The sequence below is a fragment of the Amphibalanus amphitrite genome, unplaced genomic scaffold (assembly GCF_019059575.1).
Source record: "Amphibalanus amphitrite isolate SeventyFive unplaced genomic scaffold, NRLGWU_Aamphi_draft 001996F_arrow, whole genome shotgun sequence".
NCBI lineage: Eukaryota > Metazoa > Arthropoda > Thecostraca > Balanomorpha > Balanidae > Amphibalanus > Amphibalanus amphitrite.
In genome coordinates this window covers 6,855-78,943 of record NW_024883489.1, presented here as the reverse complement: position 1 = coordinate 78,943, position 72,089 = coordinate 6,855, and the positions used below count along the sequence as shown (strand labels likewise).

The 72,089-nt window shown below is 46.0% G+C and overlaps 1 protein-coding gene across 1 annotated transcript; it reads right to left on the bottom strand.

Annotated features, from left to right (window-relative positions):
• Positions 1–25,804: 25,804 nt before the first annotated feature.
• Positions 25,805–43,035, bottom strand: LOC122376050 (adhesion G protein-coupled receptor E2-like). Its single transcript, XM_043355719.1, has 3 exons — positions 43,011–43,035; positions 27,704–28,019; positions 25,805–26,290 (listed from the first exon to the last, which is right to left on the bottom strand). The coding sequence occupies exons 2-3, from the start codon at positions 27,824–27,826 to the stop codon at positions 25,841–25,843; spliced, it is 573 nt and encodes a 190-aa protein (XP_043211654.1). The 5' UTR covers positions 27,827–28,019; positions 43,011–43,035; the 3' UTR covers positions 25,805–25,840.
• Positions 43,036–72,089: the final 29,054 nt, after the last annotated feature.

The following is a 72,089-nucleotide window of genomic DNA, read 5'->3' as shown; positions in this document are numbered from 1 at the left end:
CACGGAACTGACCTTTTTTAGCGGCGTGGAAGCTGTCCTCCTTGTAGGCGTACTGGATGTCGTACTCCAGTGATATGTTGGGCAGAAGCAGCGTGTCGTTATTGACCCGCATCACCGCGTACCGGAACGCCATCTCCATGTGACTACCGCGCCGGTCCTCGGTGAATATCGCCCCTGAAATAGGTGTCGATAGGGGTCAAAGTCGTGTGGCACAGGGAGATAGAGACCGAGTGTTACGGGGGTCAGAGAATTTAGTTCAATGATTGGGAAAACGACCGGAGGATAGATATTGCAATTATGTTTGTGAGCATTTCAATTAAAATACTCTTTGTTTGAATTTGGACTAAAATGAGCTAATCTTAAAAAGATCAGATATTTAAATTCGGAAGTTCAGTGCGGCATTTCCGGCAAGTTTATACGCAGGTAGACCGTACATTGTAACTGTGCTTACATGCCCAGCACAAAACTCTATAAAACGAACAATCAAGCTGACAAATATTTTATATTTTGCATACAGGCGTCATATGTAATGAGCATTTATAAACCAGCCTAAAGACGGCCTAATACCAGCGCCTCATCCGCCATCCCATGGGCGCCATACATGTTCCCCAATCGATGACACTAAACAAGCAGCCACCGTCTGGCTGTGGTGGCAGCACGTAGAGATGTGTACGGTGACCCGGTCCGGCGTGTCATAACAAACAGCACCGGATGGCCCTCGGAGCGGGGACATGGGGTCGATAGGGGAGGCTGCAGGCCGTGACGACAGCAGAAGCAGACGAGGCAGGGATAAATGTCGGTGGATGGGATGACGCATTATCGCAGTGGGGTTTGCTGTGATGTGCTAATATATATTTTCTTTGCTAGTTATCGGTGACTTTAACGCCTTCCAATCACTTCCCATGATATTCCGCGCCGTTACTATCATTTTCCAATAAATGAATAATAACTATTTACCAATAGTTAACCCGCGCCCTGCTGGGGGGGGGGTGTTTGAACACCCCCCCTTGTGGTTTTTCGCGAATATCTCAAAAACGGCGGCGCGGAGCGCCGCCGTTTTTGGTACACCTTATCATACATCAATTCTACACATGTTGTAAAAATTTCAGACCAAGGTCATTCAAGGTCAGGTCACCAGGTCACTTGAAGTGACCTCACCTCATAAAAAGTTTCAATGTCTGTCATAGCTACACCGAGTGACCGATCGCTTTGAAACTTTCAGCGATTGCTAAGAGCAATAGCATGTACAAAATGTATATCTCAGAATTTTGATATCGATGACCTAAGGTCAGGTCAATTTTGCGACCTCCCCATTATAAGTCAATGGGAGAAAATTGAAATGCGTCTCTTTTGGACGAAAGACATTATAAACACTCCCAAACACTGAATTACAAGTGGGTTAGACACACTGAACATGAAAATGGTGTCCGTGACCCCTGTTTATGCCCTGAGGTCATCTTAGGTCACGAATGGTATCTAACAGTTTTTCGCAAATAACTTTTGATAGAGGCATGCTAGAGCGATGAAAACGCCTTAGATGTGTTCAGCTCGACGATACGGATCGGCTGATATGCAACATGACCCTTTCCGGTCAGGTCATGACCTTGACCTGAGGTCAAATTTTCAAGTTGACCTTTCAAGGTCAAGTTATAGTTCATTCGATGCGTCTTGACGAGAGGAACACGATGCCGGTAAAAGTAAGCTCGTACAAGGCTTGGGTCAAAAGTTATTGCAGAAAAACTGTTTCCGAAAAAATCGGCTATTTTTGCAGTTTTTGCCCCCTGCAGGCAAAACCGTTGACGTTAGGTCAAATCTGAGAGAATTACTCAGAAAGGGCGTTAATAGGGCTATCGAATGCACTTTTCCGCGGTGCTGTAGCTCTATTGGTTCCCGAGTTATGCGTTGGCTTCTTGGAAATTGTCGACATTCGACCTGGAAATCGGCGAAATTTTGCCTTCAATGACCTCTGGTGACCTGACCTTTGACCTGACCAAAAAATTGACCGAAGTGATTTCCTCATTATTTTTACGCTCTTTCGAACGCCGCCTTCCGCGTATCGCTACGTGGCCCAGGAGCCGAGTTAGAAGGGGGGGTGTTCAAACACCCCCCCCCCCCCAGCAGGGCGTGGAAATCCAGGACCCCCAGCAGGGCGCGGGTTAAAGAACGAGCACCTTACAAAAGCGTGCGAAAAAAGCTTTTACAATAACAAGCTGGTAACGAAAGCATGATGATTTTTGTTTAGCTCACGGCATCAGTCATGTTCCCCGTTCCCGCACTGCGTTCTTGTGGGCTATCCATGCCCACTGCCCCTTTCACATCACCCATCAATCCTTCACACCCTCGCCCCTGCCTCTGTTACGATGAGTGGTCACTGGTCAGTCGTTCTGTCCCCGAATGACCCATCACGCATCAGCACTGACCAGAAAATGGTGTCAGACGACCACCCCACCCCAGTCACCACCCCTCGGCTATCACCGACCGTCCGGCTGTCCACCCCCTCTCCTCTCCTCTTTCCATGGCCCATGGAGAGTGATGGTGTTCGCACGCGCGGCAGAGGGAGGCCGGCCACCATTCGGCTCTGTAGTAATGATATTAGCGGGTGCGCAGGCTAGCGGTGGACCACGATCTGGGAACTCTTATACCTCAAATAGAGTAGATCTGCAGGCAGAGCTATAGGGTGAGCGTGAAAAAAGGGCGTGGATAGCGAGAGGTGGATAAGAAAGAAAGGTGAGAGATTGGTCTGTTATCGGTCAGCAGGTGTCTGTTTGTTATCGGCCAGAGCATCTGAAACAAGTTTTTGTGCATAAAGCGTATCAACCATCTCATTCCCTTTATTTAAATAAAGAAGCTTAACTTGCATGTGCAAACCCTTACGCACTGATTTAAAGGTAAATATATGTCACCGCATAAATCGCATATATCATAGCATCAACAGTGGGACAAGAAGTGTCATAATATTCAGAGAAGTTATCTTACATAATGCTGTTCAAGGGTTCATTGCAATGGCTTCTCAAGTAGATCGAACTCATTTCAGAAAACGGGACGAATAAGAGCCCAGATCCCAATCGGGCGTCGCAATAGGTCTCTGAACTGCCACACATATGCCACATCAACGGACGTCAGAAAATAGCAGGGCGCAGACTAGCCTTTCGTGTCAACAAATCACTCAACCGCTAAATCAAGCTCGCTGGGTCACCGAGGAAGTCAACCACTAGGTCACTAGGCCGACCTCTGGGAGCGATCGCCGGCCACCTCGCCGGTCTTCGGGCTGCGGCGGGGCGCCAGAACCCGAGCGGGGCCGGGAGACCCAGCAGATACTCCCTCGCTGGGGACGTGACTATTGATTTCGCATTAGGGGAAGCCAATGGTGCGTTGGACGTGCCACGCTCTGACCACGGACTCTGCACAGAGAGGAGAGAGAACCGGTGGTGGGTGACTGCTACCGCCAGACCCACCTGTCAGAGGCATGATATAATTGATAACAGACGGCTGAGTTGTAATTGGTGAGATATTTGATGCATTACCACCACAGAACAATTGAAAGTGACGACGATCTTGAGCAATAATAATTGCAAATGATTGTCCAGAAATATGGATGGTTACCTCAGCGCAGGTTTCCGGTGTTACAAACGTTCTTGTAAAGTGCTTCAATTTGCAGCACTTTACAAGAAAGTTTACAAGAATGTGTTTTATTGAATAATTAATATCCAATTGGGGTGCATCTTGACTTCTGGTTCCAAAAATGTGTACAAAATGGTTTTCCATAGCACAAAAAAGCAACCTAAAGAAAGAAAAATAGAACAGAATACATGTATGTTTAACTTTCTTCGATAATTTTTGAAAATATATTGAGTATTTCGAAGCCCTTACCATAAACTATCACGGAGACGAGAAGACAAACCACAAGGCTCTGCACACAACTTCAGCCTCATTCATTACATTCCAATGCTATTTGTGTTTTTAACGGGTTTTTGTTTATCCTAAAATTATCTTAATTGAGTGAAAGTAATTTCGAAAGTTTTGCCAGAACGTAATGCATAAAAGCGATACAAGCAAGGCCTTTATTTGCAAATGTAAGTAGGTACAGTGTACGAGTACATACTGGTGGCATGTGCATGCTTGCATACATTGGAACTCTCTGAAATGCACCTGCTATCTGGAATAATGTTATTCTGACCAATTAGGTGCTGTTCGTGTAAGCAAACCACCTACTTGAATACATATGTCGAGTGTTCTTAACCATCGCTCAAACCCACAGCCGAACAGGGAAAATACATGAAAGAAGAGGAAATGAACCGGAGAAGAGGAGAGATTAAGAAAAGGAAGAAAAATATGGTGAAACGGCCAGTTAGTGCCGGGAGGACTAGGTTAAAGCAAACGGGATTAAAAGGAAAAGATAAGAGAGATGAAAAGAGGAGTGAAGGGTTCTATCGCCTTAGCCTTTGGCAGCGCTCTAAATTCATGAAAATCCGTTCTTTTCTAAAAAGAAGAAAGCTGGGCGATTTTTATTAAGAGATGCTAGCTTAGAACTGCACAGTGAACAGCATTGCGGAAGGAAAAGAAATCCGATGAGGTTTTGGAATTTAGAGGAACTTTTCGGGCATATCCCCTGCAAGATCCGAGACCGCATTTCTGGATCCACCGAGTGTGCTAAGCAGATAATTTGGAATTTTAGTTCACGAAGGTATGCGTCATTATAATGAGTGTAAAACTTTGCTGAATTTTGTCTCGATCCGTCTACCAATTATAAAAAGGGAAACCTATTAGGGAGAAAGCGGATGCATCAACTCAATTCTCCTCTTGTGAGTTGTGCCACCAAGATTAAAGGAAAAACATATCGTCAGTTTGGCATATAGCATGAACATTATACAATGCACCATATGACACATTTATGGTACTCTGACTAATGGACACTGACTCAGCAGATTGTGTGTTATCTTACGCATGGATTACGAACAAAGTAATCGGCATAACAAAGAACACACGTTATGAATGGAGATGAGGAAAGAGGAACAGGAAGGTCTAAACCGAAAAGAGTAAGCAAGCAAAACAGTGAGAAGGTGAAATAAGAAATTGGAATTGTGATAGAATTATAAAAGGCGAGCTAAGCTTGAAACACATGCATTGGGTGCATTTGCCTTTAAAGTTGTGTCATAAGCTTTGCAATGAATACAGATATCCACTGTCCAGAAGTTAACGCACGAGCCGCTGTAAGCGCATTAAGTTGTCCCCCCCCCCTGGGTTTTGTGTGAAATCTCCAAAACACGATAGGATTATAAACTTGTTACTTGGTATTATTTCAGATGAATAACTAGGCCATATTTGAGGGAAATTTGGTGGTTAAGTTGATGACGTTACAGTCACGTCATGAAGTTTGGTCGTCTTCCGATATGGAGTTGTTTCTGATACAACTGAGCATGAAACGTAACGGTAAATGAACGTTACAGCAGCCTCTGTCATCCTGACACATCTAAGTACATTTTAAAATAGTTTCTGACCAGTGATCGGTCCAAAACTGGATCGAAACAATATCGGCAACTATCGGAAACTAAGAAACGTCCAAATGAAATTAGACTGGTGACATCACTGTGACGTCGTTTCATAGGACATCGACATCAAATTTTGACACAACTACGGTTACCTACTCAGAAATATGTGTGTAAAGTTTTGCTGCTCTATCTTTCCGCATTGTGACGATATCTTTGGAGAAGTGAAGCCAGGGGGCACCAAACTGCCTCCCCCAGCGCCCGCCGGGTTAATCGTCGTCGCCAGCGTAATGGAAATTTTTGATTTATTATGCACCAGTATGCTGGAGCTGTAATTATCATTAGGTGCGACTCAGTGGGACAAAGTGCGTGCAGTGCTCACCTATGCGCACTTTGGACGGCGGAGCAGCAGCAGCGATCAAAGGCAGCAGCATCACAACTCCGACCATCAAAGTGGGCGGAGTCGCCCCCACAGCGAGGCCCGAGTGGAGCACGTCCGGCACAGTCGACATCTGAAACGGCACCGGTAAACGGTGAATGGAAAGGTATAGATGATAACGAATAAACCATTCCGAAATAGAGAAAGTAAATAACAGAAAACGTATGGCTTATGATATTTTTTTTTGCGTTCATGGAGTACGTTCTTTTGATGTAGGAAATACAACTGTCACAGTGACCCCAGTGTATTTTGTTGAAGTCATAGAAGAGTCCTAAATTCAGGCAAGCTAACGGCCTGTGAAAAGCAATTGGTTTCTTAGAAGAGGAAAGGTGAATTTTTAAATAACTTGCATCATCAATCATAATTCGGCTAGCAAACACAGCAGATTCTTCTACAAAGTACTGATTATGCTGATCACGATTGCTTGCTGTTTGAAGCATTCCACTTTCTTTTGGACTGTTTTGTAATCAGAATAACCGAGAATGCTTACCGTGTCGTCTACTGGCACTAGCACCGTCACTCCACTCTTCTGTCAGCTAATCTCCGACTGCACTGTTCTTTTTCAACGTCACACTCCCTGCTCTGCCGTCCTCTAACGTCCCGTAACCCCTTCTGACGTCACCACAGCCCTCTCCGGTCACCGCGCCCCTCTCCGATCACACTATCTGCGGAGAGACGCCACGGCCCGTCGGCGTCGACCGCTCTCCGGCGACTGGACGCCCATCATCGGCGTCGACGAACGAGAGTCGCGCCGCTGGCGACGATCGTCTGACGGCGCGGCTCTGAGCGGTGGCTGCAGTGTAGCGACACGGAGCGCGGATAGATGAAAGGAACCAAACGCAGCATTATTAGTATTGGAAGAAAACTTTTTTGAATATCACAAACGCGGAAAATTCATATTTTTAGTTATTAAAGTCTACCACAAACAGTGATATTGATCTTGTAAGTGCATTTGCTCAGAAGCACTGTAGGTGATCCCAAAAAGCAACTACATTTATAGAGAAGAACAGCATTCATTTGATGATGTCACACAAGCTCCCATGCTAGGGCTTAGTCAGGTCCACATAGCAATGAAGGGAATCTGTTTTCTTGAAAACCAAGTAGTTGGCCGTCGAATGAATATCGCTGCCCGTATTTTCTCGAGTTCCATTTCAGATCTGCTATCTCAAACAATTTTATTGCTTATGTTAAGCTCATTGAGAGCCACTTAAACATCGCTAATAACTCTTCCCAAACAGTTTCTTGCACGCAAAGTTTGCTAATGACCGATAACTTGGGACAGATAACAAGGGGCGAGAGGCATATTCAACATATCACCACGACTACAAAGAACATGAGCACCGATATCAGGCAAAATCATGCACCCTCATCATCATTGCACGAGTCACTGCTAAGTGTCAACTGTCCATTGAAGACATGCATGTACTCGTATGTTTGTAGTCCAGGAGCCCTCCATTGCATTTGGTGCGTGATAAGCGCTCTACGTCGTTATGCTAACGAATGAAGTAGCCTCGAAAAGCCCATGGGTTTTCTATATCACTACCCGAGAGGAGGGGGGGGGGGTATGGATTGGAAACTCTTCTCGCCGCATGGCCCCTTACCCTCGAGGGCCCGGGGGCGGGGGGGGGGGGGGACGAATATTTGCGATAGCTCCCGAACGCTTAGGGATAGGAAAGCGAAACTTTCAGTACCTTATCTCACACAAATTTGACATCTTCTGAAGTATAAAATTTGGACCTAGCCCCCTTGATGACGTCACAGGGATGATTTTCTAGACCCCTGCACGGCAAACTTCGGCGTCACAGATGCGAACTTCAAATATGTAGCTGCTAAAAATAGTTTTAGAGATAAAGACAAATTCCGAGCACGGTAGTGTAGCGTATAACCTAGAGAAAAATATTTTTGGTGACCTGAGGTCAGAGGTCAGGTCAACGACCCCGAAATGTGGTTTTAGTTTTTCGCAAATAACTTCGACAAAAATGGCCCTAGAGCTACAGCAGTGGTACCATCGCATTCGCCATGTCAAGCCGCGTCGAATGATAAATATTTTGTTTGGAAAAGGTCAAGTTTTATGTTGACCTCATGTGACCTCGAATGACCTTTGGTTGACCTTGACACGTGAAAGGTCATTTATGATGGATTCGTACCCGCTGATTACGAATCTGGCATCTATTTTCCTCTAATCTTTCATGTAGAGCCTCCGGATGGCAAAATTGTCTTATTTATTATTACTAACTTGAATCAGTGAAATAGCCTCTAGCAAGGATACTCTTTTCTGTGACCTTGACCTTTGAGCAGCCTTATATCGTAAGATGAACCACAAATAGGGACCTGATAAGCCTCAAAACGTTTTTTTTTTTTAAATCTTGGAAGTTAGCACGCAAGATGTACGAAAAAGTGCAAAGTTTGAGGTCAATTTTGAGCATGATCTTGACCTTCATCTGTAATTTTGAGCACAGTTTCGGAATCATCAGATTCTCTTCTTTCGTTTGACACCCAATTATGCCGGTTTCATGCATCCTGCCGTCCTTTAGAATGCTTATTTTGAGATCACTACACATCTGCCGGTTTTTGCCTTTGACCTTGACCTCTGACCTTAAAAATTGACGTGGTGTCAAAATTTTAAGTGCTTTAGAATCATCTCGTAAGGACCTTTCGTTTGGTATCGTTTTTTTTTGTAGCTCCCTTATTTACGTGCCAGGCTCCTCAGATGCAGATTACTCATCAAGAATAGGCCTCGGGAAATGATAATAATCGGCAGTAGTTTTTCTTACTTAGGAGCAGCCCTCGGCTGATGGTTGTGTTTGGGTGCGATATTCGTGTCTTGCTATCGATTTCGAGAGGCATAGATCTTTATTGTAGATGTAAATATACTTCAGCATTACCCATGTTGATGGGATCACATCTACCTCCATTTTTTTATATCCGCTCATCAATTAACCCGCGCCCCACAGAGGGGGGGGGGGCTATTCATAGCTCCCCTCCCGTTTTCTGCAATAACTTCTAAACTGCTTGACGTATCGCCGCCAAACTTTCATTACCTTCGGCTACATCAATTTGACACCTTGTGTCAAAATTTAAACTCCGTATCTATCATAGGTCGGCCACTGGCCAGAAATGACGTCAGAGTGACATGTTCGGCCGATTTCGACGCAAAACATTGAACCACGGAAATCGCTCCCAACAGCTCAGTTTTTTTAGCTAGATCCAATTTCTTTGCATGAGAGGACTCAGAATGGACTGGGCTATTAAATTTGCCGTCTTGAATTTTCAAAATTTTCAAAATTTCGAAAATGCTATATCGACACCTTTTTTTAAACCCCACATTTGTTCTCCCGTGGAGTTCAGACAAGTTGTTTAGAAACCTTCAAAAAAGGTACAGTCACTCGATTTTTCTCAAGTTTTTCTGTCTTGGCAGATCAAGCAATGCCAGAGCAAGCTTAAGCTTGCTCTGGCCAGCAATTCGCTTGGGCTGAACTGTGGCAAGCGTCGGGCAGCTTAGGCTTAGCTTGGGTTTGCCCACTTTGATCAAAACCAATGTATTTTTTACTAGGGCTGAGCTGGGGCATGCCGCAGCTATGCCCACGTGCGGATAGCAGTAGCTCAGCCCGACATCTGCCCGCGCATCCAAAACAGGCTTAACTTGGGCGGAGCGCGGGCTGATCAAGCTGGCTGTGTCCTTCGGCTAACTGGAGTAAAGCCGGAGCTTAGCCATACTTGTTCGGCTGTTCGCGCATGCGCAGTTCTGCGCCAATCATGTGCAGCGTTTGTGACAGTCTGTGCGCTGTGCGACGAAACGACACACCGGTGTTGGGGTATTTGGTGGTTGATGTTTGGGCGCGTGTGACAGCGCGAAGAAGGAATAGTGCTCATTGCTCTTATCAAGTGGACTGGCATGGAGTTTTACGGTAGGTAAGTGTATTGAATGGTGCGCTTGATCGTATGTAAACGTCACGATTTTGACTGAGTTTGACGCCATCAAACATGAAGCTGAATAACTGTTCAGCCTAACGACTTATACCCTCGCTCAGAAAAGCTGCATTCCGTGCCTTTATATCTTTGTGAAATACCAGCTCTTCTGACCCAGGAAAATGAAATACAAAACACAAATATTTGTCTACTTATCACCGAGCACGCTCATTCTCTGTCCGCATTTAAAATCAAATGAACATTTTATACGGATCAATGAGAAGTGTTTTTATAGTATTAATGCATCAATAAGTTATTTTTCAAGCAAACATGCAATGTAAACTAAACCAATTAATCTCTTTTTCAGGTACGTACCATTAGAGCAAATGGTTCCAAAAAAATGGAATAGTTATACAAACCAGGACCGGGTGGACGCCGCAGTCGCCCTCGCCAAGTGGTTTAGCGGAAACTGCCTGCTTATAATTAAGTAGGTATACCTACATATACGGAAACTGCGCCGAAAGCTGGCCGACCACCTACTGCAGATGTATGTGTGTGGAGGAGCCAGACGCCTCCAAAGCTCCCATTCACCAGAGTGAAGTTCCTTATAAACGATTGTTCGCTCATTGCTTTATGTCTTATGAGCGATTACTTGCTGTCCTTACTTTATGCTTTCAGTTGAGTGTTTAACCAAGTATTATGAACGGGGAGGGAGGCTAGCGGGCCTTGTGATTGTTTTATAGTTTTGATGGCGTTTTTCATGACTCATGCCATATTACTGCTGCAGTTTGCAGTCCACTGTTTCATGTATTTGTGTTTCATTTGACGTGTCTGTAGTCGTTTGAAATATACATTCAATCAAAGTCAACCACTACTTTCCTTTTGCAATGCACGAGCCTCGATGACCGGTTAACAGAGCATATGAGTGACCGTAACAATTTTAAATATGCATTGAAACCGCACAACCTGCTGAAAGTGCATTGGCTGCTCCTTGCTACTTGATCCAGTGTGAAGCAAAAGCAAGATGAAGTCAAGTCGAGACTTGAGAAAACAGGAGCCATCACTCGAGCCGAACCCGAGCAAAGCCACAGCAGTTTGCAATGTATAAACCCCATTCACTTCTATGGCTTAAGTCGGGATAGACAGGGCACACAGAGTGGGCTTGCCGGAGTTCAGCCCGCTCGGGCCCAGAGTAATCTCCATTATATAAATGGATTCACTGCTCGGGCTTAAATCGGGCTAACGCCAATCGTCGCTCAACTAGGGCTAAACTACGGCTGTCCGGAGCTCGCAGAGCGGGCATACCTCCGGCAGAGCATGGGCTTTAGTCGGCGTATTTGTGTCATACGCCGACTTTAGCCCAAGCCCTAGCCGACTTTAGCCCGACTAAAAATCTCGGGCAATCCGCACTTGAGCCTGCTTGGGCCCGGAGCAAAATTGCTGGCTGGGTTACGAACAAACAAATTTGATCAGGATCGGACGATTGGACACTTCTTAAAAGAGATCTTTCGTGCTTCCCGGAAATTCACCGGAGAACAGATGTGGGGTTAAAAAAAGGTGTCGATATATTAAAATTCAAAATGTGTATTTATATATTTTTTCAAAAAGTTTTTGACTTTTCGAAAAAACGGAATATGTATGATAGAACACATGCTTATGACTTACTCTATCAAGTTCTAGCCAGATATATTCAAAAATGGCCAAGTTATGCGCATTATAGCAAAAATTTCACAATCTTAAATTTTTCAAATCAATTTTTCTGTGCGAATTTGACATCTTACATCAATATACATAGCACCATCGTGTTCCTGAGCTCAAGCTGCATCCGATAGCCATGTTTTTGTTGAAAAACGTCAACTTTGAAATTTGATCATTTTTGACCTGAAAGTGACCTGACCTCAGCTATATCAGATGAAAATGGCCTCAAATGACACAGGCGACACCGAATTCGAAATCTATGGCCTAAATGGACCATAAAACATGTGTCACGTGACCGACTTATGACATAAGATTTCCGTGAGCTATGATGACCTGACCCTGACCTTAAAATCAAAGTACAAGTTTCGTACCCTTAGGGTATCTAAAGCAGGGTGTCTAAAGCATCTTTTCATGAGTGTGTAATCCAAAAATCAGCCTGATCTGACTTGTCAGACGGCAGCCAGAGCCCAAAAAGTGAACAAGCCACATATCGATAATTTTTACTTTAACCTGACCTGTGACGTCATCAGTGATCTCGAGGTCAATGAAATTAGGTTTCATCCAACAGTTTTTCCGTGGCTATCAGATGTCGTTTGAATTTTGACGATCGGCCCAGTAGTTTCGGAGTTAGGAGGGGGGCTATGAATAGTCCCCCGCCCCCCCCCCCCCCCCCCCAGTGGGGCGCGGGTTAACACATGGCGAATGCAAACAGTGGGTGCAGAGTGTCTTAGGTAATTACGAAGTCAAAGGTAGACCAGCTTTGGAAAAAAACGGAAAATTGAGGTCCTTTCATCCCACACCCTGCAGATTTGGTGCTAGGCGACGTTCGCGCCCTGCCCTTCGGGAATGCCCCATCTGTGTTAGAGACCATAATCACTACGTTTCCATGACACGTCTAAATCGATTTAGCGAAATTTCACTTGCGTTTTTCTCGGAAACTATTTACGTTATGCAAAAAATGAGCGTATATATGGTTTTAGCTAGCACTTAATCCTATATTTACACTTTTACATTATGCCTAAATGCTATGATGGAGCAAATCCATTTTTCAAAATCGGCTTAACTTGTGCCATGGAAACGTAGCCAATGAACCCCAGAAGGTCCTCCGAGGTCTGAGGGGTCCTTACCAATATGGGCATAAAGAGGACATTACGCCAATTGCCACTAAAAAGGCTAAGTTGCATGATTCCTTTATGCATTATCTCATGTGGCGCAATTAGGCCATGCTGTGCCAAAATGCCGCCTTTGCAGGGGCTCGAAAAAACGTGATGTGTAGGTAGGTACCCATTAAATGAAATTGGTTTGCAAGAATGGGGGTGGATTTTACTACAAAAATATTCAATAATCGCTATTAATAGCCGTTTTCTCGACGGCCATCTGGTACAAAGTTGGTGCACATCTGGTGCAGATTAGGTGCAGATTTGGTCAAGCTAGGTTCTTAGTAGCGATCAACTAGGGTTGCACTAATTGCTTATATGCCCGCTTTGTCTTATTATCAGAGAGAATCATCGACTAAAACACTGAAATAACTTCATAAAATAAAGACATTTGCTGTAAAAGAGACTAGGTGCAGATTTGGTCAAATTAGGTGCACTCGCCGGATAGCCCGTCGTGAAAACGGCTATTAACCCTCGCCCTGGCAGGGGGGGGGGTCGATGCGACCCCCCCTAAGGTTTTTCGAAGATAGCGTAAAAACGGCGGCGCGCAGCGCCGCCAAATTTGGCACAGCCTATGGGGCAACCTTTTTACATATGACCTGAAAATTTTAGGTCCGAGTGACCTTGGGTCAGGTCACCAGGTCAGAAAAACCGGTACAAGGTCATGGTCAAATTTAAATTTTCTTTTTGCACCTGTCCAACTCACAGTTTTGGACTGATTTCCTTCAAACTTTCAGGATGTGCTAAGTTCACCGAGTTGTATAACATATAGTTCGGGTTTTTTGAGGTCACTGACCTGAGGTCAGTTAGAGGTCATTACGTCGTAATGTTAAGCCTATGGGAAAATACTAAATTCGGAAAATACTGGAGATATCCGCTTCGTTCTATCACTTTTGTGCTTTGAAACCACAGTACTTAACAGCAGGTCACTTGGTGCTTCTTTGTTTGGTGTACTTATCCATGGGTCAGGTCAAATGAGGTCAACTGAGGTCAAATGACGTTTATGCCAATAACTTGTCACATAATGACGCTAGAGCTTAAAAAATGGTATCATTGTGTTCCTAGTGATCAGCCGAATCGAATGATATGCGATATGATGCAATTTGGTTAACTTGAACTTAATTTATTAATTTAAGTTTACTTAAAATTTAAGAAAAACTTTAAGTACACTTAAGCAGGCTAAAAAGTATATCATTCGACGCGCCTTGACGTGCTGAGTTCACTGGTGCCTTTCTTTTTGCGCTATCTTAATTAGATCAAAAGTTATAAGCGAAAAACTTTTGACCCGTTTTTAGCGAAATTTTTACATTTATACCCCCCCAAAACCCCCCTAAATATTGACCTAGAGCAACCAAATTTGCACAGGGGCGAGAACTCCAGGGGGCCCACCTACCTACCAAATGTGGTGTTTCTAGGTGCCATAGGAGCCAATCGCGAGGGGGGGGGGTCGCATCGACCCCCCCCCCCCCCTGCCAGGCCGTGTTATGAAAAATGCCCTGCCAGGGCGAGGGTTAATGAGCAGATAGCGTATTCATAACACACATTGCTCAAGCACAGGAGGAGTTTCCGCTTAAAGGGAGTGTGCCACCTTCCAATGATCCCCCATTTTATTTTTCCTATGATAAGAAGCTTCTGTTTTTACCTAATATCGCAAAAAAATCAAAAATGGGCCTGGAATAGTGTTTTTTTTTTTCGCCTAAAAGTTGATCCGTTTTCGAAATGTATAACAACTGTAGTGGGCTGACCTGCAAACAGGCGTCGGCAGCAATCGCGAATGCGGCGCACATGTGACAATAAGCAAAGGTCATTATAGAGTTACGACGTACGGGAATGAGTTATCAGCTGTCTAATCGTAGACAAGACAATGTCGAACTTAAACTGTAGGCCTGTATTGAGTTCAGCTGAGCGCGCCGCGTCGAGCGGTCGCGAGCGCTGCTCGCTCCACCCCGTTTACCCCCTCTAGCCTTTTCCCTCGTGTGCAAGCGTGTGAGTGTGATTGTGGACCGACTACCGGCCAACCCGCGAATTTTGGTGAATCAAGTTCTTTTCTGCGTACATCGCTTCTTCATCATGCATCGCGACATTGCCCGCCTTTTGGCCCTGCTGGCGGTTGTGCGGGTCGTTTCCATCGTGGCCTGCCCAGCCCCTGCGCCGCTACCTAGACCAGCAAATGGAGGAGCCGACGGAAAGCTAAGACACTATGTCAGCAGCCGAAAACCAGTGCTCCCTCGTGATACTCGTTACCTATCACCGAGCACCACCCGCGACCAGAATTCAGCCTCCGATCCGGCCACCAAACGGACGCCAGATTTCAAATCTTCCCGAGCCCCCAGGACGACCGCGCGCGTCTCCGCCGAGTCCCCTGAATCGTCCGCCGGCGCGACGCCCGCCCCTTCTCAAGGTCGAAGGGGTGTGCTCAGCTCGCCGCCCGGCCGGTCCCCGGCGGCCGGCCGGCCGCCGGCCGCGGCCCGCAGCGGCGGGAGAAGACCCCAACGACGCGGAGCGCGGGGGAGAAGGGGGAGGGGCACGCGTCGTACTGAGGCGGCGACTCTACAATCCGACCGTCTGTCCAATACCGGACTGCTTATCGGCGCGCTCAACATTCAAAGCCTTAAGCCGAAGCTGCTCGAACTGACCGATGTGGTCAGCAGTCAAGACCTCGACGTTCTCCTACTCTCCGAGACCTGGCTGCGACCCAGCACGCCCAGTCGGCTGGTTGTGCTACCCGGGTACTCACTCAGCCGTGTGGATCGTCCCGACGGCAGTGGCTACGGTGGAGTCGCCATTGCTACCAAAAACTCTATCACCTCTGTAGCGCTAAAACTCACAGTTCCGCCGTGCCGTGAGAGTCAGCTTGAATCCCAGTGGATCCTCCTAAAACTGGAGAAAGATCGTCAGCTAATTGTCTGCTCGCTCTACCGACCGCCCCGCTACTCGGACACTGCCCTACGCGCTGATTTCAACGATCTCGAGTCGCAGCTGCAACGGATCCTGATCGACCACCCCAAGGTTCCGTTTGTCATCTGCGGCGACCTAAACTGCGATTTGCTGAAACACCGGAGTTTCCGCGCGCGTATTCACCTAAGTGACTTTTTATCGGACTACTCTCTCGATCAACTTGTAACTGCACCCACGTACAGCTCCGGCTCACTCCTTGACGTATGTATTGTCAAAACCCGTGAGCTCGTGCTCGACTGTCATGTAAAACACTGTCACTTTAGCCCACACAAGTTGGTAAACGTGCTAGTTAACGTACCTAAACAGCGTAAAACTGCAACTGTCATCACAACCCGCTCAATCAACCGTGTCGATGTCGCGTCCCTAAATCATGACTTGATGTCCATCGTGTGGGACGACGTGTTCACTGCAATGACCGTGCATGACAAATGGCAAGCTTTTCTGACCCATTTCCTACCCGTCCTAGATGACCATGCCCCTTTAAAGAACCTGACCATCAGAAACCCCACCGCTCCCCCCGTCTCAGCCTCCACCCGTGATATCATGGCCCAACGGCGCGCCGCACTACGACTGCACGGGCGGGAATCCACAGTTTATAAAGACCTGAATCGTTCAGTTCGTTCTGCCGTTCGCCGTGACCGGCGCAACGTGATTCAGCGGGAAATTAGTGAACGCGGCCCCAACAAGGTGTGGCAGGGAATCAAATCAGTCATAGCTGGTAAAAAAGAAAATAAAACAGTTCAACCCGATGTAACCGCTGACGAACTAAACTCATTTTTCGTGTCCGTCGGCCCCCGTATTGCTACCGAGATCCGAAACCAAAACACAGGTACCTTTACTTACGCACGGCTCCCACGCGTCGGCGCATGCGGTTTCCAGCCCAGGCCTATCTCACTCGGTGAGCTCGAATGCACGGTTTTCAGTATGCGGAACTCAGCCGCCTGCGGAGCGGACGGTGTGTGCATCCGCATGCTAAAAACCAGTTTCTGGGCTATTGGCAGCGTCATACAGCACATCATAAACACCTGCATCTCGAAATCTGACATCCCCGAGCAATGGAAGCATTCCATAGTCCATCCCATTTTCAAATCCGGAAACCCATCTGACCCCAGCAACTTTCGACCCATTTCTCTAGTACCAGTTATCATGAAAGTTGTTGAACGAGTCATCCAGCAGCAGCTACAACACTATCTCTCTCAAAATCATCTTTTGGCACCTAGTCAGCATGGCTTCCGACCCCAACACTCAACTGAAACAGCACTTTTGTCCGTCACCGACCGCATCCTAGCTGCCACGGACAGGGGAGATATATCTTTCCTATGCCTTATCGATCTCAGCAAATGTTTCGATGTCATAGATCATAAACTCCTTCTCGACAAACTCGCACTGTACGGCATCGAAACTCCTTGGTTTAAAGCATATCTAAAAGGTCACACACAAAGCGTTTCAATGACCGATGGACTCCAGCGCAGGGTACTGTCACGACCACTCCCTAACACTATGGGCGTGTTTCAAGGCTCGGCCCTGGGTCCTCTTTTATTCACGATTTTCTCAAACGATTTGGCGCTTCACGCCGATGACGCATGCGTTTTCCAATATGCAGATGATACCCAGCTTCTAGTGAGTGGCCCAAAAAACAATGTAAGTGCCCTTATCTCGCGCATGGAGGCCTCACTAGAAGCACTGAACAAATGGTTCCACTCAAACGCCCTGAAGGTCAACGCGAGCAAAACGCAACTCATGATTTTCGGCAGCCGTCAAAATCTAAAACACTTGCCCCCAGTCGTCGTATCGTTTCGTGACACGGAGCTGGAACCATGTGCGCAGGCAGGAAACCTCGGCGTGGTGTTTGACAGCTGTCTGACCTGGGAAGCCCATGTATCCGAGCTCAGCAGGAGGTGTATGGGCCTGCTCATTGGCCTCTCCCATGTGCGGCACTGTCTTCCCGATGGGGTCATCAAAACCATTGTCACATCTCTAGTCATCTCCCGAGTAAATTACTGCCTCTCAGTTTACGGAAATGGTACAAAAAAGAACCTGAATCGACTCCAAAAGATCTTGAACTTCGCTACTCGAGTTATTTTTGGCCGCCGCAAATTCGACCACGTCACTGACCTGCGCGAGAAACTCAACTGGATGCCGCCCGAATTTATGTTCAAACTTCAAACCATGGCCACTGCACGTAAGGCGATACACTACGGCGAACCGGTAGCACTTGCCTCTATGTTTGCCAAAAACCGGGACTCCTCAACCAGAAATAGAAATACACGTCAGGATAACCTTCTCCAACTCCAGCGTCCCAGACTAGAAACCGGTAAGCGGCGTTTCAGTTACCGTGCGGCCGAGCTCCTAAACGACCTACCTCCCGACCTCTCACAGCTGCCACCCTCTAAATTCGCACGCGCTGTCAAGTCTCTGTGGAAAAACGATAGACCTTCGTGATGGCCTGAATTAGGCACTCGTCTTGTATATAAGTACACGGTATGTTAGAAATCGTAGCATATAGTGTCTTCCTGTGTGTGCGTGTGTGTGTGTGTGTGTGTTGTTGTTCGACTGGTCTCTGTTCCTGCATGCTTATACCCGACTCAGACTCTGGGCAGTAATCGCCACGCCATGTGTGGATCGCCCATGATCGTAAATACAATACAATACAATTGGTATTGTCTCTTAACCCGCGCCCTGGTGGGGGGGGCTATTTTTTGCCCCCCCTCAAGACTTTTTGATATATCTCCAGAACCGCTGCGCCGATCGTCACCAAACTTTCAGTACCCTCCCGGACATCAATTTTACACATTGTGACCAAAAATTTTTCCAAAGGCTATGATAGGTTGGCCGGAAATGACGTCAGAGTGACGTCATGTTCTGCCGTTTTCGACCCAAAAAAGGGTTTCGCGGGAAGAGCTGTCAGGCCTATAGCTTTGCAAATACAGAAAAATGATAAAGACATAAAAGCTGTAGAATCAACAGGGCTACAAAACTGCTATCTCGGATTTTTGAAATTTTTCGATTTTGACCCCCAAAAATAAAAAATAGATTTTTTGCATATAATAATCGAAAAATCCAAAAAGTTTTTTGAATTTCGCAAAAACCGGAATATATGTGATAGTCCTTACCGCCTTCCATCCACATACCAAATTTGAGATCGATACCTCTTTTTTTGGCGAAGTTATAGCGAAAAAACTGTTCAAAATTGATGACGTCAAATTTTCAAACTCAATTTTTAGCAATTCTAGACCCCGTAGCGCAAAACAAAGACCACCATTAGACTCCCCGTGACGAGCTGCATCGAATCAATACCCATTTTATGCAAAACTATCAACTTCAAAATTTGACCTTTTTTGGCCTGACCTTGACCTGACCTTGACCTGAACTTCACCAGAAAGTGACCTAAGCCGTACCTGATAGTCTTATAACCAATACCATTGAGTTGGAAATGAAAAATTGGCCATAAAACATGCATCACACAACCTTAGTAAAGTTGGGCTCATGTGACCTGACCTGTGACCCTTGGTGACCTGACCTGTGACCTGACCTGGTATTGTCAGTGACCTCTAATAGTAATATATCTACTAGGCAACTGACGCCCTATCGCTGATTCTCGACAAAATGCGTTTTCCTCGGTGTTATAGCGCATTCCCTAGAAGACCCGTGAACGGTGAAACATTTCATCTTTGACCTGACCTGTGACGTCATCGGTGACCCCGAGGTCAATGAAATTTGGTTTTCCTCGACAAATTTGACAGGCCTTTCGAACGCCGTTTGAATTTTGCGGATCCGTCCAGTAGTTTCGGAGATACGAGGGGGGGCAAAAAATAGCCCCCCCCCACCAGGTCGCGTTATAAACAGACCCCACCAGGGCGCGGGATTTGGCTGTCGAACTTTAATTTATGGTTTGAAATGTAATTTTATGTAAAATAATTGATATGAAACAGCCGTCTCTTAAGTTATGACCCCATTACACCACACGAAAGTGGCAGAAATGACAATGATCAGCTGACGCATTTTTCTTGGCCGAAGTCAGAACGCGCGGCCCGACGCACCACCACCGCACCACAAAGTATGAGCAGAAGCCACCTAACAGGCGTCATCAAAACCGCATGATGATGATGAACGGGTTTATCGAAACTTGATTGGATGAGCCTATCGGTAATAGCGATTTTAGTGTGTGCATTTATTGTTCATAGTGGTGTGAAATGTGGTTGGGGTACGACCGACAACCCGTCGGGGCGAATTTCGCACTGGGGTACTCAAAATTTGAAGAATTTAAGACGTTTCCATGAGTTTTGAAGGTATCGATAAGTTCTAAAAATCCGGTTCTCCTTATCCGGGTCATTAACTCCATATGGTCCAGGAAAGCTGGCACACTACCTTTAAGCGGACGCACAATGTTTAGTGGTAGCTCACCCCTAAACTTTTTTCGGGACACCTTGCATCACCACATTGATGATATTTGGGGCGTCACTCAGAAGCTGCTTAAATGCTTTTAAGAATATTTCTTAGCCCGTGTACGGAACCCGCGTAGATATCGTAAATACGAACATAAACGCAAAGTGTCGTAGTAAATGATGTAACAATGGACATGACTGCCTTGCTAGTGCTACTCCTAGCAGTTGTTTTTAGTATTGTTTTCCCCACTTGGTGATGAGAACGGATGCTTCTAGCTAGGTAAGAGGCAATAGCGCAATATTCTTGATTAGGGAGGAACAATAAAGATGGCTTAGCGATATACGCATAATGACGTTGCTAAGCTGTAAGGCAGTAACGATTCTTACAACCTATGCGGACATAGCCAATCGACAGTTGTGGATCAGCAATGGCGGAATACCAGTGACCGACCAAAAGGAGCGTCACCCTACGCACCAGCCAGTCGAGCCAAGTTCCTGGACGAACAAGGCTGTACACGTCTTAGGTCCGTATTTCCACAGGAACAGGTCCGTAGAAGTGAACGAAATTATTCATTTGGACTCCACTCAACATTTGTTTCTAGCTGTTAGTCTACAAGTCGCTGATTTCACGCATTCTTAGGGCTGCACATCCACAGCAGCATGCGGATGTGGAGGCTCCTGCTTCCCTGTATGGCGGCTGCTCTCGCGGGTGATCTGGACTTATTTAGCCTGACTTCAAGCGTGAGCAACCAAGGAACAACGTACGGCGCGTCGAGTCACTTCCTCTGCGCTGTTCGCTGCGCTCAGGCGACTTCCTACTGTGACGGATTCCGCTATGGGCCCGGTCGCCTTTGCACGCTCTTTTTCCACCCACAGCATTGTCTCGTGCCTGGTGTGGCGCCCACAACCTCTGCAGTCTCCGAACCAGGTGACGAGGCGCGCACCTACATCCGCCGAGCGCTGACGCGGGTCACCAGCTACTGCGAGCCGAGCTGGATCGCCTTCAACGGGAGCTGCTACCGACGGATGGAGGGCCCTATTCAGTCAAGAGGAAAATGGAACCAGGGATGTCCGACACCTTGCTCTTTCCCGACATCGATTAACGGCGAGATGGAGTTGGCGTTCCTGCTGCACCATTCCAGCCGACCACAGGAATCTGAGTGGATCGGACCTATCCGGAAATCCAACACCATCACACACGGCACCAACCCGGACGGAAGCGACTTCGAGACCACGCTCGTCAGCGTGCGGCAGACCAGCAGTGGAAACTGCATCAGCCTGCCCGGGAGTTTGGTAACTACCGAAGTCCAGCGCGGATCGTGCGGCGCCCTGTACCAGGCCATTTGTGAGTATCAGGCCCATGTCGTCCCCTATCTCCCTGTGTGTCCAAGTGCACAGATGACGTCACACGAAGGGGCGGAGTCGGGGGCGGAGCCTGGCGCAACGGCCGCCATATTTGAATTTGTTTTATTAGAATGTATTCTATATTTTGGGTTTCAGTCAATTGTTATCGATAGTTTTATGAACGGAACGGTTAGCTGTAATATAAGTGATTTATCAAGAAAAACACATATTCTGCTTGCAAATTCGATTTAAGTACGACCCGCGCCTAGATTCGAACGCACAACCTTTGGATTACGGCGCAAGCATCCTAACCACTACACTACCGCGGCGGCGTGGTAGCCGGCGGAAGGGAGGCTGCGAAGGCATGGGGGCTTTTTTACGCATTTTTGGAAAAACTAATGGGTTTAGTGAAAAACGCTTCTTAGATAATTCGAAGAAAAATGTCTCGGCTTTCCGATGATGCACTTAGTTTTGTGCTAGCTTTAGCAGAGTTTGTTCTACAGCGCTTCAAAAATCGCCCATTTGCATAGGACTTAAACGGGACTTCAAGACTTGCCCCCAGATGACGTCACGAGCTGACGTCACGATTAGGTAGAATCGCCGGACGACCCTACCTGGTATATAGGGCCTTGGTGAGTATCGCCTGCCTAAGGGGCTCCGCACCGGATGTCCACACGGGTGGCTGCACATCACCAGCTACTGCTACCTGTTCCACACGACTCAGCTCGCCTTCTTAGAAGCCGACCAGCACTGCGCGAGCCTGGCGGCAGGCGCACACCTGGGGCTGCCCCAGGAGGCCGGCATGGCCAAGATCCTCAGGGTGTACGCCCTGGAGTCGGGCCACAGCGGCTCCTTCTGGATCGGGATCCAGAAGACCAGCGGCGTCTGGCAGAGTCCGAGTGGCGAGACGTGGCATCTGGATGGCTGGAGTCCGCCGAGCGCCTCCAGCGGCGCCTGTGTGAGTCTCAGCACGGCACAGGATGCACCCTCGGTGGTGGCGTGTAGTCAGCTGCTGGCTGGCCTGTGCCAGGCTCCCCAGCTGCAGATCACTCATCAGGAGTAGCCATCGGCTAATGGTAATCATCGGGAGTAGTTTTCCTTAATTAATACGCGCAGTGGAAGGGTTGCGAGTACTACGCCCCGTGGAAGGGGGCAGATGTCGCCCCCCCCCCTAAGATCTCAGCTCTTGCTGGAGCTAGAAAGACGAAATTTGGAGGGTAGGTGGGAACCCTGAGGAACTCTGTTGTGTGTGAATTTCGTGACCCTAGGTCAATATCTTATAGGCCAAGTGAGGTCAAATGTGGTCAAATCTGCCATATGAGCGGGGTGCCGTAGGTATCGTATGATGCCATATGATCGTAGGTGCCGTCAATTCCTGCTGAATCCTTGCTGAATCCCTGCTAACTTCCGTTACATGATTCAACCCAACCCAACCTAACATGCAAATGCATAACCCAACCTAACCCAACGTAACCCAACCCTTCCCAGCCTCACTTTCCTAACCCATAGATACTTTTGTCCGTACGTACTACGTACGTTATACCCGACGTACATTTGCCATGCGTACTTTTGTCATACGTACATTTGCTGACGTACATTTGCCATATGTACTATGTAGGTACTTTTGCGATGCGTTCTTTTGTCTGCAACCCCAGGTGAATATCCTCAGTGATCCAGAACGCCTACCAAGGACAGCTACACGAACCTCTGGTTTAGATAATATCCGAAAGATGTCGCAGCAACGTAGTGTGTAGTGTGTACGGTCTGGTACGGTCCCACAGTTCTGCTTTATCCTGAGTTCCATCCAAGTCTGCAAGCATTTATGATAAAAAGTAGAACTAGAAATACGAAGGCTTGTTAAGCTGCTACAAACTAAACAGGTCTAGATACTATACTCAACCATTGATCTGTGCATTCAATATTTCTATACAACTTTTCTCAGTAGGGGTCAGGGCATATTTTAAGGCACTTACTGCGTCCCATTCTGGGACGCAGCCCCCTCGCCTTGGGACGTAGCCCCTGCTGATTTGACCCACTGCGTCCCTGCCCTGTGCCCTGTCCGGTTCCCTAAACTGTGCCCTGCTGTGTGCCCTGACCTGTACCCTTCCCTCTAAAATGTCCTGTGCCATGCCCTGTAACCTGTCGTGCCCTACTTTCTGCCCTCCTCAGTGCCCTACTCTGTTCCTTGCCCTGTGCCCTTAGTCGTAGCACGTGCCCTCTGCTCAACTTTGGGACGCAGTAAAAATGTGTTAAATATGTTAAAAAGTGTGTTAAATATGCCCTGGTAGGGGTTGGTATGCACCTGCACGCGCAACAAAATGTAGCAAAATAATTCAAAATATCCAATAATTAGAAGGATCACTTGATAGCGTCCGCTCCCCGAATGCCTGTGTGATTCGTGACCGAGTGTTGCGATTAGTAGACGTTGTGTTTGTCATTATGAGCACGTACGTCGGTGATCAAGCTGTTGTTGGCTGTAACTGGAAAAGCTTAGTGCGCTGTTGCCGTGTGCTGCTATTTGTTTATGCCCGGCCTAGGCTATGAACTGATTGGCACAGTAAGCACATCACGTGACAAATATTACCGGCTTGAGTGGAGTGCATACAAAAAGGGAGCCCAATTCGCCTTAGTCGACGGTTTGTAAATATGCTGAATAGTTACGAAGACCTGCATACTGTGTGGTGCATGTGTACAATACCAGGACAGCTACACATTCGTTTGTGACAGTCAATATACGATGAAATTCTAAGCGCTAGCATCATTTTGCTTAACCCGCGACCCGTTGAGGGGGGGGGGGGCAAAGGGCCCCCTGTGTTTTTTCGGAAATAACTCCAAGTGGCATACTGTTAAGTACTGTGGTTTCAAAGCACAAAAGTGATAGAACGAAGCGGATATCTCCAGTATTTTCCGAATTGAATATTTTCCCAAAGGCTTAACATTACGACGCAATGACCTCTACCTGACCTCAGGTCAGTGACATAAAAAACTCAACTATATGTTATACAGCTCGGTGAACGTAGCACATCCTGCAAGTTTGAATGAAATCAGTCCAAAACTGTGAGTTGGACAGGTGCATAAAGAAAATTGAAATTTGACCATGACTTTATACCGGTTTTCTGAGCTGGTGACCTGACCCAAGGTCACCCGGACCTGAAAGTTTCAGGTCATATGTAAAAGGGCTGCCCCATAGGATGTGCCACATTTGCCGGCGCTGCGCGCCGCCGTTTTTGCGCTATCTTTGAAAAACCTTATGGGGGGTTGCACCAACCCCCTGCCAGGGCGAGGGTTAGGCATTTCGACCATTCTTAAGACTTAAGTTGTTCTGTAGTTGTGCTCAACTTTTAAAGTACAGTTAAGCAAGCAAAAAAGTATATCATTCGACGCGCCTTGACGTGTTGAGCACGGTGGTGATTTTTTTTTGCTCACTTAATCAGTAAAAATTTGAAAAGCAAAAAAACTATGAAGCGGTTACAATGGAAATCAGATGGAATAGTAACCTTTTGCTCATAACTAAAGTAAGCCAAAAACAAATCCAATTTGTTTCCAACAAATCTGGATTTGTTTTTGGCTTACTTTAGTTATGAGCAAAAGGTTACTATTCCATCTGATTTCCATTATAATCATAATCATGCTCAAAAAAACGTTTCACACCATTCAAACATTTGAAGCGGTTACGGCGAATTTTTACATTTTACCCCGAAAACCTCCCTGAATATTAACTTAGAGTCACCAAATTTGCACAGGGGCGAGGATTCCGGGGGGCACACCTACCTACCAAATTTGTTGTTTCTAGGTGCTATAGGAGCCGATCGCAAGGGGGGGGGGGTTGCATCGACCCCCTTGCCTGGCTGCGTTATGAAAAATGCCATGCCAGGGCGAGAATGAAACGGCCGTTTTCCGCAGCTGAGCCTCAGAAAGTGCTGCTGAATCCTTTCCAAGAAGATTTTATTTGATTGGACGCTGTTGTCGAAGCAATTTTCTGGGGTCGCATAGGTAAGAGTAAGCTCATTTGATCGAATTTCGAAAAAGAAAAGAAAAACAAGCCAGTTCTACGAGAAAATTGAAATTTTTACAATTAGTTGTAATGGGAACAGTTAAGGTATTTGAAAATATACATAATACAAGCATGATTTTTCTCGATATGATATTGAATACGAAAAGTGCCGAAAAAGTACTTTATTGCTAGAATAAGTTTTCTAGATAAGTTTTCTATAAGCTAGAACAAACTGTCTAGCAATAAATCATTTTTCGGCACTTTTCGTATTCAATATCGAGGAAAGGTCATTCATGTAGGTATATTTTCAAATAACTATCATAATGCTCCTCGCACAAGCCCTTAACTCTATTAATAATTTTGGGAACAGCTTACTTAAAAAGCCTTCTTAGCTAAAGCACCCCGAGCATTAAAAACACACTTCTTAGGTTAGCGTTTATTTATCTTTGTGACATTATGTATTCATTTCTTTACATTCCGTTTTCACCATTTTCCAAGTTTTCTTCCTGCATTTCTTCCTTCACGACAAAAACTGGATCAACCACGCTCACCCTAACAATGTCACTGGCTCCCTCGCATCCCGGCAGACTCTCAGACACCGCGGTATTTACGTATCCCCTCAACGCTCTTTCGCATCTCACCCCTTCAACTCCCCTTTTCACTGTGTTCTTTTCACGAGAGGACCGAAGCGACTGCCTTGAGCACCTCCTCTTGGCGGAGTAGCGCGACAGCTCGCGCTCGACGTCCCGCCTCACGCGCTGTGTCAGCGTGAACGAGACGAAGATGAAGACGCCCTGCAGTGTGTCGAGGACGATGAAGATGTACCAGAGCGGCGGGAAGTGCAGCCAGCCGGCGACCAGGCCGATCACCCACGACATGCCCGTGATCAGTGCCAGCCGCGTGTACAGCCGCAGGTTCGTCTGCGAGACGAGACGGAAAGTTAGGCATAGACTCCAATTGAATCAAAGTTGGCACCGGCAAATCCATGGATAGCAAAATGTGACAGTAGCATTTCCTAGAGCTTGATTCTTGAAACAGCATGATAAAACGTGTTCTTTCCTAGCAAATATGTAAAAAAAAATACCATGTTCCCTGATATCGTTGTAATAATCGTTGAAGGCCAATTACCACCACGGCTTAATTTTTGCTGAGAGAAAAGCAATGCAAATAATTTTATGGCAGAAAGACACCACCGAACCCTCATTATCGCTGGAGTTGATATTTATTTATTTTATTTTATTTTCACATTATAACCGTCCGTTCCATCCTGAGATGGCTATTCTCGGCAGTCGTGTCAATATGGCAGAGATAGGGTTCACACATCACACAGACACATACACGCACACGAAGCATACCAATATGTGCCATACGGTGCAAGCGATAAAATAACACATCACATACGGATACGTTTCGAAATCCTAATCATCGCCATACTGCTCCCTGAGCAGCCGCGCGCGGTACTCCTTCTTAAATCTCAACAGATTCAGATCGCGAACTGACGCCGGCAGCCTGTTGAACATATCCACTGCGGAGTAAAGAAACCGGCGGCGGCCGGCCTCCGTTCGGATCATCGGAACCTGGAGATTGTCAGCCTGTCGTGTGCTACGGCCGTGTAAGCCACAGCGAGACGTGATCCTGTCACGCAGAAACTCGGGCTGCCCTGTGGTCAGCATCTTCTTCAGCAGCATGACCGACTGGAATCGCCACATGTTCTCTGCTGAGAGCCATTGCAGATCCCTCATGACGTCGCTGATATGGTCGAACTTTCGGCGACCAGAGACGCCGCGAGCACCGAAGTTCAGCAACCGCTGGAGCCTTCTCATCTGCGTGATGCCACACACGCCGTACACGCTGATGGCGTATCGGACCGCAGACACAGCGAGAGCCTGCACCAGAGTCACGAGCGTGTCTCTGGGCAGACAGTGCCTGCTGTGGCACAGACCACTCAGCACTCCCGTGCAACGGCGCACCACATCACTGACGTGCACGTCAAATGACAGGGTAGCATCAAATGTGACGCCAAGGTTCTTGGCCGTAGGCGACGGCACCACGGTGGCATTCATGAATTGGACAGAGATGGCTGGGAGCTGGCGGACGCTCTGACGCCTTCCCACAACCATGAGCTGGGTCTTGTCAGCGTTCAATTTGAGACCATTCTTGCGAAGCCAGTCTCCGAGTGCCGCTAAATTATGCTCCATGCACGCCATGATATGACACCTAACTACAAGTTGAGCAGTTCTTCGAACTTCTGTTCGTAATACAATATGTACGAGCTATTATAAATTAAACCACACCTGATACACGAGTTCCAATGCGAGGGAAGCCCTGCTTACCTTTGACGAAGCGGTGTTGACTGTCGCCTGCGACGTTCTTCGGATGATGATGGCACTTCCGCAAAAGAGCGCCACGTTCACCACCATAAGGGCGACGAGTGGCGCAGCGAAGAACATCATCATGGCCTTGGGCCGGCTGAACCAGCAGACCCGGTCGCCGAAGCCGGGCCGGTACGGGTCCGAGGGGTCTCTGAGGAGATCCACGGAGACGGCCGACACGACCAGGGCCCCGGTAGTGAGCAGGACGTACAGACAGTAGAACAGGAACCGCCGCGGTCGGCCGCCGCTGGAGACACGGAGCTCTGTCGCGGAACGCCTGAGGGCGAGAATGGGTAGCTTTGAAGGATTAATTCGGTTTATTCGAAGTTAAACATGCGTTTAATGTCATATTTACGAGTTTGGGTGCTGCAAATGCAGATGCTCCTGAGTTCTGACTCCTGAGCAGCATGGGAAAATATGGATAAGATCAAGGCACGCTACAAGATGTTATTTGGAAGATAAAGTGCGGCGGTAGCTTACTGATATTTAGAACATAAAATTTACCTGAAAAAATGAAACTTCCTTGAGGTCAAGCAGTAGTACTCAGTACACGTGTACGTACAATACTTCAAGGAGCAAGAAAGAAGTACCGAATTATATGTAGATGCAAACAAACCTCAATGTGGTGAAAACGTCGAAAGCCATGACGTTGGTCCAGAGCAAGGAGGCAATAAATGCGATGTAGATGATGATAGCAAGAGCGCGGCAGCTGCTACTGCCCACTTCCGGAAAAGGACCAGCCAGGAGGCACGTGTACGATAACAACAGTGCGACACAGAACGAGGCCAGATTCTTTCCGGGGAGGTTTCGGAGTTTCGGCACCAAGCAGAACGCCGCCAGATGGAGGCACAGGCACAACATGGAGGCGGACACGAAGACGAGCGCGATGATGGAGATTGTGTCGCCGATTTTACCAAAGCCGGCAATTTTTGAGCAGACGGCAACGTTCTCTCCAATGTGTTCGTACTCGTCAGGACTGTAATGCCTGTCTTGAGAGATGGCGTACACAGTTCCGTCGTCATGCAACTCGAACTCATCAGCAAACAGCAAGTACTTGACGCAAGGCACTTGGTGTTTGCGTTTGGTGGCATCATTCAAAGTCTTATTGTCCTTAGCTTGAGCTGTGGAATCAAGTAGGACATTGGTGAACTCAGAAGCGTCTACGCCACTTGATAGCTTCATTTTATGAATGCAGTCGCGATACTTGAGAGAGAACCCATTCCGAAACGAAGTATCATTACAAGGAACGGTTGTGAAGGAATCATGCTCGTATCTTATGTTTGTGTTGAGCACCAATAAAAGTGTCGTGGAACTGGTTTCCTCCCTGTCTTCAGTCTCACTTTCGTCAACTCTGACACTCTCCGGCGTTCCAATATTTCCACAAAGAGCACAGCATGACCTTTCGAGGACCTGTGTTCCCTTTTCTTGCACTCTACTTGAGTTTCCACACTTATTAGCAAGTATTGTACAAGTCCACTGAAGCTTCAGCATTTCAGAATCTGCCCTGATTCGCACAGAATCTGAAGCTCCAGACAGACATGCCTCCACAGCACCTTGCATCTTCTGTGGGATGGCCGTGACGACTTTGCAGTGATAGAGTTGCTGCCGTTCGCCCTCGGCTTGAGCCACATGACCTCGGGTATCATTATCCCCGAGTGCTGCTACTACACCACGTCCCTCTGCGCGAACACACAACGCACTCGGCTCGTTCTGGTGAGACTCTTCACTCTGCGGACGTGTCGGTTGATAAGTCACAACACAATCTTTAACAGAAATGGCCTCAAACTCGTAACTCCCACCTTCAGCTTCTGTACCAGCAGGCCTGTTCATCTGGCATCGAGACGTGAAACACACTTTGAAGTAGTCCGACTCCGAGATATCCTCACAGTAACCACCAGAGATATGGAAGCTGCTATTGTTCTCAAGATCATGGTAATATGGTTCCAGTACAAAGCAGTTTGTATCGCACGAGCTGCTTGCGATGAGCGTGCCGTTCGTCGCCACGTGATCGATCTCACGACAGCATAAGTAGTCTTCAATTGAGGTGGCGTTGCACAAAAGCACTTCCTGAGATACAGCAGTGACAGCTTCAGCTATGGAAGCCGAGCTAGGGGAGCTGTGGGTTATGTTTCCGCACACGACCAGAACGACGCACATCGCGAAGACGGCCGCAGATACGGCAGACCGTGTCGCTAGTGTAGTCCGTTTCGCCATCTTCGTTCGGTCGGTCGCACAGGCATCCGCTCCCAGATGGCCTTCGAGGAGAGATCCGATTCAGCGGCGCCCACCGTGATGTCACCTCACTGTCAACTCATGCTGAGAAGGCACTTTGATCGTGAGTGTCGACCATCTTGTCTCGCTGGACTTAGAAATCTTCATGCGTTCGTTTTCCGAACATCTTTAATTTGTATCGATGTATAAGCACATTGCATAACGAAAAGCACATAATGCATCCCCAACTCCGGCACTTCTAACACTGAATACTGAAGCAGAGCTGCTTTTCCACGGCACACACGGTGGTAACGGATGCTTTTCTCGCAGAGTCTGATCTGTAGCACCGTAACCTTCCTCGCGCACGGGACCACTACACGTCGCTGGCGGAGAGCCGACTCCGCAGCCTCATCCACCGGCGACTCCTCTATGACTGGAAGAAAACATGTACGAGCGACCACCTCAGCATGACGTCACCCCTATAGCTCAGGGTGAAACCGGGCGCCCTCGCAGGTCAGCAGAATTGCTGAGTCACGCGTGTCAACGTCTGCCCAGCGCGGCGCGGGTTCGGCTCGGCGAGGTGCCTGTTTACACGGGCGGGAGACAGGGCCGCGAACTTTGCTTTACGACTCAGACTGGAACCTATTTCGCATAGCCGGTATGCTGAAGAATATGATATGAGCTATTGTCGCTTGGATCGTGAGACTCTAGGATTTTAAACATGCCGTTATAAAAAGTGGGTGCTGAGTTTGAGTCTTTTTAAACTTGTTATGCTGCTTTTTAAGGTTCTAATGAAAAGGTTCTGGTTGTCATTAAACTGAGGAATCAGACAAAGCTTGGAAGTGAAGTGGCTGACTCACGTTCCACGTATTCAAATAGGACATGATTTTCATGAGGTATTAGGTTTCTGTCTAAAGACTGAGACGCTTGTGAATGAATCTGACGCTTATGCTGCAACTTCCTGCTGAAACTCGAAATGAGTGCTATTGACAAAATAAGGGTGTTGCTGACTCAGATAAAGTCAAAGTTTTGAATTAACACATCACAAGATGCAATAACTAAGTCCTTGAACAACAAATACAAGCAGTAAGCAATAAGAACTGGAGCCCTGTGGCGTGGCTGGTGCTAGTGCCACCGTGTGAATTGTGTTCAGTACGGAGACTGCAACGCTGGGCGCCGCTGAAAATGTCAAAATCGATTCGGCCGGTGCCACTCGATTTTCTCTATAATAAAAAGGTATCACATAATTTCCTTAGGCACATGGAGAAGGAAGATCAGTGTAATTGCTTTATTATTTTCCAGCGACTTACTCTAAATTAAACAAGTCACGCCGAGACTGATATGCAATGGTACTGTTTCAGTTTTTCAGGTGCACCACTAATGTTAAAAATGACCTTAGCTATTTATGAATGCACTGACATTACAAGCTTTACAAGGCGTAATATTACAAGACATTGCAAGACATGGCATTTACAGAGTTAGAGCTGTCCTTATCTCCACAGCAAACTATATTCAATAAATGCACTGCCCATTGCCCAAGTTTGTCTAGTTATGTATAAAACAACCGTGTAGGCTTATAACTTGCAGCGTCGCTAAAAGATTCATTTTCACTTACCACTAAACTTACAAAAAAAAATTCATACACACAATAAAATCAAATTAAAAAAGAATACAGCTTATCAAGGTCGTTAAACTCTTCCAGACATGTAAAGAGAGGTCGCGGAAGCAATTGTCCCACAAACAAGCAGCTACTAAATATTGCATGCAATTTGCACCAACGCACTGTAAAATGTCGTTAGTGATTCAGCGGTGTTGTATCGAGCGACCCATGCAGCTGACGATAAGGCCCTCGGACTTCCTTGAACTGCAAGACCCTTGTCCGGCAAAAGCTTAAAAACGTTTCAGAGATGGTTGTACATAGGCTGTAGCTATAGGTTCATGGTGGTTATGACTGGTTAGTGCACATTCCTCTGCACACCTTGGTTGGTATGACTTAGGGTGTACGTACACACTCTCTTGAAAGTACCGCGCATTGGTGCGGTGGATCCATCAAGCCCGACCGAGGTAAAGGGCTGCTAAATTTGTTTGAGAGTCACCAAACCAATGGACCTGGGGATGGATGAGGATATCAATCAGTTCGGCGTCTTTCAACTTTAGCAGCCCTTCGTCGGTCGAGTTGATGGATCCACCGCACCGACGTGCGGTAGGTACTTTCAAGAGTGACTGTACTGAGGTCATGGTTAGTGGTTACAGCCCAGGGCCCAGCTCATATGAAAACCTGTTGTAGTGTCACTTTTACAAAGTGTCAGTTACCTACTCAAAGGGACACTTCTGGGAATGTTGGTGAGGTGTGTAAGGATGGCTATATGAACCCACCTGTCGGGTCGCCCTTTCCAATGTGTGTCACTTGCAAAGCAGCTCTATATGAACTGGGAACAGGTGGCGAGGCTGGCAGGTCATCTGTAAGTCTTCGGCTTGCCAGTCTCGGAAGGTGAGATCGATTCTTAATTTCTTGCATGCATATTCGCTTTAAATGTCACAATTTATTGGTGTGCCTCCCCCCTCCCACCATAAGAGTCTAGCAATATCGCTGTAAGTATTTACATAGCTTAAAATTTTCCGTTATTGATTTACCAAGCTCACGTAGTTAGTTGCATGTATTTGGTTGCAGGGGCTGCGCCTCGATCTCAGGATTGGGGGTCCAACCCAAAAATTCACACCCTTACACATTACGTTGCATTACGGCATTGAAATCCTTGGGACTGTCCTAAACTCCGAGATCCCTTCCCCGTGACGGAGCCCCTGTTTTGTTGAAAGCTCCATTAACCCGCGGTCAAGGTCAGGTCACCAGGTCACTTGAAGTGACCTCACCTCATAAAAAGTTTCAATGTCTGCCATAGCTACACCGAGTGACCGATCACTTTGAAACTTTCAGCGATTGATGAGGGTAACAGTATTTTTAAAATGTTTATCTAGGAATTTCGATATCGGTGACCTAAGGTCAGATCAATTTTGCGGCCTCTCCATTATAAGTCAATGGGAGAAAATTGAAAAGCGTCTGTTTTGCATGAACGCTATTCTAGACACTCTCAAACATCGAGATGTAGGTAAAATTGACACACTGAACCGGAAAGTGGCAACTGTGACCCCTCGTTATGTCCCCGAGGTCATCTCAGGTCACGAACAGAATCTAACAGTTTTTTGCTAATAAATTTTGATAGAGGCGTGCTAGAGCGCTGAAAACGCCTTAGATGTGTTCGGCTCGACGTTGCGGATCGACTGATATGCAACATGACCTTTTCCGGTCAGGTCATGACCTTAACCTGAGGTCAAATTTTCAAGTTGACCTTTCAAGGTCAACTTATAGTTCATTCGACGCGTCTCGACGAGAGGAACACGATGCTGGCAAAAAGTAATGTCATGGCTCTTTTGAGTTAAAAGTTATCGCCGAAAACCGATTTTCGTAAAAACGGCTATTTTTGGAGTTTTTGCCCTCTGGAGGCTAAACCGTTGAGCTGAGGTCAAATCTGAGAAAATTGCTCAGAAAGGTCTGTAAAGGGGCTATTGAATGCGCTTTTCCGCGGCGCTGTAGCTCTATCGGTTCCCGAGATAGCCGTTGGCAGTTTTAAAAATGTTGAAATAGTCAACATTTTACCTTTGGTGACCTCTGGTGACCTGACCTTTGACCTGAACCAAAAATGACCGAAGTGTTTTCGTCCTTATTTTGGACGTTCTTTCGATTGCCGCTTACCGCGTGTCGCTACGTGGCCCAGGAGCCGAGTTAGGAGTGCGTCTAGCGGCTGGTAGGGACAATTATGAGACAGTGCTTGCGCGCTTTATACAAACTGAATTATCGCAAGGCTACTAAATCAACTTGTATTTGCGCATTGGTATCTTCGGTCTTTGTTATTGTTTGGGCTGGCTGGCTGCCGACAGGTGTGTGGTTGTTATTTATTTTTGTTTTCGGGAGGAAGAGACATCTCATAATTTCGAAGAGATTACCTTTTTTGCTATTGACACGCTCAGAAGACAGTGGCGGCGGAAGCAGGGGGGCAAGGGGGGCAGCTGCACCCTAAAGTTATGGAAAGGGGCGCCTCGAAAATCTGTAGAGGAGGCAGGAAGTTAAGAGGTGCGGCAGCCATAAAGCTGAGCAGTGCGACACCGCAACTGATAAAGGCACTTGTGACACGAAGAGGGTGGCAATGACGTGGGAAAAGTATCTTTTGATATGCTGAAGAGTGGAGGGCATCCTTATCTGAAACAAAGGCAGATGCTGCCGACCCTGTCGAATATAATCTTGCCAGGCGATAAAGGCTAGGAGGGCGCAGCCACTCGAGAAGCGCGCCATGCGGAAGAGGGGCGCCTGCATGCGAAAGAGGGGCGCCTGTGTGTGGGACGAAAAAGAAACATTTATGTATGGAGACGTCTTTGAAGGCGATAGCCTCCGAACCAGGGTTGTATACGACTCAATCAATAGCAATCAATTCAATCACGACAAATTTGGGAAACCAATCAAGTCAATCAAGTCAGAGCAGTTTTCGGGAATTAATTCAATCGACTCAAACGCGACAATGAAAGGAATCAATCGACTCAATCAAACGACTCAAACCAAGACATACATTAGGTTTTTTGCCCCACCAACTTGGAAAAGTGTCCATAGCAGTCTGATGTACCTACCTACCTACCTACCTACCTACAGAAGAAAGATAAAAATATTGTCATTTAAAATTATAAATTGCCATGCCATTCAAAGTTTCTATGTGATTAGGAAGGATACCTAGTGATGGACAGGTGGATCATGATATTGAGGTTCAATGGGTAGAATTGGAGCAGAAGTTTCATTTAATGGGTGCAAAATAACCCAGTAGTTGACTCGCCCCTTAACCCTAATCACCACCTTTCACCTAAAAGTTGTCAATTTAATTTTGGCCATATTCCAACTCCATTTACACTAAATATCAGATATTGCAGTTGAAAGTTGGCTGCTCGGATTTTGGCAGTGTTCGTGATTTGGCCATTTACCCTACACCATGTCTATTTTAATGGATAATATGCATCAATAACATATTAACCATAGGGAAATAGAAATAAATATCTTACCTGCATGTGACAGTTTCGGTTAGACAGAGACTGACGGGCAGCCTGAAAAATCTTTCCACACCATGTGCATTTGAGACGTGGGATGTTGTCAGATTAAGAAGGAAGAGATTTGAAGTATTTAGCGGTCCACGACTCTGGACGTGGCATGTCAATGCTAGGTACCTATGTAAAGAATTCAAAACATTTTATTGCAATACAATTTGAAACTGTTAGGACTGGGGGATAGGGATGAGGATTAAAAATATATTTAAAAGGAAATGGAGAGGACAGGGACTCTGGAACCACAGGATAAGTTAAGGACAAAGGAAGTAGGAACAAGGAAAATTAAAACGCGAAAACGGCACGGTGCGAGAAAACGTTTTGCCAATAAGTATGCTAAGCTTTTATAAATCCTTATTCTACGTCTTTTGATTTTTTGGTAAGATGACGTCATTGATTATCATGTAGTATGGTAGATCATCATAAAATAAATCGGTTGTACAACACCAATTTCGTTTTAATTATTATTTCATTTGAAATAAAACCACTTACTAATATTCGGTAAAATATTTTAAGGAAAATGAAATATATTAAATATGTTATGCTTAGGCTCTCAGGAGAAAAGGATCAACAAACGCTCTGCTGCAAATTAAACAATGCAGCAAATTAGCTATTAATTAGGTACGTAAACAACGTAATTAGTGAGACGAAAACGGCGCTTTTGTTTCAGCTATTTTTGTAGGGGTTTCTGATATTTGTAGAGTTCAGTGGGTTGTTTCTGATGAGATGTGGAGATGTGAATTATTAATTAATCACACTTTATTAGTATATAGGGCCTTGCACTTTATCATCTGGATTAAAAAAAAAAAAACGTTTCCTGCTGAGTGCAGAAAGGTAGGTAGGTGCATCGCCAAGTTCTATCACCAGGATTGGAGCAGTTATTGCAGTTGAAAGTCAAAGTTGGCTTAGTTGGCTGTTCATGTTTAGGACCTGTTCTTTATTTGGCCATGTACCCCATATTGCAGTTGTGATGACAAGCAGTTTTCAGAGTAGTTTTGTGATCTTTGATGTCATCAATTGGTGTCATTATTTTTCGTCAACTAAAACATTTGAACTTTCCATTCAATCGACTCAATCATACGAGTCACTCTAATTTTCGGGAATCAAATCAGTCAAACAGTCGCTAAAGTCAAACGAGTCAGTCAACCAGTCATCGCGAAAAGTCAATCGACTCAATCCAATCAACTCAAAATACGCGTTGAAACAAATCAATCAATTCAATCGACTTGATTGGTATACAACCCTGCTCCGAACGCCAACACGAACATATGAGGGCTTATAGCGTTGCAGGCTCCATGCGACAAAAAGGGGCGCCTGATGGCCGATATGCGAGAGGAAATTAGTTTGTGTAACATTTATCGGGGGCGGTTTGCCGCTTACAGCATATGAATGTTAAGGGAGGTCCGAGATTGGTACCTGTAAAATTGCACTGTCCGTATGGGCGCTTACACCCCTAGTGCTAGGGCGTATTTGATTACACCACTGAATGCAATAGTGCAGTGCAGCCCAGGCGGCATGCTGCTTACCGGCCTGCAATTCTCTGTCACCGAGTTAGTGTTATGGATTCGGCGCCTTATTCACTAGTCCACACGAAGGTATTGGAACCGTGGAACTCTTTTCGATATGCCTTATTCGGAGAATCTTATGATATGGTGATGAGGTTGTTTCTAAACGAACATTATGAAGGTTACATTTACGCTATGGAATGTACTTAACTATTTCTCGTTACATAAAAACTGTAATCCTGAACGTGTTAACAGGTACAACACATTGTCAAACGTCTCTTCACTCTTTGTGTTACTACAACCGTGTATATGGTAAGGGGCGCCCAGCGGGAAGGGGCGCTTCAATATCGCTTGCACCCCTATCCTAGAATACCTTCCGCCGCCACTGTCAGAAGATTGATTGAAAATGTGACGAGATGAAAATATTCAAAGATGAAGTGAAAGTCAAGTAGCAAGAGGTTGTTGTCGCAAGTATAAATTGAAATAGATAGGTACCTACCTATGGAAGTCATCTATATAAATCATATCGCCAATGAATGAATACCAACTGAGTTTATTGGTGTTTTATTGGTTTCCCAAATCCCAGATGGATCATTGTAGACCGTGTTTGATTGAATCAGAATGCAAAATTCATGCTGGATTTACTACGTTCTGATTTAGTTATGTTCACATAATAATACAGTAGATGTAACTGGTTCATCTTCAGTTTAACATTTTATTGATAATTGCAGCCATGTGTTTTGTCGGATTAATCGGAAATGAAAGTTTGATTTGCATGCTGAGTGGCGAGTTTTCTGCTTTGGGCACCAAGTTTGATGTTGTGCCCATGCTCATAATGATAATTTATTTCTATATCATCTACATAGTTACTGAAACGTCATCTAAAATGGAAGTGAAATGTTATTATTCAATATCAATATTTAATGTCAATATTCTAGGATTAAAGCAAAAAACATAGTGACCTACCTTCTCGGGCTTCTGATGTTTGTGAGATGTATCATAATTGAATATCAATATGAAGGGGCTAGCTTGTATTTCCTGGTCTAGTGTCTGCTGTTGAAGGTCCTGTTTCAAACAATGATAGTGCCTACTTGCCTGTCATGCATTGAAAATGGTGCAGTGTTTCAATACATCTGTGAGAACTGAAAGTTGTCTGTGAGAATGTGTCAAGGTGGATCAGAGTTTGTGCATTGCAACCAGAATAGGAATTGAGACTCTGGAAGACCATTGACCATTATCAGCACTAGTGAATTTTAACACTGAACACTCCTTCCAGGCTCCAAACCTTGATTGTCATAATCTTTGTTATTTTTATGCCAAAACCAATGAATGAATTTCAGTTTTACATGTGGTGTGTGCTGTGCAGCTTCCAGCCAGCAGGAAATGCATTTCAAAATGAGCTATGGCTGACTTCATTCAGACCCCATTACACTTCCATTACGTATCATGAGTCATGAAGAGAGAGCAACATTATTCATTATTACGAAATATGAATGCTTTTATTCATCTTGTCAGGGTCAAAGCATGCACGTATTTACTATCAATGCACATAACAGAACAGATAACATCAGCTCGTCAAACACATGATACCACACGTATCAGGAGTCTACTAATATTCTTTGAAAATAAGCCTATCCATGAACACCTTGATAAACTGCTTGGCAAACCCAATAAGTACTTGTGGTTATGACAAAGATGCTTGCAGAATCATAACCAAACTACTGTAAGTTGTAACAATAATAATCCCTGTTTTCTCTTGCTTTTTCCATTTCAACTCGGATCTTCATTTAGGTACAATCATCTCTTGAATACCTATTTATCACACATTTCAATCCATCTTCTGATGAAAACAAAAAAAAAATAACCAACGCTCACTCACTCCTCATCTCAATCTTTAAATATCTCAATCTCATCACATTTTCCACCAATCTTCTGATTGTGTCAATGTCAAAAAGGTAATCTCTTCGCAATTGTGAGTTGTCTCTTCCTGTCTGTGTCGAAAACAAAATTAAATAACAAACGCAAGGCCGTATAAAACAAACGCACACCTCTGTTGGCAGCCAGCCAGCCCAAACAATAACAAAGACCGAAGATACCAATGCGTAAATACAATTTGATTTAGTAGCCTTGTGATAATTCAGTTTGTATATAGCGCGCAACCACTGTCTCATAATAGGGTTGGGACCTATCTGCATGCTCTGTATGTTTTGGTAAAATAAAAAAGCTCAGAATTTTTAATGATTTAATTTAAAATCACTTTGTTAAAAAAATGCCTAGTTAGTTCAGAAATTAATTATTTGTGGCTGAAAACGACTTGCTTCTGATTGGTCGGGCTAATCATGACGTCACATGTAGGTATATAACTGTCTGTATATTTGGCGCAGTTGAGACGTACATTTTCTATGTATTTTCCTATGGTAAATCGGAGTGATTGGTCGTGATTTCAGTGTCTCTTTATTTTGCGCTGGTATTGCGTGGCTAAGAAGTTTTATCAAGAATGGCATATACTAAAATGTTCCTTTAATAATGGAGCTTCAATATCTGTGAGTTTTATTGGCAAGCGAAAACTGATTTCGCTGTTATTTTATCTGGAAATTACTCATTTTTTTTAGGTCAATATTCAAAATATTTTACGGGAACAAGTTGGCATTTTTCTTGATTGTTGCACTCAAATCGCGTGCGATTCAACTGTATTGGAACTTGCAAAGAAGCTTGGTGATTAATTAACTGTGTTGTTATGGCACTGTTTGCAAAGCATGGATAATGAAACTCTGCCAAAGACTTAGCTACATAGCAATGCCTCAAGTAATACGCAGGAGGGACAGAATTCAGAGTCCGATCGAGAAGAATCGGTGCAAATGCTACGAAGACCAGGCAGCTCTGATACAAGCTAGTCGTCTCACTACTCTCACTCCATTAGACCAGCTGATTCCTGACAGCACCGACTCGGATGCAAAGATGGAGCTCATCTTCCAAGCCAGAAACCAGTTCTTTGATGGAAGATGTGATGCTGCCTCTGTCTCTGCTTTGTTGGCCACTTGGACGGGGCGGAGCTCCGCTCCTTGCGTGAGCGGTTATTCGCCTGTCATCCAGAAATAGTTCCTTCGTTTGCTGGCCGTTCCCTGATTAGGTGTAATACGGGGAGCTGTAATCAGGGAAGTAACTTTCCATATGAAAGGGGTGCAGGTGCACCCCCGTCCCCCATCCACTAGAAGTGCACCCCCATAGGCTAAGCGGCGCCCCACACGCCGCCCCACACGATTAGCTCTAGAGCAGATGGCGAGGGTGATTTCTCGGCTACATTCCATCTCGGCGTCGTGATGCTTGTGGGCTTGGAAAGCGTCCAGTCGTATGTAGGGTAGTGTAGGGGTAGGGTTGAGTTCAATAAGGTCCTTACATTTGAAAGGTTTGAACAACCCGCAATCAGCACAACATACCACAAGTTAAATAAAAAACTACCAAACTCCGCCCAACTAATATTAATAAACATTACAGCCAAACTAATGGCCTAAATAAAAATATATCACAAATCCTAACAGTTATCGCGGGTGATGGCGCCATGAGTTGCTATTATCCAAAACAGATGCAAATAAACATGTTTGTATGTCCTATGTATGTTTGTTTTAAAAACGTTGCAGCGGCGCTGGGAACAGCAGTCTTAGATCTGGGCATGTTTGGCATCTGCAACTCTTCATATACACATTAACCCTATCTCGGACGGGGAGACCTTTCAGGATTTTCTTGTACAATTGCCAAACGCCGCGAGACATTCAGCTCATATTTGGTGACTTTTCCTAAATGCTCATTGCGCACATCTCAGCAAAAAAAAAAAAAATGCCGGGTCAGGTCAGGTCAGGTAACCAGAGCGGGTTTGTTGACCCCACCTCAGAAAAGTTTGCAAACACGTCAGAGCTTGAGTTTTTCACGAAGTTATTTCCTCTCATCAAGTCTTTAAAACAGTACCTGCAGTATGTGTCGTTTGTATATCTCAGAATTTTTGATCTGTGACCTGAGGTTAGGTCAGAGTCGTGACCTTTACATTGCAAGCCTATGGAAAAGTATTGAAATGCGACCTGCACCTCGAGTAAACGAGTCAAAACCACCCAATTCTTTAAGAATTATGACAAATTATCTTATCTGTAATGATCCAGGTGCCATTTACTGACAGGGACACCGGAGAGGGTTATCTGAGCCGAGATCATGTGAGGTGATATCTACCATACATCAATGCTCACAATACTTACAATATTGACAATGCTTTTGCTTACAACACTTACAATACTTACGATGAGACCAGCAAGCACTCTGCCGTTACAGTTCTAACTTCTGTTTCGAAAAATGACGTTACACACATTCGCTGCCAGCATAACATGTATTGCTTGACAGTAACAAAATACAATTGACATCTGAACCCCAAACGGACCGCCATCCACTCAAATTTTATAACCCTGACCGGTCAGGGGGCGAATGGAGGTCATTTCCTGGGCATTACACTCAACCCTTGCACAAAATATCTCACCTCACAGTGATCATTACAACAATAGCACCGACTTGATAGTGGATTTCAAAGTACTTGCATCAGCTCTTCCTGCTATTGCAGACGATCATCTCCTCAGGGTAATGTTGTTCGGGACATGAACGAAGATCGTTTTCGGAGTTTCATAAGTGCTACTGCAACAGCCTGGCACAAAACAGGACTTGTACGCTCTTCTCTGCACTTTGCCCTTCAGTATATCACAAAAGAATTGTTTAGAATCCATCTTACGCTTCTTTCACAGTCTCCCTTGCCACCGTAGGGCGTAGATAGATTGCTGTTGCTGGTAAGTTAAGGCACGGTAGATAGAAATTACCTCGGTTCTCAACGCCTTAAGTTATTTTCATAAAAAAGAACAAATAAATGATCAATAAGATGACAGGAATGTAAACATTTTAATCGTAAAGTAGTCCCAATATTGGAATGAGCTTTTGCTTTTCAGCATCCTCCGATTCATCATCTTTATCATTTGAAAATTCGAGGTACATAAAATGTTTATCACGCGCTCATGTTAAGTGGGAATATAGTACACGGCAGACACATCAATTTTTGACACTGAACATTTCATCCGTAAATGTTTTAGCATAATTTAAAGTTAAAAACAGCGCGAATGGCAGAATGAAGCAAACACCATCTTTCACCCATTGATATAACATGTAATCTGTGGTGCGCCAGATGCGCCATTAGTTGTCAACCGCAGAAGGTGACATGTGACGTAACAGCATCAAGAGCATCTTTTTTCAAGAACTTTTCAAAACAAGTTTCCTATCTTTCTTCCCCCATTTCTCTCAGCTTATTGATTTTATGAGGCAATGGTATGCACCATAAATTCTGTGAAAATAGTTTGATCATTTTCATGCATTCTTAAAAAATCGAGTTCCCAACCCCATTGTCCCTACCAGCCGCTAGACGCACTCCCGAGTTAGAAGGGGGATGTTCAAACACCCCACCCCCCCACACACACACACCAGGTCGTGGAAAATCCAGACTGACACTGGGGCGCGGGTTAAAGGTAGATTATGACCTTTTCCCACTTAATTGGAGTTGGGACCTTTTTTTAGTAGAACATGTATAAATATAATGTGAATTCATTGCATTTTGCCGAAATCACAAAATTACCATGTTTTTTTTAAGTTGAAGTAGCTCAAGCGCTCCGCGCTTGGTAGTGATGGGTGAGCAAGTACTTGCAGGTTTAAGTAAAATCGGTGAGTAAAAATAAATCAATATTTGAAATTTTTAGTACCACTAAAAACTAGTCAGTATGTCAAAAGATTCTTTTGATATATTGATACAAATACATTACCTTTCTTAGAATATCAGTGAGTCGAAATACATGTGTACCGGATGACATAAATTTCGTAGCTGCGTTCCATCTGATTTGAAAGGCCACAATAACGCACGGCTATGGGAATAACGCGTCGTTGTTTGAAACAAAAGCGCCGTACACTGCGACTTTTTGAAAGAGAAGGACAAAGCATTTCAGTGGGTTTTGCAAGTACTGCAAGTATTGCTTATTTTTTGTAAAAATAAAAACAGCTTTCACATACGAAAATGTGCCAGGAAATTTTTATCTTTTTAATAAACTGCAGTAAAAATAACATGAAGGTCGAATAATTTTTATTTAAGAAAAAAGAAAGCTCATTATCTCCCTTTAAGCAAACCTACCTTTACAATCATCCATATGAAAATAATTTAACCAGTAGGTACTCAGCAATGCCTTATTTTCCTTCCATGTAGGTATTCGAGTACTACACCCCATGTTTATCGTTCATGACACGCTCCATATTAAGTGATAGGATCTGATACATGGGCTATCCGACTCTATAGTGCCCCGCGCCATCCCATTCATTTGTACTAGTTCACGGAATAACGTACTTACCAGTTCGACGATAGTCCCGCGCCCCTGTTCCCCTACATACATACCGCTCGGTGCATTACACAGGAAAAGTGGTCAGTCGTCATTATTAATGTCCGTGTCGACGAAATAGTCGTGTACTTACCGGTATGCATCGATCGGCGTCCCAGATCGGAATGCCATCGGATGCATACATAAATTTATGAATGTGAATGCATTCCTTCTTTAAGGTTGCCTGCGGGCATTGGTGGGGCGGATATGGAAGTTGTGATAAAAAATGGGCGGTGACTGCACAGGCGATTGCTGTGTGCAGAACACTGATGGTATAGTGGCAGTGGTGGTGACACTGGTGATGGTGTTGCTAGTGGTGCTAGTTAAGTCTGATAGTGGTGATGGTCGTGAGTTGTGACACCAGTTGCGGTGTGAGTTGCAGTGACGGTGGCACCAAATGGCGACTGTTGCGGAACTGTTTTCAATTGGCTGTCCCCAGTGCACAATACACACAACTGGTGGCCGTTATACCGGCGTCAGCGCGACATAGGTCGCGCCCCCGCTGTGTGTGTGCTGGGGGGGGGGAGGGTTGTACCCCAGGGACCACGTGCACGCTGGTATAGTCGGTGGCCCGTGCGAATACCAGCCACCACGCCAGGACTGCCAACCGCCGACCGGCTCAGTAGCGCCGGCTGGCTCTTCAGGAGAGACGTAAACTCTGTGACGCATTAACCTTCGGAGAAGTTTGCTGCGGATGTCAAGGGCTTTGTGGACTGAATTGTGGACGTTACTGTCTCTTCCACGTGAGGTGGCAGACTTCCAGGAAGTGGACAGCGGACGTGGACGGTAGAGGTGGACGCCTCTGCGCTGTATGCCGCTCTGTAATATTTACCTGTCGGAGAGCTCGGCGAAATGTATGGCCTGTACCAGCACTACCACAAGAAGTGGGTGATCGCGCGGCAGCAGCAGCAGCAGCAGCAGCAGCAGCAGCAGCAGCAGCAGCAGCAGGTCGGCCAGCAGATGGAGGCAGAGCTTCAGATGCAGATGCAGAGGACAGGACACTTGAAACGGCCGGGGCGTCAGGTGAGGCTGGTGGGTGCACAGTGCACACTGCACGTGCGCACGTATAGAGGTTGGCTAGGGCGGATAAGTGATCCTTTTTAGCATATTTTTATCTTTTACATTAACTACATTTTGCGGTGTCAGTAATTGAGGTCACCGCTGAATGTTATGCGTGTTGTTCAATGGTAATACAATAAGTTTTTTTCCTTATCTAAAACACGTTGAAACTTTTTTATTTCTATTTCCTTTTAACCATTGCTTTTTCTAAAATTCGGAAAGTCTGTTAGTCAGATAATACAGCTGTTAAAAACGATTCGTCACCTTTTTATAAATCATATACACATCGAATACTTGAATGGAATGGACTGTAAGGAGCCTCAAGTATCGAGCGATGGAGCGACTCGAGCCCGGGATCTCACTACCGGGAGTCCAACACCTTACAAACCAAGTTAAGACTTGGCTTGGACCGACACCTTTCATCTAAGTTAATGTAATTCACATGACGATATTCATTGGACATCTGTGCTACAGCCAGTTGAGCTATCCAGTTTTAGGGTGATTTTGTAGCATTTGCCTGCTTTCATTCTGAAGCTGTGCCTTTCAACATTTAGCTGACAGACAAAGGCACAATCTAGACCACACCAGATCAATACTATCATATTGGCTTCCACCATTGCTGCAATGCTGCACTACTTCGTACTTACATAGCACTGATCGATGCAGCGCTGGCCACGGCCACATAACCACTCGAAAATATGTACTTATACCTCAGTCACAGTTCCGAACAGACGTAATAACTGTTTGAATCGGTGGAGGTCGATGGGCTTTGCTTCGACCATCGTCGAAGTGAAAAATCTGACGAGTGGCATCATAAAGCGGTTTCAGTGCCGGTGTAGATCGTAAACAAATGTGATGCTGAATATACGCACTGACGTAGGTATCATGTGCATTAGATATTAAACACAGGAACAGTATAGTCGACTACAGAATGATGTTTCACTCCTCAGAAGCTATCAGTTGACCGGAGCGCTAAGTTGTGCCGTTTATCACGCAATTAAAGGGACTATCCCACCTTTAACATGGGGTTTGAGTTGAGATAGCCAAGTTTGCGGCGAGGTTCAGAAACCACTATCTATCTAGGTTGCAACCCCCGCGGCCTCTTGGTGTTGAAGAAATTCGTTCCCTTCATTTGAAAATGGGCCTTGTACAAGGCCCTATCTTCAAAACATGGAGCGACCGTTAGTGTGACGTCACCTCGTTTTGTCATTCTGATTTAAATGGGTTTGTTCGTTGAAAAATCGCTTAAAACTTGGTCTGAACTTTGTTGTGGTGCCTACAGAGTAAAAAGAATCAGCTTTATGACAGTAATGTGGCCTGGGGAAGGAGGTAATTTTGGGCTGTGACGTCACATATTTGAAAGTTTGTGTTTGGAATATGGGAAGCCTAAGATGTTTAATGAAAAATAAATGCTAGAACCGTGTTCCTGGTCATGCAATCTATAAAGTCGGGCACAATTTAACTGGTTTTAACAACATTTCAGAAGGTGGAATAGTCCCTTTAAGCGTGTCGATTGTGGGCGTTGGGACAAAGCTATAATTTGTGAACTCAGCCCGTGTGATGCGGCACAGCCTACCACTTCAGGCAAATAATTGCCTGTGAAAAGTGGAACATCATTCTGTAGTCGACTATACATATCGAAAATTAGAATGCAAACTAAAACATTTTATCGCTACAAACTTAGAGGCAATAATGTTCATTCCATAAGTGGTGATACTTTCTTTCCATGTTTATCTCTCTCCCTCCCTATCTCACTCCTACCCTCCCTCCCTCCCTCCCTCTCTCTCTCTCTCTCTCTCTCTCTCTCTCTCTCTCTCTCTCTCTCTCTCTCTCACTCTCTCTCTCTCTCTCTCTCTCTCTCTCTCTCTCTCTCTCTCTCTCTCTCTCTCTCTCTCTCTCTCTCTCTCTCTCTCTCTCTCTTAATCCAATGCGCTTGATTTTGATACTTATGTCAGGAGCGGCAAAAAAAGTTGGATTGGATAGCATGGTTTTGATCGTGACATGCTTATGGGCGGAACGATCTTGTCTATATGTTTATTTATCTATCTTTTATTGTTTTTCTTCTTCGGGCACTAGCCTACCCAGAGGCGGATCCAGTTCAGAGTTTTTGTTTGGGGGGGGGGGCAAACCATAACAATTTATCTATTCTTTCCATGCCTCGTCCATAGGCGTAATGGTAAAATTATGCCGTTTGGGAGGGGCAAATGCCCATTTTGCCCCCCCCCCCTGGATCCGCCACTGAGCCTACCCTCGATCGACACTTCGATAGCACACTGCAACGACATACCTACGAAACCTCTTCGGTGTCGCCTACGCAGATTAACAGCACTATGAAAATTACAGTAACCCTATTTCAATCATATGACGTCATTTACACCCCATGACCTATGACGTCATTTTCTCAGGTGAACTGGCGAGAGGCAGGCCTGCAGCGCCGAAAGATCGCCGACTGTCAGATCATCCTGTGTCTGATCACGTGCGGTCTGCTGATTCTGATCGCCGGCTCCGGGATGCTGGCTGCAGCCGTGTTCGTACTCGGGCGTGAGTTGGTTGGCGGACGGGGGTCGGTCAGAGGTCACAGATAGCCTCACAGAGCCAATCGCGGCTCTAGTTCTACATGAGCCTGCCGGGGGATGGTGATGGTAGTAAAGTGATGTGATCATAATGCATTTTGATCGCGCGATATTCGTGAATTCTGCAATGCAATGTTAAAGGTACGGTTCTATTGCCTCACACTATGTTTTATATAGCTTGAATTTATTGGACTTGCAGCAATCTAAACAAAAGCACATCGACGTTTTCTCTGTCTTATCTAATATATATCCCAATCATTCAACGGTGTAATCGCGTTTTGGATGCTACGTCCACAGTAATGATCCCAGTGTGCCGATAACTCCTTTCTTTTTCCCAGCGCACCTCCATTGTCTCACATTGAGGTGACGTCCCTCTCCTGTCCTCCTATAATATGCATATGGCCCATCATGTGTTGACTAGTATGGCCAACAGCTCATCTACTATGCCTAATACTACGCGTACCCTAGTATGCCTAAAACCCCTCGGTGTTCCGCCAGGTGACGACCCGCTGATGCTGATTGGCCCCGTGTTTGCCGGCTGCGGCCTGCTCGTGCTCCTCCTCAGTGTAGAGGTGTGCGTTCACCGCAGAAAGGTGGTCAGGCTCGCCGACGACCTCAGCTCAGGTCAGTGACGTGACGCCATGGCTGCTGCGTTAGTTTTTATCTCGAAGTAGGGTCCTGTCGGTCTACTGAGATCTCCAAAGGCCGTGCCAATAGTGATTAGAGGATAAAATGGAAAAGCTGAGTTGAGTCGAACCTGGAGTCGAGCACCACTACCGGCACGCCTTAGTGACTTAGCCGCTTCATTTGGGACGGGTTTTGCGGTGAGACAGGCCAGCTGCGTTAACGGTTCAGGCCAGTGGCTCGAGTGACTCAGCAAAGTTCAACCAATTCATGAGCCGCGAATCAGGACATTATTAAGCATGGAAACACATTTTCAACGCTATCACACAAATGATCTCAGTGCACTGACGACCCCTCGACCCCGTCAGTGCCTACTGACGGCACTGACGGTGAACGGACCAGCACTCTGCATAATCTTAGCTCAAGCGTAAGATCACTTTAGATTGCTAGGGTTAAGATATCTCATTTCTGTGACACAATGCCTCTGACAATTTCAGGCGCCCTGCAATATCAATCGGACTCCCTTGTGACCTTGACCTGACATGCCTGCCGTTGACCTTCCACTGATCTCGGCAGACGAGGAGGACGGCCATTTCATTGACGAGGCGCTCATTCCGTATGGTTTCGGCCACTACCCTGTAACGGCGGACCAGCCCAGCACATCAGCGGATCCAAGTAGTACGGTACGACAACTATAGTTAGTTGCACGTAGGTATAAGATACAGCAAATGTATAGAAACATAGGCTGTATAGAAAATAGAAAAAATATTGGTCTGTAAATATAGACATCTCTCTCCCTCCCTCCCAATTTTTTTTTTCTCTCTCTCTCTCTCTCTCTCTCTCTCTCTCTCTCTCTCTCTCTCTCTCTCTCTCTCTTTCTCTCAGGTGCAAGTAAATTTTTAATACCAAATCCCTGTAAATTGTTAAACAATTTTCAATTTGCCTGGCTTTACTATGCGTTTTCTGCGTGCGTTTTTTTGCGGGTTTGCGTGTTTTGCGTATAATATCGCCCAAGAAAAAAAGTTATAATTAATTTAACTTTTATTTTAGTTATATATAAAAGTTAATATAACTCTTGTATTTACTAAAATTTAGTTCGAAAAAAATCACATAAACGTAACACCATTTTTCCAGAACGATACTACGAAAAACACGCAAACACGCAAAAAACACACGCAGAAAACGCATAGTGTAGCCAGGCCTTTAGTCATTTAGCAACCTATCATTTGTTTGTTTGGTATTTTTTTTGCTGTATTTACAAATGCATGTTATATTTCTTGCAGGAGAAGCCAGTTAAGTTTCTTTCCAAGGTATTGCCACCAATAAATAAAAAGGCACGCCCACCGGAAGATTCGCTTCAAATGAGAAGTTTTTCATCAGAAGAACAATAACATGGTGATGAAATATCGGTGAACGTTTCAGCTGCTATCCTACTGTCGTATTTGCATTCCAAAGGAATTTGTAATAGCTGTAGGTACCACTGGTGTACTTCAGTTTTGATTTATGCCATGACTCATTAGAGGTAACATTTGAGGATGTTAATATTGTCAAACATCTATGTTACTTGTGATGAGACCACTTGTAAGCTAAAATGTGCCTCCACTGGATGCTCGATAATATGTATACCTAATGTTTCCTTCTCACCGGGCCTATTGATTTTCTGTATACGCCCCGACTGACTTGGGGGGGGGGGGGGGGCGATCCCCTCTCTGTTTCGCCCCTAACTGAGCTAGAACCATGCGGGGAAAAAACGCGCGTGTGTGTTACGAGATGCAGCGAACAGTACCCGATTTTAAAGTCTCAGGTCAGCCGTGACCTCTGATGTCAGATCAAGTGTCCCATGGCAAGGGTCCGTTTTTTTGTGTAAATAACTTCGTCTAATCGTTAAGATGTTGACACCGGGTCGAGGCCAGGTCTGCTAACTCTGTTCATGTAGCTTCTTTGCTAACCCTGCTCCTGTAGCCTCTCTGCTAACTCGTCTGTTTAAACCCATAGCCTTTCTGTTATACAAACCGAGCCTGGAAAGTCGTCTGCCGCGGGGTGACAACGCTCAGCAGTATCCGTGTGAGACCCGGCGCAGCTTTCGCCCCGGTGACCCTGGTCTTCGCTTCGACTTTCAGACTAGTGAATTATCAGTGTCATCACGACAAATGCATTTTGGAATGTGGTGTGTCGCGCAAGTGTCAACGTGCAAACGATTAGGGTATGCATGAGTGGCGAAACCCTAGTCCTTAGCAATGTGTGTTGGGGGGGGGGGGGGTGAACTGTAAGTTTGCAAGGTGGACCACGTTGTAATACATGGAACAGGAATTTGCAATGCTGAATTCAACAATAAATTCACGAGCATCAGTTTATTTGGGGGAATATTTGTTTCTGGTCCCTAAAAAGCTGTTTCTGGCACCTAATTGCTGATCAGCCCCAAAATGCTTACTCGACCCTAATATCTGAATCTGGCACCTAATTGCTTCCACACAGCCTAAAGTTGCCAGATCGTCTAGTTGAACTCCGTATTTGCTGTTTGCTGATTCAGCACCAAAACCAAAACATCCAGCACCTATTTTATTCCACGTTTGCCTACCTAATTCGCGTAATCTTCCTGATTTTATGTATCCTAACAAACATGAACGTTGCATTCGGTGATGTCAAGTGCCATTTTCGCCAATGGAGATAATGATTAATGCCATTTCTAGCCAAAAGAGAATCACTAGCCAGCTATGGTGCAGCATAGCAAGACGCTCCTATACCAACCCGCTATGTAGAGATTATTGCACCCTCAGCCATTTTAACGTGAAAAGTTTGGATCCGTCACTTCCAGCCAGGCTCTCAGGTCATAAACTGGAGTAAAGCAAAATGTCAACTCTGAACAGACATGCCACGCAACCGGCCCTCTTTTCAATAGCTTTCTGCAATCATCGTCTGACTCCATCTCGATCAAACGCAGCATCCGGTTTCTACAGGGGCGTTTGACTGACCGGCCACACAATAACCAAAAACAAAATCAAAGCTTCATGCACACATAAGTAAGAAACGGATGAAAAAGGCACAACCACGGCACAACTCTGCGCGGCAAACAACGGACAAGTCCCACGCAAGATCTCGCGTTTCTTCAGCGGCCTTGAACGGAATGAAAACATTACATTTCTTTTTTGGAGCTATTTGATGACGTCAAAAAATGCAATACCCGTTTTAATGGTGAAAATCGAGACAATTACTCACAAAAATGTTTCCCTTTAAGCATTACAAATAAATACTTTTAAATATTTAAATGACATTGTTTTTTTCGAACAAATCAATATTATTTGCTTACTTAAACGTCATATACAATGCTGAGATCACTACGGGGCTGTCTTAGAGTGTAGCTGCACTGGCAACCTTTAGGCTAGACTCCAGGGGTCATTATACCAGAACAACATGATTCTACCAGCCAGTAGTTCATTTTTCTACTAGATTGGTGCTACGCTCAGCATTTAGGTGCCAGATTCAGAAAAAAGAGTAAGGCGTACCGATGAATAGGTGCCAGAAACAGCTAATTAAGGTCATTTTCCATGATTGGTGCTGGTATCCACCAAATAGGTGCTGAGGACCAATTTTGGGGCGAGTCAGCTTTTAGGTGCCAGAAATAGCTTTTCTGGGACGCAATTAAATGGCGTCCGTTTATTTGCTATCCGACCGACAAATATGATTGGAGACACTGGCGGATCCAGGTTGGGGGCATTTGCACGCCCCCACAGCGCCCGAAATCAACGAAAATTTGCGTTTTTTTCGAGAAAAAATAAAAACTAAACAGCTTTTATCATGATTTTTTTTTAACTACACAGCAGTGCGTAAAAATCGAGATGCGATAAGATAAACCGCCTTTCTGGATCCGCCAGTGCCAGGAGGTGCCCCCATCGATAAAAAGAAACGCTGGGCTCGAGCTGGCAATGACTGAAGAGAGAAGGCCGCATCCGGTGAACTCCACGTATCGCCTGCGAGCGTCATCTGCGCCATCTGGCTCGAATTAGAGGTCTGCAGCGACTACCACCAGGCGGCAATGTTAGACCACCGGCACCGGCCGGGGGGTGCAGGCAGTGCGTGCAGGCAAAGGCTTTTGCAATATCCATAATTAGTTGAAAGAATAGCTCTTTTCTCATCAACATTTCTTTCCATGCGATACACATTCAGATATTCTGCCTGCTACCTTCCTTTTGAAGCTTCTCTGATGGTCGTATACTGATTTCCTGGTATATGTACATCCCGGTAAGGGTTCAAGCATATACGCAGAGCCAGGTGGGTCAGGGCCCGATCAAAAAGATCTTGTCAGAAGCGGCTCAATTTGATTCGAGTCCCGTCAAATCATGCCCTAGTTTGCTGGGTCCCAATTAGAACAGTTCAGCTCCAGTAAGTCCAATAAGTCGGTCACGCAGGGTGTAAAAAAGGCGTGCTTGGTATGAACAGTATAAAATAGACTAAATCCGGATGCATCGGTTCAGTAAGAGGCCGAAAACTTCCTAAGATCCTAAGATCCTAAGGTCCTAAGAGAGTCAGATGTAAGGCACAGACCGGTCCGCTACGGCCCCCACGTCGTATTGTCGGGTCTAATACGGCTTGACTAGTTACGATACGATGGAGGCGAGGTTCGCTTGGTTCTCGCTCAAACATAGATGGAGCTTTTCCAGAGAGGTTGGTGGGGCACAAAGTCGTCAAACTAATAATACCCGATTGTCAAGTTGAATGAAATGCTAGAGTGAAACATATCCTCTCATTACATATTCATATCTTTCACATTAGATAAACTCTAGACATCCCAAAGCTCCTCAGTCGACTTGCAAGGCCACAAAGTCATACAAATGAGCTCAAGTTGGGGGAGGGAAGGGTCAGCACTTATTGGTGGGACGAATTAACAAGTTGGTGGAGCAGCTGCCCCACTAACCTATAGAACCGAACGCTCCTCCGGTGTGCTCAAATTGATGCACCTCAAAATAGCACACATTTAGCCCAGAATTCAGCCCGGATTGAGCCCAGATTCGGAACGTCTCGGATCGACCTAAAACTATCAAACAACTGAGCCATTGCCGTAGCCCGTAGGAAATGTTTGACCTAGGCTGACCTAGACCTAGGTAATGGTCGGTGGCATTCTCAGCCCTTTGACCCAAAGAGGCCAACAAATGTCACGGCTCCCAAATTTGCACAGGAGGGTGGCACCAAACGATTCGTCTTGAACTGACGCTACTTGGTCACTATCATATTTACATATGTCACGCAATGACGGGACCTTAAGTCATTTGCGGAACAGGCTGAAAAAATGCACAGCAGCTCTTTAGTATATGAAAAGAAATAGTTGCGATTCAAAGCACATCATCCGATAGTCAGAGACCTGAGTAGTGAGTAGCTTATACGGCAAACTGCTGGTGAGAATATGACATATGTCATTGTCACCTCTTTACCCCACAGCAATAATGCATCGCAATTAAGCCACTTTTGGAATGTAAGACATTTTCACACGTAAAAATGGTATGGGTGCTCTAAAAACTAGGTGCTGGGGCGTTTTGCGAATTTTGCAATGCCTCTGAGTGGCGATATATCCGGTAAATCTACAAGCATGGAACAGTCATTTCGCACTGCTTTTGGTAGCCAATGAACTAGTCTTGCTTACCGAAGCACCTCAGATCAAAGTGACAACTAAACAGTGAATTAGTGTCGCTTTTTATGACAGTTATTTATTTCAGAAATCTCATAAAATCATATTTTAGGCTATAAAATCAGCCCAATGATAATGGTGCCCACTAGTGACGTCAATTACGGAAAATCGGAATACCGATACCAAACCAAATACCAATCAAAACCACGGGAAAATACCGAGACCAAACCAACTTGGGAAAATGAGGGAAATACCAACTTTTTACCGATTTCTTAGCCTCATATACATTAGTAAGGGTTTATGATACCGACAAAATACCAAACACATTACGATTGAAATACCAAATACCGCAAGTTGGTATCGGTTTGGTATCGGTATACCAAAAAGTCGGTATCCGATTGACATCTCTAGTGCCCACCAAACTTCATCAGCATTTTGCTCCCACAGCACCTGTTTCACCTGTAATGTTTATAAAAAGAAGGAAACAACTGTGTCATAAATAAGGGCATGGGGCATTTTACCTACCTGGGGCGTTTTACACGGTTCTGCCCTACCCCGGTGCCCCCTCCCCAGACCCCCTCTGGCCTCTCCGCTGGCATTGATTGGACTTCTATCTAGGATGGAGTATCTGATTCGGTCAGGCACGTAGCTAGGATTTGGCCAAGGGAGGGGCGGAGGAATCCCGGGGGCCTCCTTTCTACAGAGGGCCTCCTCCCTAAAGGGGCCTCCTTTCTGCAGAGGGTCTCATGCCTACATAATTACATATACAATACAACATAATGCAGACTTTTGTTCAGCTTTCATATGGCCAGCGCACTGGCATGTTTCTTTATTCTTACCGCTGCAGCGGTAAGAAACATACGCATATCACAAGTCTCCGAGTGGCATGGTAACTGGCAAAAAAAAAAAAAAACTCGGGCGCCGGCGGCGGCCGGACCACAGCAGGAGGGGGAGGATCTGCGAGGAATGGGTGGATACTGGAGGACGGTCAGAGTAACACTTGGTGTATTATCATATATCGTTCAAGCGCTTAACCGTATTCCGGGCGGGCTCTGAAAGACTCTGAATCGGGTGGGGGCCTTTTTGGCCCCCGTCAGAACTCGAAAAGCACGAATCGTAGCGACAAACGGCAACGGCGTTTGATAGTTCGTTGAACGACTTACAACTTTGTAAACAACTTTTTTGGGTCAGGTCAATATTGAGGTCGCCAGAGGTCATAACAAATAACATGGTTTATAACGACCTACATAGATAGGTCAACTTCAAAATCTGACCTAGGAAGGTCACGCTGGGTACCAATCGGCGCGTCATGACCAGGCGAACGGTTTGGTACACTAACAGCTATTAAGCCCCATCATGTCCCATCATGTCGTGATTTATTGGCTAAAAACTGTTGATGACCTCACCTCACCTCAGATGATCCTTCCCGGTGCCCCTGTCAGTAAATACCACCTGGGTGCTTACAGATCAGATAAGCTGACGTAATTCAGAAAGAATTGGGTGGTTTTGACTCGTTTTCTCGAAGCAGGACACAATTCATTATATTTTCCAATTGGCTTGTCACGATTCTGACCTGACTGACGTCTGCAAGATTGAAACTATACGGTTATTTTTTTCTGTATGAATGTTGCCACGTTTACTTGCTGTAAGTAAAACATGGTTTCGTTAGTAAATTTTCCTAGGTCCAGGTGGTCTGCTTCATTTACGCCGTAGATAAAACAAACAATCGATGGATAGGTATATATTAATTTCCCGGTCAAATAAATTATTATGAGTTGTGCGAAGCATGGCTATGGGAATGTCACCACGGTCTGATAAATGGTTTGAGTAATTGCATCCATCGTAAAAATACCAACACAGCCACAGGTACCTATATATTACAGAAATGGGCTGCTGTGTTCATGCATTAACCCGCCCCCTGCCGGGGGGGGGGGGGGAGGGGTGTTAAACACCCCCTGCAGTTTACCGTAAATATCTCAAAAACGGCGGCGCGGCACACTTTATCCTACATCATTTCTACATATGTTGTGAAAATTTCAGACCCTGGTCACTTAAAGTCAGGTCACCAGGTCAGGTCAAATGACCTCACTACATAAAAAGTTTCAATGTCTGCCAAAGCTACACGGAGTGACCAAACGCTTTGAAACTTTCAGAGATGCAAATGCACAAGAGCGACAAAATGCAAAAAAAAAAAATATATGTCTTGGATTTTTGATATCGATGACATAAGGTCAGGTCAATTTTGCGACCTTAAATTGAAAGTCGCCTTTTTAGACGGAAGTCATTATAAACACTCTAAAACACTGAATTACTAGTATCTTTGACACACTGAACATGAAAATGGCACCCGTGACCCCTTTGATAACCCTGAGGTCATCTCAGGTCACCAATGGTATCTGACTTTTTCGCGAATAACTTTTGATAGAGGCATGCTAGAGCGATGAATACACCTTAGTTGTGTTTGGCTCGACGATACGGATGGACTGATATGGAACTTAGCCCTTATCGGTCAGGTCATGACCTTGACCTGAGGCCAAATTTTCAAGTTGACCTTTCAAGGTCAATTGATAGTTCATTCCACACGTCTTGACGAGAGGAACACGATGCTGGTAAAGGGAAGTTCGTGCAAATTTTGAGACGAAAGTTATTGCCGAAAACTGGTTTCCGAAAATATCGGCTATTTTGGCGGTTTTTGCGGCCACTGCAGGTAAAACCGTTGACGGCAAAACCGTTGACGGCACCCGGCATGATTTCTCTGAGCGCATTTATACAAATAATTTGTCTACATAGGATAGGGCCTTCTGTTTACAGAGGACCTCCTCCCCTGTTCCTTCCTACAGTGGGCGGCGACGCGGTTGGGAGTCTATTCTGTACAGTTTCCTGAGTTCTCAGTTCTCACTATAGTGAGAACTGAGAACTCTCTATAGAGAGTAGCAGGGAACAGAAGCCAAGGGTAATTTGCTTACAGTGGGCCTCCACTCTATGTTCTTAATATACGACGCTGTCTTTGACTACCGGGGGCCTCCTGCCCACAGAGGGCCTCTTATCTACAGAGGGCTTCCTCTCTACAGATTGCCTCTTATCTACAGAGGGCCTCCTCTCTGCTGAGGGTGTCTTTCTCTCCAGAGGGCCTCCTTTACAGAGGGCATCCTCTCTACAGAGGGCCTCCTCTCTAGTCTCTAGTCTCTACAGGGACCTCCTCTCTACAGAGGGCTTCCTATCTATGTAGGGCCTCCTCTCTTCAGAGTCTCGTCTCTACACAGGATCTCCTCTATACAGAGGATCTCATCTCTGCAAAGGGCCTCCTCTCTTCAGAGGGTCTTCACTCTACAGAGGGCCTCCTACCTACAGAGGACCTCCTTTCTACTGAGGGAGTCCTCCTCTACAGAGGGCCTCCTCTCTTCAGACGATCTCCTCTCTACAGAGGGCCTCCTCTCTTCAAAGGGCCTTCTGATTTCAGATGGTTTCCTCTTTACAGAGGGCCTGCTCTCTACAGAGAGCCTCCTTTTTACAGAGGGTCTCTTTTCTACAGAGGGCCTCTTTTTTACAGAGGGCCTCCTTTTTGCAGAGGGCCTCCTCTCTACAGGGGGTCTCCTCTCTAAGGGGGCCTCCTCTCTACACAGGGCCTCCTACCCACAGAGGGCCTCCTCTCTACTGAGGAGTCAGAGGGGCCCTAGCGGTCAGACACAGACACTAGTGGTTATTCACAGGAGATGAGAAGGGCCCTAGCCGTCACTTGTCAGGCTGGTCAGAAGGCCCTGATTGTTCTGACGTCATTTTTTAGATTCCCGCGTGAAATTCGTTCGCCTCCGACGTGATTTTGGCCAACGTGGGCCTTCGGCCCACGTTGGATTCAGGCCGAAAGGATTCAGGCCAACGTGGGCCTTCGGCCCACGTTGGCCTGAATCCTTTCGGGGGGGGCCTCCTGAAAACCCCAAGGGAGGGGCGGGCGCCCCCTCCGCCCCCCCCCCCCTGGCTACGTCCCTGGATTCGGTTCCAGTGATCGTCCAGTCTGGCCTTGAACTGGTTAAGAGTGCATATACATCTATAATATTCCAGTCGTTTCTGCGCCCATGCCACGGCTACACGCTCGTCAGTGCCGATAAATGTCATCAAACCCCATCGATCGAACCTACTTGTACCGCGGCACAGCATAACTTCAGGCGCTTACTACTCCTGCCATCTATGTGTCAGGTTATAAGCTTGGGGAATGAGTGCCCGATACCAAATACCTTTATTGAATTTGTGATGAATGTGACGACAGTATGAAGTGTTAATAAATGGTTAAGTAGATTTCGATTCATTTCAAGCGACAATAAGCAGTCGTATCATGTAAATAAGGCATCGAAAATAAACTTTGATTTCCTATGAGTTTGTGTCAGACAAATGATTGATATTTACCGTAGTACATTCCAGCTAAAATATACTAAAAGCTCTACCAATTTTAGCAATACTTGGTAGCTTCACCTATAATTTTTGACAGAAATGTTCTTATTTATAATTAAAAGTATTTCATTACTATTAATTAATATCCCTCAACACCTCACATAAATTAAACTGTTTGATATTGTAAGAATTTTCGTAGATTCTAGTAGGACTATGGCGAAAGTTTAGTTTATTTGGTACAATTCCTGCGCAGTGCGCCGCAATTGTAACAGTTCGAGCAGAAAGGCCTTCGGCGATAGCTGGCTTTAGAACTTTGTGCGTGTCGGGGACGGCGATCTCCCCCGTGGTGGTGGTGTTGGTGTGGCCGTAATTTTGCGGCGGTTTGTGGTGAATAGGTGAAAGGTCAATTTATTTTTGCCTGGCCCTTTCACATTTTTCACCACAGGCCTGAGGAGAGACTAGGAATGGCCTGTCTACTCACATTGAAGGCGGAAATCAAGACCCTCGAACATGTGTTTCCGAAAACTCACGAGCGGTTTCAAGTGCTAAGTGCCAGTGTAGATGAACTTACGTGTCGTGTGATAGGACGGCATGGCAAAAAACATGATATTCATGCTCATATCACAGTAAGTATTGCTTTTGATGATCGTCCTCTTCACAGTTTTCCCTGTCTCACTGGTGTGAAAAAGTTCTTTGTCTCAGCTTGTGCTCCTTTGCTGAGAGGTATATCTTTTTTCACTGGTTATCCTTCATTTATATTTTCAACTTCTCTTGACATTTTCATTGACATTTTCAACTTCTCTTATTCTTTTTGACATTTGTAAATCGGTGCTAGTTTCGTTTTACTACCTTTTCAACAGTGCATGATATGTCCCGCTTCAAGGTCATCCAACTCACTGAACTGAAATTGATTTTCCCATTGTGATTGTTATGCCTGATCATATATGTGTGGTTTATTTAAAGTAGCCTATATTTTTAGTTTTGGCTTACGTCACCCAAATAAATATGCTTTTTATACTTCCAGTCAATTCATATCGTGATCTATTGTAGGTACCGTAAAATGGGGTGTTAAGGGACAGTGGGGTGTTAAGGGACAGTTGCATGGGAAAAACTTTGAGTCATATTAACTTCCTAATTGGAGAAGGTTCAATAAAAACTTCAGTGTGGTAGTTGACACTGTTTTGCTCTTGATCATAGGACAAAATGGTATGGTTTTTCATGCAAGTGATTTGGTTCAAAAATGGATTTGAAAATCATGCTACATTTTCACAAAATTGAAACATCTCCAAAACTCTGTGTGTACCACATAAACGAGTGGGTGTACAGGGAAAATAAATGCATAAGTGTATTGTCACATGTATTGCACATGTTTCCTGAAAAACTTGTGCAAATCCACCCATTCATTTATCATCCTCTTCTCCTTTTCCAGATACATGCATATTTGGGGTGCTAAGGCACAGGGAAGAAAAAATAAAAAATAATATATAAATATAATTTCATTAAGTTTTCTTTCAGTAGGCATGGAAAACACCGAATTCCACATAAGATGCTGGCAAGTTCATGCTTTTATCTCTAACACATCTTAAGTTATGTAACAAAACATCTCAACACTCTCTTACAATGATGGGTCAATGGAGACTGATGTAGGTAAATGTGATGTCATCATAAAATACTAAAACAAAGAGGGCAACATAATGACAAGTGACTAGCTTCAACATGGGTTTTTATTGATGACAGAAGATTACTTTTTGGTTCTGTTTACCTCATAATTAGCACATTTTCCACAAGCGTAAACTGCATTACACGTAATTGGCTAAAAAGGTCATTAGTGGTAAATGAACCTGACTTGTTTTGTGACAGAATATGCAAAACATTTCAATAAATAAATTGTGTGCCCTTCCACACCCCAATTGTGGGCATTTGATGACCATTTCTTGGAATAATATAGGTGTCCCTTAACACCCCACATTGAGGTGCTAAGGGACGGTGATGAAAAATAATAAAAAATAATATGCAGGTATAAATCTTAAAAACTTTAATTTGGCAGGCATGTAAAGCACCAAATTCCACATAAAATGCTGACAATTTGATGCTTCTATCTCCAACCCTTCTCGAGTTATATAACAAAACACCTCAAAACTGTCCCTTAACACCCCGTTTTACGGTAACGAAATTATGCATGCTTTGACTTATTCGGTATGGCTTTACATGGGATTGTGTGATGGCCTAATATTTTGAGTTGATATGATGTTTCGATATTGAGGTAACAAAACAGGACTCCCTTGCTCTGCTTTATCTAATCTTAAAGGGACCCTCCCACCTTCAAAAAAGTTAATGAATTGGCATGAAAGTGATGTCGCTCGGTTCAGAAAGAGCAAAAATGAATATCTACCAAATTTCATCGAAAAATATTCACCGGTTTTCAAGATATTAGACTTTTACTTTTGTTTACTTTTTGGGATCTCCGCTGTTCCTAGCGACTTTATTTGAAAGTGCGGCATTTGTTGCGCGCAAAGCAGCATATACCACCGCGTGCTACAAAACGTTTTAGTCAAACATTTAACGGACATTCGAAAGCCTGATGACGTCATCAGATCACCGTAATGGTTAAGAGATAGGGACCACGCTGGTCCCACCCTGCAAGTAAAGGGAAGAAATTTCTTGAACACGATAAAGCTGCGGGGGTTGCGACCAGGATAAATGGTGGTTTCTGAGCCTGGCCGCAAACTTGGCTATCTTAACTCAAAACTAATGTTAAGGTGGGAGGGTCCCTTTAACAGAACTTCTTAGTGCTGGCCAGTCAGACCTGTAATGGCACAGTGTTCTAAAATTGGATATTGGTTTAGTGTGCCGATGAAGAAAAAATCCTAGTATGAGAAAAAGAAAGTAAATAACTGAAGCATTTTTGCAAAATGGTGTAATGCCAATTTTTATGCCAACTGATAAACAAGGATTTCATGTCAGGATCTTGACGGTGTGGAACAAAAGGATGTGGGTGCATCAACTGTCAAGTGACATGTGCACTGGCTGTTGGGAATACATGAAACTCTTTTCAGAGATGAAGTTAAGTCGGTCATTCATATTTTAGGGATGAAAATATTTTCCCCATTAGGTGTGATTTGCCACCAAAAAGTCTGAAAAATGGAACACTGTTAAATGGCAGCACATCATTTCCAACATAATATCTCTGTCAGTGTGATGGTAGAGTTATCATGTGAGCCACAAACATTATACTCAAAAAGAGAAGATTGACAAAACATATTTATTTTGCTGTTAAGTGTTATTCCATGCAATGATCAGCTCATTGACTATTTTGTTTGTTTAAAGTCTAAAGAACTGATAGGCAGGAATCATATCAAATTTGGAAGCTGTTGTAAGAGCTGGCCCAGTTATTTCAGCACAGTCTTAATCATAAGCCTGATTGTAATGTGCCTGTGTTTGTGTCTAGTGCTTCAGTGTAATAAAACCTACCCTGTTTTTATAGCATCATTTGGTGACTGAAAATTTACCTACCCTCTAGGTGTGATGCTTTGTTGCTGTTGCAACTAACTATTGTATTTGGTACTGGTTTCACTTATCATTGTTGAAGTTTGATAGGGAAAATTGGAAATTTGAGGTTGGATAGATGACAAATTACCAAAGTAGATGCTTATCAAAGTAGAAAGGAAATAGGCATAGGGAGCAGGCTGCTCATGGAATGCTGCCTCTTCTCAGTAGTACCTACATGTTTGTCATATCTGTTTTTGAAGGCATTTGTGTTCTTATTTTGACTTGTAATAAGTGGAACTAAAAATATCAGTTATTTGTACTGATATTTAGGAAGCTGCTTTTCCCTCCTTGTTTTTCATTTGCGTAGTTATTTAGACAAGTGCATTTGCATACTGGACAGAGTTTTCAAAGTTCTTTATTGATTATGGTAAGAATTTTCTGGATTGGTACTGCCACTCATGATGTCCATTCAACTTGACCATTGACCTATACACAGTCAATAATGGTCCCTCTGCTGAATGTATAGTGATGGTTGGTCCTTGCTGTCAAACCTATTGCACACCTGGTTCCCACCAAAGCACACCACATGGTCAGTTGCCAGCTCTCAAATGAGGCACACAGACTGTTCACCTATGAGGGACAGTGTGGCTGCAGTGAATATTGAATAGCCTGCATAAATGGCAGGATTTTTACCTGTATTGTGTTCTGCAATCCATTGCTTTTGTTTCTTCACTTCAGTGCCCAGGGACTGTGTTTTCTCTTCTTGATAATTAGAACTCCAGCTGAATGTCTATTCCAGCTATAAGGACACTTTATGAAGACTTTGTTTCTCTTAATTGTGGCACAGGTATGCCATACAATACATCTTACCCAAGTGTATATGGATTCTCATTCATCTAATTGAAGTAGAGACTGAATAACTAGATTTCATACATCAGTATACCAACAAAATAGTTTTTCATATAGAGGTAGTGTGTAGAAGTTGGTGCCAACACCTTAGCAAAATAGGTATGGCAAATAGGGGGGTAACTGGTATGAAACACAATCCACATTTAGTTATGCACACTTAATTATTACCATTGTTGTATCATGGAGTACATGTAATCTTTTACCATAATTCTTTTTTTTGACATGGCATGGCAAACAAAAAATAAAGAATTTCCTACCTTTCTATGTTTTTTGATAATTGAGAAGAAATACATTTTTAGCATTTGGCATTGTGTGGCTGGGGTTCAATAGGTAAACTTTCTGAATGAATAAACATATTCACACAAGTTTTTTCCAATCTATTTTTTGTTGGTTTTGGGCTGGTTTTGGTTCATTCTATGACAGTGTCCCAGAATTGCATTTTGACCTGTGTGTCGGAGGGAGAAGTTTATCAGCGCCAATAAGAGGAATGAGAGTGGAAAATAGCTGGTCAGATAAGGCCCAAAAAGAGTGAAAACAGATAGATAGCATAAACTTCTAATTCTATAGAAGTGTGGCAAAATATGTGATGTAAAACGACCGTCGACCATCCTCGCAAAAGCTTTCCTCGGTAAAATTGGGAGGAGAAAATTGCTTTGAAAAAAATTGGTGGTAAGGGTGCAAAATGATTTTCATTGGGATGTCGTTTCACACCCAAATCAACACATTTAGGACACTTCTGTGATGCTTGAATAGCATTTGGTATAACTTTGTCACTTAAAAGCCTGGTTTGCCATCTTTTTGAGATAATTAGGACTTGTGTCTATGTGACAGTTGTGATTCAAGTTTCTTGGCACTTGCTGTTTTTTTTTTTAAATCAGCAGCATTTCTGCCGAGTCTAGAGTCGAGTTTGTTGGGAGTCGTCAAGTCGGAGAGTTTTCGGAGTCTATTTTGGAAGCCAGGGTCAGAGTCACGGAAAATCCATCGACTCTGTAGACCTGCGAGGGCTGTGGAGTAGGAATCTGAGTATTTCTGGAAGCTGGAGTCGGAGTCGCCAAAATTCATCGACTCCGCAACCCTGATCGCATTATGTTCATTGGCTGTAACCTTATACTGTTTGTTTTACCATCTTACTTATGTGAATCATTATTGCACATGAAAACCAAGGTTGTTAACCTATCACATCACAATATCACTACCAGTTCTGGCTTAAATGAATTGAAATAGTATTCAAAGAGGGTTCTTTTTTGCAATTCTGTAAAGTGCATGCAAACACTGACATGCTGATTGCTGAGGCTCTGACCTATGTTTTCCTTTTTCAATGTCCCAAGACTCCCAAGCTCAGTGTCCCAAAGTGTGTGGATTTGGGTGGAAAATGACATCTAAACTACAAATGAACATCATTTTTCACTCTTACCACTTATTTTTGGGATTATTTTCCACTCCCCATTTATAAAAAAAAAACATTGGCACAGAATATAGTCGTTAAACATCCCACATGCTACCATACTTATTTAGAAATGAGTTTTTTTTTCGTTCCTCTGTCCGCTCTTTTTGGGCCATCTTTGGCCAAAATTTTCCCATTTTCATCCCTCTTTTTTGGTGAGCATTCTATTTCTGATTCTGGAGGATCTGTATCAACGCAAAATGCAATATTGGGACCCTGTGATTGCTATCCTGGATAAGAGTAACATTAAGTCATTTTCCATCATTGTAGGAACTTCCTTCCCTTTTCTCACCTCTCCTCTTTCTTCTCTCCTCTCTCCCTGTTCTTCTCCCTCCTCTCTTCACCCTTTTCCTTCACGTTCATTTGAGTGACACCCTGGTTGCAAGGACTCCGACCTGCCAGGAATCTGAAGTAAGAGTTGAAACAAAGGCCCATAAAGTCGCATTCCCTAAAGGCTACCAAGCCGGGACCGTTGTCCACCTGTTCTGTCAAACCGCTCACCGTCCCTCGGGGCCGGCTGGGAGACCACACCGGAGCGGAAACCCGTCCGGCCGGCGGAGGAGGGCTCGGTCAGTCGGCTCGTGAACCGCTGGCCGGCCGCGCCGCCGCGCCGCGGTGCGCGGTTACGCCATTTGGCGGCGGCTACGTCCGTCCCGCGCCGGGCCCGTCTGATGCAAGCGTTTTCCGTGTGCCGGCCGGCCCTGTGGCCTTCCTGGCGAGCCATGGCGCTGTGTAATGAACGGACCTCATGGCCACGGCCGCACGGTGACAGCCGCAGGGACGCGGGTTCGAATCCCACCGATGGATTTTTTAAAGCTGCGGAACAGCACTGTAGTGGTAGCATTTTAGCAAGATGTCTGTGATTTGATTGGCTCTTCATAGTGCGTCACAAGGCATGCCATTTTATCCAGACGTGTTGGGGGAGCAGCGATCGACAACTTCTCATGCTAGCGTCCCATTATGCTACCTAATCGGTGTTTCCACTTACCACCTGAGTCTTCAAATGCTGCTGCTTTCATATGCGTGTGTTTTCGCTAGCTCCGCTCGCCCGTGACACGTATTCTTCGCCCGCAGGAAACCTATTCGCGAACACCGCCTGTGTGGTTTGCCGACACGGATGACCACGCCATCACAAACGCCCTGCATACCCTCTCCACAACGACCGGCGCCGACAACCACGTGAGTAACGCTCCGAGTGAAAGGTCCCCGGTTCGAATCCCATCACGTGCTTTCGGGTTCTGCTTGCCATCGTTGCCTTTGATTTCGACTTTTTTGCAAGGAATCCATTCCAGCTGCCGTTCTCAAGCAGGACTTATCGTACGTGAACCATGTCGGCCCGCATACACAGTATGTTAACAGTATGATAGGCTCCGCTCGTAGTGTCCACGGGCTGATGACAGATTGATAAACATTTGTCAGATACATCACATCCTTGACTTTTGTCTCGACCGTTCCGAGGCCTGCGTGCTTTTTCACAAACACGCCACTCCAAGATGTCCGCCGCGCGGAACGCCGACTAAGCCCCGCCGCCATGCACACATTGCCTTTCTTGGCTGGGAGTCCTCCGATAGCCACTTCGATCCAGAAATCAGAAACCAGTGTATTAAATCCCACAATTATTTGCGAAAGTGACGACTGACGAGCGAGTCAGTCTAGTCTGGCCTAGCGTCGCATATCGTTGCCGTAGCCAGACGCGCTGGTTCCCTGCGGGCCGGTCGGTGGTTGAACGCCCCCCCCCCCCGCCCCCCACGTGGCTGTGTCATTGCCCCCTGCCCCGTGACGTAACCGAGCCAGTCAGGTGGGCGGCTGCCGCCCCGTGCCTGCAGCGGTGTGGACGGGGTGCGATGGTGATAGACAGTGGGGCTGCTCGGGGGTTCGGGACTGGCGCCTCCGGGGCTGGTTGATAGGATGGCCTGTTGTCGGTTGATTCGCGTACTGTTGAAGCAGACCAGCGAGCGTGGGAAGGCTTTTTCCTGTATGTTTGATGCAGTCTTGCAATGCAATCCAGCCATCCAAGAAACTTTGCGCGAGACGTTTTCTTGGATGGTTTTCTTGGATAGCTTGGTTTCATCGAGGGCTTCTGTTTTAAAGAAAATTTGTAAGCTTTGCTGAACTGTTAAGTAATCAGAACTGCCAGTATTTCAGTATTTAACGTGTAGTTAATGTTACTGTATTGTATTTTTTGTTAATTTTGCCGCATGTTAACTATTAAGCCTAGCTGGGGCTATGTCACATAAAAGTCAGAGACTTTTGGCTTGCTTTTCTTCGCAAGAAGGCGGCTAAACCTGTTAATAAGGACGTTCGCCCCGTGACAATGGGATGCAAAAGATATTGGGTATGCTGTTAGTTAGAAAAATACTTTGATTCACAAAATAAGCTAACATGATTATCGGACATCGATTAAGTCAATTAGAGCAAAGCTGAATCTTTGGGGCATTGATCGGCGAAACTGGCCTGGCTGTCTCTGTGATGTGATGAGACATTTTAGGTCCCAGGGGCCCATTTCAGATGTAACTATGTACACTGTACAGGCTCTCAGAACAGGCTGATTGACATCGAGCCAGTCTACTTGGATGAGTTTCGGTCACATGGGGCCTATTTATCAAGCGAAACATGCAAGATAGTCACGGTGGGATGTGGTAGCCAAAAGCTGCAAATCACTTATGTCACTTACGCCCTTGTAATTTTATGAGCCCACCGATCTGCCATGTGTCCATGTTTTTTGATTATCGATTACAATTTTCCATTTAGTAGACGAATCGCTCATTTCCCGAATAGCCCATTACGTGGTCAACTGGATACTAGGCAGCACATTGAGTATTGTCAGATTGCTTACGCATTTAGTATTGCCAGTTTTGAATCCTAGTGTGCTCTGCTAGATAAGGCCATGCAAGTTTTATGTGCTCGTGATGGCCACACTCGCAGCGAACAAGGTCTCGTTCGCTTGATACCGACTAGGGACGAAAACTTTTGCGTCACTATTTATATTCCAAGGTTTTGACTTTTGATATAAAGTGAACATTTTCGTAGATTATTCACAGGGTCTTTGATGTTCTGTAGTTTGCCATCCTTTTTATCTGAAAAAAAATCTGGATTAATGCTGTTAATCTAAGAAGGAATTGTATGCAATATTCATGCATTTTCGCTCTGAAGTTACCTGAAGGTTATTTTTGAGCTGCATAATATGTTGAAGCCTTGTGTTCTAGGATATAGCAGATGATTCCGTCGTTCTCGCAATGGCAGCATTTGCTGAACAGTGCTCTTTGCAATGCATATTTGCGCCGTACTGCTTTGTCTTTGGATAATTGTCTTCATTATGGGTATTAATGGGAGCGAAACGACCTGTGAAATGACGCCGACCACAGCGCATTTGTTGTTCATGCCCATTTCACCAACCATTTACCGAATGTGGGACGAGGCGAAAGTGTTAGCGAGGTGTGTGAACAAGGAGTTCTAAAAAAGCGACCGAAGCGGCGTTTATTACAAAGAACCATGCGATCAATACCAGAGTGGGGTTTACTATGGGTCAAATCAGCAGCAGTGCTTAGTAGCCAACAACGATGCAAAATGATAATACGGTTTGTGGCTGATGTTCTGTGTCTCGTTTTTCTATTTTCATACCATGATTATGTACTAACAGCTGTGTAGGTACCAAGCGAAGTATATCGGATGTTCATTGGCATTTTTGTACACGCTTAGTATGCCATGATTCAATCATAGAGGCATTCAACTGAGTGTTCTGTTTTGAGGCGAGAATCCTTCACTTGCTCGTAATTCGGGATCATAGCTACTGTCTCCTTATTTACACTCAATCAACGCCTGCCCTGCCCCACTATCCTGGCACCCAGTGGCGCCGACCAGGCCCGATCCTACCTAAGTCATCCTTATCGAATCCCCCATGTCCCGCCCGTCTGCCGCTACAAGCGGGGGCGGCACGGCACGCAGTGCAGCGGCGCCGGTGTTGCAGCCACTGCGGCCCTCCTCGTGTCGGCTCTGCATCGTCCCAGCTGCTCGGGATCGATTGCGCCGCAACGCAGCCCTCGGCGCCGCGATCGATGGCGGAAACGATCCGCCGCCTGTCCCCCGCGACTCGACGGCAGCATTGGGAGATGGCCGGCGCCGCGGCCGCGGACCCCGCAGAGCCGGCGCGGCGGGCCGAGCTCGAGACGGGTGCCGGTCGCCTGGGGATTCCGCCGCTGCGGGTACAGAGGCTGGGCCTGTTCTGCCTCCGTTCCTGGAGGTTGGCGGATGAAATCTGCTCGTACGGCGATGTCGCACACGGTGGAGGGATGGCCAGTGCCACCGTGCTCGGTTATCAGAGAAAGTGCGCGGCCGGCAGCGGTGAACCCACCAGCGGAACCGGATGGTCCGCGAGACCGGTCCGTCTCCGTCCTGCGGCCGCCGTCGGACGGGTGCGGCCACTGCCGGGTCCGCTTTGTTGCGCTGGACTTCTTCCACCGGAGACAGATCGTGGCCGATGAACTTGCTGACTACTGAGGTGCTAGCTTTGTCTCATTCTACTTATATTCATCCCTGTCCTTTTATTATTTTGGCCGTATTTAGCCTTCATTTCCCTTCCGTAAGTATTGGTGCTCCTACAAACTCGGTCGACCATTGTGACTTCCCTTCCTGTAGCTGCATTCGTGTCGTCTGCCTCCGTCTACCTCTCTCAGTTCCCCGGCGGCAGACCGGCGTCTCTGGGCGCTGTTTGTCTGAGTTGGGCTACCCTCTCGTCCGCCGCTGCCGGTCCGTCCAGTCTCACAGCGGTACGGCTGGCCTCGCTGCCGAGGCCAGGCTGCGTCACCAGCCCCCTCCCCTCCCCTCCCCTCCCCGGGCCCACCTCCCGCCGCCACCGGTCGCCGGCCTTGGTCCGCCGCCACGCGCTCCCGGGCCTCCACCGTCCGCTGCCGGCCGGCCGCTGCGGCGGCGCGGGCTGGTCAGCGACCCACGGCGCCGGGGAGGGAGGGGGGAGGGGGGTGACCTTGGCCGCCGGCTGCCGGCAGCAGTCAGCTGACGGCCCAGCTGGTCGCGCGGCCACTGGGTCAGGCCGGCCGGACGGTAGCCAGGGGTTGGGGCGGGTCAGCACGGGCGCAGAGCAGATGACATCAGGGGATGAGCAGGAGTGAACCCCAGTAAACAACAAAAACGCGGTGTCAGCAAAAAATGTACGTAACCGTCCTCATTCTCGTAATCAGCCCATCGCGATCATACTTCCCTGCTGCGTGCTGATGGACAACCGACCCAGGCAACTGATGAGGGAACCCCCAGGGACATACCCTTCCGAGGTGACCGTTTGACCGGCTGGGGGACTGTTCCACCGAGGCACGCCAGTCCTGACAGGACAGGCTCAGCGGCGGCGCATCAGCCGGTGATACAGCAATCCTGCATCTCTTTGATTTCCATACATCCCACGGCCCAGAAATGGCCAATAGCGATCGAAATGGTCTTGGCAAAACAGGGCAGACACAGTGGCAATATTTTGCAAACATGTGTCACTTGCGATAAAAAGTACATATTCTGTACTTGAAATTGTCCTGTACCTGATTAAATTTGACCATGATACCGCTGATCGGTGAAATGTGCAACCGGTGATATTGCAAGCTTGCAGCTCTTTGTCCGTCGTCGGTGTGGGCTCTGGGGCCTCGTTTGCCATTCTGTTATTACCCTCCTCATATTACCTTTGTTATATTGTTACGTCTGGGCGAACTGAGCCAATGCCGCGCTGCTGATACGCTGACCTGTGTTGGAGCGGGGTCAGAGACCTTTGTCGTTCTGCCGTTCGTCTGATCGCCAGGTGCGGCATAGGCCGGCGCGTGCGAGCCAGCTGCGACGCTCGATGACGCCGTGATGACGCTATGATGACACCGTGATATGCAATGACGCTCTGAACATGTTTACATAATGTCACACATAATTTCTAGCGACGACCGGCGCATACCTACATACTGTCACGTGGTGAACTTATCGACTACCTTACCGTGACGCTTTGGTCACACTCTCTGACGTCACTGTACCCGTGACGCAGGGCGTTACCGTCACTCTCCGCGTGGCGTAGACCTCTTACCACCACTCCCCCCTCTGCGTCACACTCCCCGTGACGCAGAGGCGCGCCAGTGCCGGCCGACAAGCCATCTCTGGACGCAGAGTTTTCCCGTTCTGGCGGAAAATCGCAGACAGCAATAGCTGCATGTCTGCGTCCCCGCCCCCCCCCCTACCGGCGCGGCTGTGGGGAAGGACAGAGCTGATAGGCATCTCAAAGTGAATTCATTTTACAGGGCTGTCGAGATTTGCTTGTTCAGCGACCATTTCATTAGTTTTTTTTCATTTGGTCTCTCTCTCTCTCTCTCTCTCTCTCTCTCTCTCTCTCTCGTTCTCTCCCTTTCTCCCTCTCTCCCTGTTGTCCCCTCTCGCTACATAATTATTTTTGCAAGTTGGGCAACACTAGAAAGTCACATGTCACATTGTCACATGTGTCACGTTCCTTGCGAGAATTGCGCCGTTGAGAGGGATCGTCATTATTTTCGCTGCAATATCCTGTATCTGGGACGTCGAGCAATAATGATCGACTGGGAGACCAGAGCATACCGGACTTAAGAAGGCAAAACGCCCGCACACATAAATGCTGAGTAAGACATACTAACTGAGCACCGAATACCGGTAATGGGCACAGTTTGCTTGTCGGTTTCCCAAGAACACGTGATGAATGACTACTTAATCGCACGCGCACACACATACGGGTAGACTGACTGGCTGACAAGACGTGACTTCCGCTCCAACAGCATTTGCCTGCGAGGCAAAACCTTGAGTTCACTGGGCTCCCATCTTGTTCGTTGAAGCTACCACTGATTGAGTTTTGCTGGAAATCGGAAGCTCGTATTGATCGCGTCCCTCAGGCCACATAGCCTAAAATAGAGCCCTTTTTATAAGGCACAAGGTGAAGCAGCAGACAGCTCTTTAGCCAACTGAAGGACGCAGTGGTGGCCAGCTCAGGGTTGGAATTGAAGCGCGTGGCCACGTGTGCCAGACGCACCTGCCGGCCGGCCACCGACGCCGCCGTCTTTGTACGGGACGCGGCGGGTGTCTCCTCGTGGGGAGAGTCCCCCCCCCCCCTGCGCCCCCGTCCCTCCCCAGCCCGCCGCCCGCTGCCGGCCGCCGACTTCGGCGGGATAGGTTGAGGAAGTTCAGTACGACTTCTTTCTTTCCCGTGGATTCGCCGTCTGAGGGGGCAGAAGCTGGTGAAGCTGTCATGGTGTGGTGGTGTTTCGTGATGCTAGGAGACCTGTAACATCATTTGCGTTTCGTTCACATTGTAGTGGCTTCATGATTTGCTTCGGTTTTGTGACATGCTATTGCTGATTGCTGACGAATGACCATAACCGTGCCTCGCACGGTGAAGCATCTTGCGACCAAGGAGAGCGTTGGATCCTTTGATCAAATCGGCCCCGAGATCAAGATTCGTGGATGAGATCCCAGACCCGTTTTCCTCGGATCACTGCACATGTGTGGTTCTGTTTTTTTTTTCTCAGCTATTTGCAGCCCGTTTGTAGAGGTCTGCTGTGCACTGTGCAGCTGTATTGGTGGTGATAGCGACGGGAAGGGCTAGAGCCACTATTGACGGAAGACGCTCTTTAGCAACTGCTGGCCCGTATTTCAGGCTGTTATATGCGTTAGCCTCCCGGCTGCTCAGGAGCCGGCGGGACTGGACTTATGTTTTTGTCAGAAAACCTGTTTCTATCTGAACACGTCAGATGCAGTGAGGTGCTGGTCGTTCCCAGTGGCCAGTACCTAACTACCATCGAAGCGTCAATGACTGGACGGTATCCTCGAAGCGTGAAGGGCTGGATGCTGCCATGGTAACATCCGTGGGATACGCTGCTAAGGTTCCGACTCCCTGTGATACATTGGCCATGAAACGCACCGCCTCGCTTCCGTAGTATAACCATAATTGATAATAGCACATCTGCTCAGAATCTGCCTCAATGGTGTTACCTATCCGTCTCGACTTTACCTTTATTGATTATTTTACGACTGTTTAGGTGTCGCCTCATTGTATCTCGGCCTCTGACTGGTCTCTGCTCGTCCCTGGTCGACGTCCCTCTACCAGTGGCAGTTTTCTTTTGTGTCGTACCGAGCCAGTTATGTAATCAGTGAATATCATTTGAGCCGGTACCATCGCTATTGTGACACTCCTGTATAGTCGCTCTCTATTGCTAGCGCGCGTGTCGTCTCAGAATAGGTTCAATTTGCTTGTTGAAGCGCCTCATTCTCATGTGTCTGGGATGATGCAACGCGGTCGATACGCCGCCCTTACAGTGCGTTAAATCTGACGCACCAAGCACCCAACGACGTGCTCAGAGCTCTGACAGTGACACGGCGCTTCGCTGTACTGAACTTAAACCTCGGGTTAAGTCGAGTGGTTCTCCGAAACCAGTGGTGGACTGTTGAACTAAGCTGGTGAGCTCGATGCGGCCACAAAGTTGTCGTGTCCTAAGCGCTAAATCTACCACACATACACCCCAGGGTTTGTCTCTAACGGCCCGGGGCGCAGCACCGTCCCCTTCACTGCCTGTCCCCCTCGGCCCTCCCCCGCCCCCCATCCCCCGCCGTACTGTCAGTGTCACAGGCCCGTTCCGCCTATGGTCAGCCGAGGCCGGCGGACGGCGGACGGCGGCCGAAAAAGAATGGCCGCCCTGGGATTCCTGTGACGTCATCGTTCCGACGTTCCGGGAGCTGTGGAACGAGTGATCGCAGCGGAACGGAACGGCGTGAGCTCTGCGTGATCCTAGAGAGGGGAGGCGGCTGCTCTTGAGTCTAGCTATGTCCCTTACGCAGGCAAGGGTTATGCTGTGACTTGAATATTAAAAAAGGAAATAAGCTAACTCAAGCCAATCTTGCCATGGACTATTTTCTGTTACTGTTTTTGAGTTAAGAAGTATGATCTTATCTTA

Coding starts and splice junctions, on each gene's coding strand:
- LOC122376050 (XM_043355719.1), bottom strand. CDS start 27,826: ATGATGATGTTCTTCGCTGCGCCACTCGTCGCCCTTATGGTGGTGAAC. Junction 26,291..27,703: donor TCAACACCGCTTCGTCAAAG/GTAAGCAGGGCT, acceptor CTCGTCTCGCAG/ACGAACCTGCGGCTGTACAC.